This window comes from Musa acuminata, chromosome BXJ2-1 (genome assembly GCF_036884655.1).
Source record: "Musa acuminata AAA Group cultivar baxijiao chromosome BXJ2-1, Cavendish_Baxijiao_AAA, whole genome shotgun sequence".
Classification (NCBI taxonomy): Eukaryota; Viridiplantae; Streptophyta; class Magnoliopsida; order Zingiberales; family Musaceae; genus Musa; species Musa acuminata.
Window position 1 is genome coordinate 38,087,947 of NC_088338.1, and position 72,089 is coordinate 38,160,035.

A 72,089-nucleotide genomic window follows, 5' to 3' on the forward strand; every position below is an offset into this window, starting at 1 on the left:
AAACCCGCAAACGATGAAAGTTGGAGGCCTTCTCAAACAACAACCGATCACTGTTCTCATCGACACGGGCAGTACTAATAACTTTCTAAACAATAAGGTTACTATCCAGATGAACTTACCTATTGAGAATCGCAACAGGTTTGACGTTAAGGTCGCCAATGGATGGATTTTGAAGTATGATTGTAGGCGCCCACAAGTGAAACTATTGCTGATCATGAGGCCATGCTTATAATTAAATATTTCTTCCTTCTCCCTCTTGATGATCATGAGGCCATGCTTATAATTAAATGGTTGATGACATTAGGTGATATTTCTTAAAATTTTATGTAATTAATTATGAAATTTTACAGTAAGGAGAAACAGGTGATACTGAACGGGAAACGTGGGGGTGACGTAACGACGATTTGCACACAACAAATGGAGAAGGTTTTGCATAAAGCATACAGTAGATTTTTGATACAACTTGAGCATCAAACTAAGAGAGAGCCAATAGAATTTGAAGATTCAAACCTACTTCCTTTGCTTACTAAATTTTCAGATATATTTGACGAACCGTATAACCTATCTCTTACCCGTCGGCATGATCATTATATGACGATTCTTTCAGGCAAACCTCTAGTAAATACTCGGTCATATCAATATCTACATCTTCAGAAGGATGAAATAGTAAGGATTGTAAAAGAGATGCTCGAAACATGAGTTATTCCGGCAAGTTGCAACCTCTACTCTTTACCGGTGTTACTTGTACGCAAGAAGGACGGAACATGGCGAATATGCATTGATTACCGAGCTCTCAATGGCATAACCATCAAGGACAAATATCTTATTCCAATAGCAGATGAATTGCTAGATGAAAGGGAGCATAAATCTTCACAAAGCTGGACCTTTGATCCGGGTATCATCAAATATGAGTGTGCAAAGAAGATATACCGAAAACCACCTTTTGAACACACAACAACCACTACGAATTTTTGCTTTCTTCAATAGAAGGTGGAATATCTTAGGCATATCATATCAGAGGAAGGTGTGACGATGGACCCCTTCAAAATTGAAGCAATGTAAAACTGGCCTACCCCGAGGAACATAAAATTGCTACATGGCTTTCTGGGTTTAACAGGGTACTACCGTAAGTTCGTAAAAATCTATGGAAAGATCAATGCACCACTTACTTTCTTACTGGAAAAAGATGTCTTCCAATGGTTAGACAGAGCCTCTGTTGCCTTCGATAAACTTAAGACAGACATGACGACGACGCTAGTGCTAACACGACCAGATATCAACCGACCCTTCATTATTGAGGCCGACGCATCTGGAGTCGGAATTGGAGTCATTTTCATGTAAGATGGTCGACCACTCGCATACACTAGCAAGGCATTATCTCCCTCCCATCAAAATAAGTCAACATATGATAAGGAGATGCTCGCCATTGTGCGCGTAGCAACGAGGTGGAGACCCTACTTGATTGGTCGACGATTTCAAATTAAAACCGACCATAAAAGCCTCAAGTACTTTTTAGAGCGAAAGATATCATCCCTTGAGCAGCAAAAATGGGTAACAAAACTTCTGGGATTTGATTATGAAATAACTTACAAAAAGGGGAGATAGAATGTTCTTGCAGATACGCTTTCGCAACTACCCAAGCAAGTTGAAGTTTCGGCCATTTCACTTCCGACCAGCGACTTCCTTGAGGATATTAAGATGGAATGGCAGGAAGATTCAGAGACTAGTAAGATTATAAAAAAATTGGAGGAAGCACCAAGCTCTGTGGCTCATTACAATTGGGACTCAAAAGAATTACACTATAAGGGACGCATTGTGCTTATGATAAATTCTACTTGCATCTTCACGAGCAGATTTTGGACAAAGTTATTCCATATGCAGGGTACTAAATTGAAAAGGAGTACGGCATATCACCCACAAATCAACGGCTAGACAAAAGTTGTAAATAGGTGCTTGGAGACAGCCCAAAGCCACCCACCAAATATGACTATCCAAGGAGAACTCCAGACCCAGCCAAGTGCCATTATTGATCGACGGATCGTGACTCGACGATGACGACCCACTACTAAAGTGCTAATACAGTGGGTGAACCTACCAACAGAAGATGCCACTTGAGAGAACTATGACGACTTGAAGATCAAATTCCCAAAATTCATGAATCGTCAGCCTCGAGGACAAGGCTGATTTGAAGAGGACGGGTCTGTTTGGACTCTAGCTATGAGAGTCCTAATTGAGAGGGACATTCATTTAAAACCTACCTAAGCCGACCCCTATTAAAGAGGTGAAGAGGCCGGCTAGGGTTAGGAGTTTATTTCTTAGATATGAATTAGGAGTTATAAAGGAATAGGAGTCTTGAGTAGAAGTCGAGTTGGTTAAAAGTAGGAGTCTTGAGTAGGAGTCCTACTAGGAGTTAGGGTTTAGAAACCCTATAAATAGTCATGTATTTCTTCTCTTTTGATAAGTAATAGATGAATCTTTTCTACAGCCTTTGAGCAGCAACTTGGAGGGAGGAACCCCTATAGAGTTTCAAGGAGGCCGATCCCCTAAAGAGATCAACCCCAAGTTTAGAATCTGTAAGGGTTCTAACAAGATCCAATATCCATTAAGCCATGGGTTATTGGATGGAGATCCAATACCCAAAAAGAAGGATCCATTAGGATTAGTTAAAGGAGACTCTCTATAAATAGGAGTTGAAAGTAAAAGGGTTACAAGCTAGACCCTACCACCTTCTTCATCTCTCTCTACAATTTCCTCCAACCGATTGCCCCCTCTTTAGCGTTAGAGGATAACAAGAGGGATCAATCCCTTCTTGGTTGTTGTGGTTTGGTGGTGTGCGAACGCGAAAAAAGTATGTGTTGCGCGATAAGGTGCATCATCGTCGTATCTGGTATGTGGATCATCGATAAAGAGGAGTTTGCAATAGCTCCTTTATCCACGGATTGAGATCTTCATATTATAGGATATACGATCTTCGAACATCTCAACTACTATATGTTGTTATCCAATTTTTATCATCTTCGAGTTTTATGTTCTCGATCTTGATTCGATAAATCTATTTTCAGAAAACTAGTTTTTATTTTTATTTTTCACAAATGATGCTTTATATGGTTTTGCAACAATTTCATCGTTAAAATTAGAGATTCAACCAGAAGTGTTTTGAATGTTTGATAAAAGTGTTGCCCTTGGTTTGCCCGGACCAAGTGCTTCTGTTTGCTTCTTTTTACTTGTTTTACTATGTTGTTGGACTTATCCGAGGTTTGAGGCTAGCTTTTATGACTGTGATGATAATTGGTTATGAAGATATAAATGTCATGTTATAGCTATTGCAAAGTTAATTTTTTAATTTTTACAATCTCATTTATTGTATATTCCTAATTCATGGGACAAGTGGTGATGTGTTTGACCATTACCCATTATGTCTAGGGAGAAGGTATTTTACTAGAAGAAGCTATTCCATCATCGCCTCTAACATTAGATTGACTTGTGGCATTCGGAATCCATGAGTACAAGCTGTGTGTTTTTGTAACGTGGAGTTATAATCCGCTGATCATTTATTGTTTCGATGCTCTTTTTCACTGACTTTTTGGTCTCTATGTGAGGAACTCGAGGGAAGTGTTAGACCTTGTGCTTACTCTATTAAAAGGGAGAAACCAATCACCAAGATTTAGATAGCCTGAGTTGGAAGCCTCAACTCTCAGGTGGCTTCCTCCGGTCGCGCATCGACGCTGAAGTCCACTCGGCATCAACGACTGGGCTGAGATCAGAAGAAGCCTATGGAGGGTGAGAAGCTATGTGATTGAGGTAATATTCTTATCTTTCTTTGCCCAATTTCCAAGATGTTACAGGAAATCTGATCCATTTTCTGATAAATCTGTGGCTGTATTTCTCATCCAGGTGCTTTGTTCTCTGAACTAACAAGGACGACCGGGTGGCCTTTCTGCAGAAGATAAGCTTCACAACTCGAAACGTAGCAGAACCTGGTGAAGGTGAGAAAAGAAGAAGGATACTTCATCGTTATTGTCAGATATCGGAGGTCTCAACAGGACTCGAGTGTGTGTGTGTGTGTGTGTGTGATGGCCATACGTTTTCCAGTTTCTCCACGCTCGTTTCATTCTAACAGCCATGGCTGCTGCCTATCCGACAATAATTATCGGATTCGTGTTGATCCGACCCGATAGCAGCTTTAAATGGATGGACGACGTCGAACCTATCGCAGTAGGTGGGGGAGGACCACTCACCTAAATGGGCAATGAATGCGTCGAGATGGGGGATGCCATTCCTCGTGGCATGTCAGCATTAAAAGCTTGGATTGGCTACATATATTGCACAATCCACTCCCAAAAGCATCTTGCTCTCTTTACTCCCCCTTCATCTTCCTCCCCCAATGATTACGTGCCGCTCTTCTGTTTCCCGATGCGTAATCTAAGCTTCAAAGACTCTCTACTTGTTTTAGATGATGCTTGTAAAAGGAAAGAAACAAGAAACTATAAACTATAATTTTTAGTTATGCCCGCATAATTTTGTCATTGATGTACATATGTTTTCCATGTACGTCAAATAGTACGAGTTGATTTGGACCCAACGACGACGATGATAACACCATCATCGCAGAATTAAGCAGAGGTCCGAAGCTTAAACCGTCGCAACGGGGTATAATAGCGGTGGCAGTTCGAAACGGTGATGGCGTCGGGTCATTGCCATGGGGACGACCAACAACTGCCTTCCAGCTGTCATCTGAGCCCATGTTGGTGGCTCCTGTCGTGACTCGCACAGATGTGTCGGCTTGTCAGATTACGCTGACACGAACTTGAAAATTGATGGGTGAAAGTTGATGCACGAAGTCGATAGGGCGACATGTATCACCGACACGCTCTTGAAGGTTGTAACGGGCTCGTACTTCCGTTACCACACCCATCTCTCAATAATCGACCTGATGTGCGTACATATAACGAAATTTACGATATATAACCAGATCATACCATATATCAGGTGCCGATAAGCTGACCTGGCATACCATATATCTGTGCTTCTCCCATTTAAATACCCCGTCCCCTTGCGCCCACTCGAACTTTTTGACTCCTCCCTCTCTCTCTCTCTCTCTCCGTGCTGCGAGTACAGCACCTTCCTCTCCGATGGTGGGAACCAAACGTTAAGGAAAACCTAGCCGACGCGATGGTGGGTGTGGAGCTCCGTAGCTCTTCTTCCTACTCCTCATTCGTCCGGCTCGCCTGCCTTCTCTGCTTCCTCGCCGCCGTCAGACCTAGTGACGCCGGCGACTTGGATCTGCTGATGTCGTTCAAGGCCGCGGTCGCCAACCCTCAGCTGCTACCGAGTTGGGATCCCCTCCGGGGTCCTTGCTCCTTCGCCGGGGTCACCTGCAGCGTCGGCGGCCGCGTCTCGGTCGTTGAGCTGCAGGGCGTCCCTCTCGGCGCCGACTTCCGTGCCGTGTCGTCCTCGGTACTGGCCCTCGGCGGCCTCGAGAGCCTCTCACTCAGCGCTGTCAATCTTACCGGAAACGTCGCCGGGACCCGCTGCGGCGGCGGGCTCTCCGAGCTCGATCTCTCCGGCAACGACCTCCGGGGATCCCTTGCCGACGTGTCCTCTCTGGCCGCTGCTTGTTCTGGGTTGAAGTCTCTCAACCTCTCCGGCAACTCCGTTGGGATTCCACCTATGGCGGCCGGAGATGGTCTCGCCGTTGCTGGGTTCGACCTCGAGGAGCTTGACCTCTCCTTTAACGAGATCTCCGGCGAGGACGACCTGCGGTGGCTTCTTTCCAACCTCGGCGCCCTCCGACGCCTCGACCTGGTCGGAAACCACCTCTCCAGCGGGATCCCAGCCATCGCCAACTGCTCCTACATTCAGCACCTGGACCTCTCATTGAGCGGCCTCTCCGGCGAGATCGGCGTCGGTGTCTTCGGCGGCTGCCGGAGCTTGACCTACTTGAACCTGTCTTCCAACCACTTCACCGGCACTCTACCCTCCGACCTCTCCTCTTGCACTTCCTTGTCCTCCCTCAGCCTCTCCAGCAACAATTTCTCCGGTGAGTTCCCCGTCGACACCCTGACCGCGATGCCGTACCTTGCAACCCTTGAGTTCGCCTTCAACGACCTCAACGGCAGCCTCGGGGACTCGATCACGCAGATGCCGATGCTCCAAGTGCTCGATCTCAGCTCAAACAGGCTAACTGGGTCGATCCCCTCCGACCTCTGCCCGAACCCAGCCTTCGCCTTGAAGACGCTCTACCTCCAGAATAACCAGCTCACCGGCAGCATCCCCAAGTCGCTGAGCAACTGCACCAGGCTCGTGTCCCTCGACCTCAGCCTCAACTATATCACCGGAGCCATTCCTTCCGGTCTGGGCTCGCTCCCTTCCCTCCGTGATCTGATCATGTGGCAGAACCTGCTCGAGGGCGAGATCCCACCGGAACTTACCAACCTCCTGTCCCTCGAGAATCTCATCCTCGACAACAATGGCCTGACCGGGTCGATCCCGGCTGGCTTTGCCGGTTGCACTAGCTTGAACTGGCTTTCTCTGTCGAGCAACCACCTGAGTGGAACGATCCCTTCGTGGATCGGCCAGCTTCATAACTTGGCAATCCTTAAGCTCGGCAACAACTCCTTCTCCGGCCAGATTCCGCCCCAGCTCGGAGACTGCAGGAGCTTGGTCTGGCTGGACCTCAACAACAACCAACTCAGTGGATCGATTCCGCCAACCCTTGCCAACCAGTCCGGCAAAATCGCGGTCGGCCTGGTCACCGGCGAGCCGTACGTGTACCTCAAGAACGACGGGACCAGCGGGTGCCGCGGGACGGGCAACCTCCTCGAGTTCGCCGGGATTCGGCCGGAGGACCTTGACCGGTTGCCCAGCCGGCGGTTCTGTAACTTCACCAGGGTCTACAAGGGGCTCACACAGTACACCTTCAACAACAACGGCTCCATGCTCTTCCTCGATCTTTCCTTCAACCAGCTGAGCGGCAAGATCCCCAGGGAGCTCGGCAGCATGTACTATCTTCTGATCCTGAACCTTGGCCATAACCTCCTCTCCGGTCTGATACCACCGGAACTGGGGAGCTTGCGGTACGTCGCGGTGTTGGATCTTTCACATAACGCTCTCGAGGGACCGATCCCGTCGTCCTTCGCCGGCCTCGCCATGTTGGCTGAGATCGATCTCTCGAACAATAAGCTCAATGGGTCGATTCCCGAGCTGGGTCAGTTGGCAACATTCCCTCGGTACCGGTACGAAAACAACTCGGGCCTTTGTGGGTTCCCTCTCCCATCTTGTGAGGACATCGCTGGGGCTAATTCCAGCACCCAGCATCAGAAGTCCCACCGCCGGCAAGCCTCTCTTGCCGGGAGTGTCGCGATGGGACTACTCTTCTCCCTGTTCTGCATATTTGGACTGATCATAATCGCCGTGGAGAGCAAGAAACGACAGAAGAAAAAGGATAACGGTAACTGCTCGAGGGACATCTACTTCGACAGCCGATCTCATTCCGGCACCGCCAATTCAAACTGGAAGCTCACGGCCACCAAGGACGCATTAGTCATCAACCTGGCCACCTTCGAGACGCCTCTCAGAAAGCTCTGTTTCGCTGATCTGGTCGAGGCCACCAATGGCTTCCACAATGACAGCCTCGTAGGTTCCGGTGGATTTGGTGATGTCTACAAAGCCCAGCTGAAGGACGGCAGTGTTGTCGCGATCAAGAAACTGATTCATGTGAGTGGGCAAGGCGACCGTGAGTTCACAGCTGAGATGGAGACCATCGGAAGGATCAAGCACCGCAACCTGGTTCCCCTTCTGGGCTACTGCAAAGTTGGAGAAGAACGGCTCTTGGTGTACGAGTACATGAAGTACGGGAGTCTAGAGGATGTCTTGCATGACCGCAACAATGTTGGGATCAAGCTGAATTGGGTAGCGAGGAGGAAGATTGCTGTGGGAGCAGCCAGAGGCTTAGCATTCTTACACCACAACTGCATTCCTCACATAATCCACAGAGATATGAAGTCCAGCAACGTTCTGCTTGATGAGAACTTAGAAGCCAGGGTCTCGGATTTTGGGATGGCGAGGCTGATGAGTACGGTGGATACGCACTTGAGCGTGTCAGCGCTCGCCGGCACCCCTGGTTATGTCCCACCCGAGTATTACCAGAGCTTTCAATGCACCACCAAGGGAGATGTTTACAGTTATGGTGTTGTCTTGCTCGAGCTACTCACCGGGAGGCGGTCGACAGACTCGACCGACTTCGGGGACAACAACTTGGTGGGGTGGGTCAAGCAGCACTCGAAGATTAGAATAAGTGATGTCTTTGATCCGGAGCTATCGAAGGAGGATCCTTCTCTGGAGCTGGAGCTGTTGGAGCACCTTAAGATTGCTTGTGCCTGCCTTGATGATCGGCCATTCCGTCGGCCAACCATGCTAAGGGTGATGACAATGTTCAAGGAGATACAGGCAGGTTCATCCATGAACTCCGTGCCTTCGGCTCCTTCAGCCTCGACCGCAGCGGATTTCTCGTAGAGTTGGAGATGAATTCAAAGACTGGGGATGATTCTTACCAGAGGAAGCAACTGATTGCATCCAGTAAGGCGTTTTGGCCTTTTACCTTAGCAGTGGTATGAGAAAAACTCTTGTGTAGCTTCAGTCTAGATCATATTATACACCTATAAAACAATGCTATTTATATATATATTTTTTCCTTCACATACTTCGAACTTAGTGTCTTGTCACAATTTCTGTACATACAAAGTGAATTTTCTTAAATTCCTGTTCCACTCTCTATAAGTGCTTTTGTCTATTAGTTGATCATTAATGATTATGTTTGTTTCATCTGCATCACAATATACTATAGTGTTTCTTCTTCTTACCAAATACTTTTATAAGTTGGGATTGGGAAAGAAATCTGCATATGTTGATGTTTTGACACTCTATTAGAAATGTTTGAAATTTCAAAAAGTTACTGTTCTCTGTAGAAATCAATATTTACAATTTTTTTTCTGTTCCTCTTTTGTTCTTATAAAAAAAAATTATAACAGAATAATTTTTTTTTCTTTTTTGTCTATTAAAATAAGTTCTTCATCAAAATATTAATTTGTTATAAAAAATAAATATTAATCATAGTAGCATAAACAGTATAATAATTATTCAATCATAAAGTGAGACATCGAATTTTTTACATAAAAATCTATTGCGAAAAAAAAATCACAGGACCGTAGTAGTTTACTTCAAACTTCCGCTATCACTAATAATGATAACAGTTTTACAATAAATTTTTTCTATAATAACTAAAGGATCACCCTAATATATATCAAGAACACATGATCCAACCCTAGCCCCTCTTTCTCCGGCCATTACTGGTCAAAGATTGTTCTAGGATTTTGTCACTATCGAAATATCTTTTGTCTACTAAACAATGAGAAGGCTATCGAGATTTTGTTAGTATCATAGTCATTAAGCTAGTACAAGCTATAGAGAGCCATTAAGCTTTAGTATCACAAATGTCCAAATGGATGTTGATGTGCAACAACAGATTAAAGAAATCGTCAAGACAGTGAGATCCATCGTTTAGCTATGATTTTTCCCTCGCTCATGTATTGGAGCTTCATCTATATTTGTTGGTTGTCAAGGTGAAGCAGAGACTAATCTCTCAAGTGGAGGAAAAGAAAGATTCAGTTCGAAGTACATGATACTGTGTTGGAGCAGAGGAGTGCCATAATTCATACACAGTGTCAAGAGAACAGTTGTGTCACAACGCAGTTGAACATTGGAAGAACATGACGTTAAATCTTCCCAAGCATGGAGAAAAGTGGCTATTTAATATTCGCATCATGTCCTTTTATGTCAACATGATCGATGAGCTCCTTAATATAATTGGATGACCTGAGTACTTGAGACTGATATCATTGCCTTCCACAGGAGTGAAAAAAGCATGATGCAGTGGAACCGAGGACATGAGGGTGGCTGAATTGGCCAACCTTGTCCTCTAGCTAATCGATGCATCCATGAAACGGAATCTTATCATGGACGGACTCCATGGCTGTTCCCTCGAGCTACTGTGACCCGGTTGATGGAGACCTTCAGAACAAGTTTGATGCAAATGGATGGTAGTACTGGAACTACAACTTTTGAATGCTTCTTCTCTTAGGAAGAAGATGGAGAAAAGACGGAGGAAGGGCGAGTTGGTACGTCAATTTCTGGTTGTTCTTCAGCCGTCTATTGTAACTTAGAATTGAGGCGAGGAGATGAATCGATGAGCATCAGCAAGTGTGGGAATAAAGCGACGGCCGGGGCTACAGGGGAGGGGAGGGGAGCGGAGCCGCACATGGGCGTGTCGACGGGAGGAGCTTGCTTGCCCCCCGCCCAACCTGCAGGCTAGAAGGCTGTCATCATCTGCCTTTTCTTGGAGCTTCATCTCTTCGTTCGTGGGGGCAACTCGTGCTTCCAATCCCTTTCGTGACTGCCACAGCTCACCTGCATGTCTCTTTAGAGAGAGAGAGAGAGAGAGAGAGAGAGAGGAGGAGGAGGAGGGCAACTCGATGAATCAAATATAATTTCAGTGGGTTGGGGTTAGGCCGAACCGGAGTCGGACCGGACCGGCCCGCTCGTCCACGTTCCGACACGTGGCGGGAGACAGGGGAGTTGATTGGAAAGGTCATGGAGATGGAGACGGGACGCGGGATTCACTGTAACAAAGCACAATTATTTGGTCGGACGGCGAGTTCGTCCAACCCAGCCATGTTGCAATGCAGAACGAGGACGAGCTCCTGTGCTAAGTAGTACTACCACTGCTCCTCTGTGCAAGCATGGGTTTCGAGAGAGAGAGAGATATAACATTCAGCTCGTGAGCAGTAAACGGGCTTTGGTTGCATTGTAAGATTTTTCTTTAGCATTCTGGAATATGTTTTGCCCATCACCAGTCTCCATCTTTGAGTTGTCTCTCCTTCCCACCTGCTTTAGCGTTGGCCTAATCTTACTGTGATCTTTGCTTCGATGCCTTGTCCTTGTAGAGGTCCCACCCCTCTACCATCTTTTTATCTTTGAGACAACTCCACCCAACTTTAAATTGCCTTCTCAGCTTGCTACGTATTCTTTGTCAACATATTAAGAATGTAAATGTATATGACTGCTCTCATGTTGTTTTCTTTGTCCCTTGTTGGAGGACTAGCATTCCTTCTCTCCCCCTTTTCATTCTTTCTCCCCTTCTCATTCATTATTTTATGGACGATGGCTTCAGTCTCATGTTTCTTCTGACCCAGTCTTTCTGGCAACTCTGTGTGATTCTTATTCCGAACAGCAACAAGTATCATCACCTACGCTGATTTGTTACTCGAGAAATCTTAATGCCTGTTTCACTAAGAAATTTGATGAGAGTGTTGGGGATGGAGGAGCAAGGAAAAATAGAATACTACGATATGAGTAAAAAGAATCCTTTCGACTCAAGAAAACTATTGTAGTATTAAAAGCAACACTTACAAGATACCAAGTGCACACAGCCTCTTTATCTATCCTGTCTCTTTCTCTATGTCTTGCTAGATGAACTACGGTCCTATTTATAGGACCTAGTGACAACCACCCTATAACTACTAGATCATGAGGTAGTTATTGAAACCACCTTATAACTACTAGATCATGATTGAAGTGGTTATTGAAATCATCATGTAATCATTAGATCATGATAACAATCTAGATAGATACTATGAATCAAATCTCAACAGAGAGCTCGTCATAAAATTTATATGAATCACAATCTTTCATACACTTGATATAAAATCAAAATTGTCATGGAAGAAGCTTGATTTATAGGAGCCAAGTGCTGATCTGATATATCATACTGCAAGTGACAGTTCAAAATCCAGCTCAGGTTGATCAGCGGAGGAATGGAGCATGTCATCTATGGTGTCAACCAAGATGAGAGAGCTCACCACATCTTCCATGCACATTCTCCTCGCACACATTACTCATAATCAGTGCTATCAACCACCGAAAATGGCCTGTCAGTTTCGTCATGTCCATCAGTAGAAGCTTTCTGTATGTATCCCGAAAGCGCTTCGACACTTTTTCTTTAGAGCATCTTCTTAATCTTTCAAATAGTTCATTCGGTCATGAAATCCATGGTTGCTACATCCATCTCTTCAAATGCATGTTTAGATAATACAATTCATTTTGTTGTGAAACAAGATGAAAAGATTAAAAAAAAGGATAGAAAATAAAAAAAAGAGATATGGGTTTTTTAAAGATAACTAAAAATTAGTAGCTCAAAATATAAAAATTAATAAGGTCATGACTCGAGCCTGATGGGCTAATTGGCTTATTAACTTCGTTTAATCTAAACCACTGACCAAAATAATTAAGCTTAAATTGATAATAATACACTCATCAGACTCTTATAAGCCAATCTTAATCTTGCTCACTTTCGATGGGACTAATCAGGAGTGTTACAATACATTGTATTTTGATGATTTTAAATTTTTTATAAATATCTCAAGATACAAATTATTTTCTTAAATTTTGATAGTGTTGTTGAAATTTATTATCTTAAAACTTAGGAGCATTCAATACTCATCATGTAATATATCATTCTCTCAAAGAATTTATCCATGAATAGCAGATAAGATTTCTCTCTACTCTGTTAAGGGAAATGCTCTATTCTGTTGAGGAAAATCCTCCCTCCTAATGTGTATAAATAGGAGAGGGACATATTAATATATTCAAGCTTGCTTATTCTCGTGGTGCCTGTTGTGCGAAGGGTTGTCCATTCCTCTGAATGTCAAACTCATATGCCCGCTCCTCCGAGCGACTCCTTTTCCCCACATCTCCATGCCCGTTTTCCCCCAAACGATCGCACGTGTACGACTGCCCTTAACGTAACCTCGCTAGGTCCCCCACGTTTGTACGTCAAGTGTTTCTATGAGTGCTTGTCCCGCTCTGATACCATGTTGGAAAGAATAAAAGATAAGAAGAATTATTGAAGAAGCTTTACTGAAGAAGCTTGAATACATTAACATGTTCCTCTCCTATTTATACAGATTATGAGGGAAGATTTTTCTCAACAGAATAGAGTATTTCCCTCAACAAAGTAGAGAGATTTTCTCGTATAGTTGGAAAAATCTTATCTACTATCATGCCCTCGTAAGATGGTGCTCCTGTCAAGGATATCAATCTTGGATCGATGCAAAACAAACAGTTTATGAGCCAGAGGCTTCGTGAGTAGGGCAAGAGCAGATCGTTGCTACTGTTATTGCTATTACTGCGGCTATGACGATGATGGTGACTGTGGCGGCTGCGATGGCGATGGCGGCGGTTACAATAGAGTAGAAAGCTGCATTAAGATAGAAAGCTATAGCAATGCTATATTAGAGGAAGAAGCCGTAGCATAGGAGGAAGCTGCAGTAATGTTGCAGTGATGCTACAGTAGAGGAGGAAGCTGCAGCGATACTACAGTAAGGAAAGAGTTCCCCTTTGCTATGTAGAGATAAGAGATGTGATGAATGGCAAGCTTCGATGGCCGTAGAGTCTCGTTCGTCTCACCTACTCTGATACCATGTGTCATGGACTTAGCTGATTTTGCCTAATTCGTGCAACACCCTTGTATGTCCGTCCACAATGATTAGCCTCCCATGGTCCCTTAGGACCATGGTTGGGGAAATCTTATCTACTATCAATTGCCATGGTAAACTGATAAATCTTGAATGTTAAGTGTTGAGTGAGTATGAATATTAAGAGAAAGTTTAATCTTATAAGCATTGTCATTAAATCTCTTGAAAACTTGGCAAAAATTAATTTTCTTCTCTTTGAGTTTACGGTAAGTTTTTATTGAAAAATATTTTTTTTCACAAAAATCCAAACAAAATCTCCTTCTTCAAAGATCATCACTCATTGACGTTTGTTGGCTTTTTCTCTATAAACTTGGTTGCTAGCTTCAAGATTTTTCTTTACTTCATTAATTTTTGTTATAATAATAACAAAATTCTCTCCATTTTAACGTGATTCAAGTACTTTAGCAAGATATGGATAATGAGGTGAAATACGATCATAAATAATCTCAAGTAAACTCTTGCCCGTAGAACGGTTAACCACATAGTTATAAGCAAATTCAGCATGAGGTAGTATGAGATCTCGTTATTTTGATCTTTTTGCAATAAAGCATCCTAGTAGATTACCTAAAGTCTTATTAACAACCTTAGTTTCTCCATTTGTTTGAGGATGATAAGAACTCCCTTATAATAGGTTGGTATCAAATTTCTTTCATAAGCATCTCCAAAAATGATTAAAAAATTTAGTATCTCTAACTAATATGATAGATTGAGGAATTTCATGAAATTTGACCACTTTATTAAAAAAAAGGTTACCAATATAAGAAGCATCCATGGTAATTTTGCAAGAAATAAAATGTGTCATTTTGAAATATCAATCAATAACAACAAAAATAAAAACCATACCTCTTTGAGTTTTTGGTAGACCATTATAAAATTCGTACTAACACAAAGCATCAGGAATTAATAAAGGAGTATATGCACCAAGATTTTAAGTTTGCCCTTTTAAAGTTTAGTATATTCTACATCTTTTCACATAATATGTAACATCTCCATAAATTATAGGTCAAAAATATTTTCTTCTGACAAGAAGTACTATTTTATATCTCTCAAAATGATCTCCTAGTCCACTAGATTGTAGTTTTTAGATAATATACTTTTTTTTTAGAATATTTAGGAATACTAAGTTGAGTTCCACGAAGAAAAAAATCATCTTTGATAATATTATCTTTATGATGACTATTCATACATAATTTTCATGGTTATCCAAAATCTTCATCATCAGAGTAATATTTCTTATTTCATCAAATTTTTTTAGTTGTGCTCACATAGTTATGACAAAAGTATATTCTTATATAAATGTCACCCATCTTGCATGTCGTCTATTGAGATTTGTTTGATAAGTTATATATTTAAGAGTTTTATGATCAAAATTTAAGATAAATTATTTTTGGTTCAGATAAGGTCTCTAATGTCATAATGCTTGAACAATAGCATAAAATTCAATATCATAAGTTGAATAGTTCTTTCTTATATCGTTAAACTTTTCACTAAAGAACGCAAGTGAATATCCTTCTTGACTAAGTACTCCATCAATATTCATATGAGAGGTATCACAATCAACTTCAAATATTTTAGAAAAATCTAATAATGCAAGAACAAGAGCAATGGATAATTTCACATTTAGTAGTTAAAAAAAATTGTTATTTGCCAAAGTGTCTATTGAAACACTTCTTCCTTTGTACAATTAGTTAAAGGTGCTACAATAGTGCTAAAATTTTGAATAAATCGATGATAAACCTATGAAAACTTCAAACATTGTAGGAATATTGGCGTTGGCCAAGTCTAGATAGCTTTAATCTTCTCATAATCTAGTTAGATACCTATAGAGGTTAAGATGAAGTTTAGTAAAGCTAAGCTAGAGGTCATGAAGGAGCACATTTTAAGATTTATATATAGCTTTTCTATCTTCAATGCTGATAGGATAGTTCTTATATATAATATGATCAAGTTTGTTGCAACTATAAATAAGAATAACATCAAAGTAAACAACAAGAAAATTCTTAATATAAGGATATAGAATTTGATTCATTACCTACATGAAGGTACTTGGAGTATTTGAAAGTCCAAATAGTATAACTAGTTATTCATATAAGTTTTCTCAAGTCTTAAAAGTAGTTTTTCGTTCATCTCCTCCTGGCTTAATATGGATATGATGATAACCACTTTGAAAATTAATTTTAGGAAAAAAATTAAGCACCAACAAGCATATCAAATATATTGTCTACACATGGAATAAGAAATCTATACTCTATGGTAATCTGATTGATAGCTCGATTGTCAATGCACATTTGTCAAGTTCCATCATTCTATGGAATCAATAGAGCTAGAATCGTGCATGAGCTTAAACTTTTTCAAATATAACCCTTGTGCAGTAGATCCATAACTTGTCTAATTAGCTCCTCATGTTCTTTTGGACTCATCCAATAATGAGATTTGTTTGATAAGATTGCTCCTGAAATTTGATCAATTTGATGTTGAATGTCTCAAAGAGGAGGTAGGCCACTAGGAAGTTCTTCAAAGTATATGTCTTTGAATTCCTCCGAGATAGCTTCTACTTCACTAAGAATTTCTATAGGTTGCATGCATTATTTTGTAATAAATATAAATACAACTCCAATTTCTTTGCTTTCTCTCATAAACTTATTTAAAGTAAGAAAGTTATTTCTTTATCTTTGGGCTGAAGGATTGAGAGCAAACTCTTCTTTGAATGGTAAAAGCACAGTTCTAGCACTATTGAATTTAAAAGTACAGGTATTTTTTATACCATCATGGATAATATCTATGGTACTATATCACACTACACATCATCTTTATAATTTTTGCCCATTGAAAAAGAAACTAAGCATCAATTAGTAACTTGAACCTCATTGTCTTTCTTAAACCATGCAATCTGATATAGTCTAGGATGTAGTTTTGTCTTAAGCTTGAACTTCTCTACCATACCTTGAGATACAATATTCTCACAACTGTAACTATTAATAATAAGAGAGCAAACTTTGTCTCGAGACTTACAATGTTTCTTGAAAATATTATTTCATAACCATTCTTCATTAAAATCATCTCTTGGAGCGCTCTATGGATTACCAAGCATTTGTCTTCTTTGAGTATAATTTTTTTAGAAGCCTCCTTAGGGCATTTATTATATATTAGTTTTATAATATCTTCAAATTATTCATTGGCATTTTCTTCTTCGGTAAAGTTGACTTGTGCATTTGGGCACTCATTTATGTATTGTCCTAGTTGTTTGTATTTAAAGAAAGTAAAAAAGGTGACTGGTGTGACTAGATTATCCTTTACGGTTGGTAGGAGTTAGTTTGGATATATTTTTCATGATTCTGTTAGCTTTTTGATCCACTAATATTATAACGAGTAGAGCTAGCTTTAGAAGAGAAATGTAAGGGAACATTAGATTACCTCTTTACTCCACTTCTAACAAGTTATGCTTTAACTTTTAGTACTAATTGATAAGCATCATATAACCTCTATAGTCATTGTATCTTCACTTCATTTCAAATCATAATATGTAGGCCGTCAAGATATCTTGCAACAAATTGTTCTTTCGTCTCTTGATTGTTACTTTGGGCCATTAACTTGTAGAATTCTTTAACGTAGTTGATGACAATTTTGCTACCTTGCTAAAGATTATTAAATTATGAAAAGATAGTTTAAATATAATCAAACTAAAGTGTTAGGACCGTATCGACACTAAGATTGGGAGGGTGAAATAGTTCTTTTGTAAAAATTACATCAATTTGAAAACTTATTCAATAAAACCATATCAAAAATATATTTAAATGTAGAGAGCAAGTAAGAGTGGTAGACAATCAAATCAATAAGTAATGACAATGAAAAGTAGAAAGAAAATGGGCGAATACAATCAAATTTAAATTTATAGTGGTTCGGTCATCGTAACCTACGTTCACTCTCGATTCCTCTTTTGTCAAGGCCACTAATGTTCACTAACGATATTCTTTTAATGGGCGAAGACCAACTACCCTCTTTACAACTCTTTCTCCTTTTTACAGGTTTAGGAGAGAACCTTTACAAGTCTCACACCTCCCTTAGAATAACTCTAAACTTTTAAAGAGGAGGAGGAGAACACTCAAGACTTTTCAAGCTTTTACGACTTAGAATCATAAGCCTTTTCATTTAGTTTTCTTACTCTTTCAAGTAGGAAAGAGTGAAATATTTATAGGCCTTAAATAGCTTTAAAAATAGAGTAAAAAAACATATTATCTTCAGTTTCAAGGGTATTGGCGGTACTACAGCCAGTACTAGGCGGTACCACCACTTGCAGCCCTGACAACTGATGGTACTATCGTCCAATTTGGGCAATACTACCACTTGACACATGGGAGATCATGTGTAATGGTAGTACTACCACCAATTTAGGTGGTACCACCACTAGTCTATATGGTACCATCGCATGACACTAATAGTATCACTGTCGAGTCTTTCAGAAAACGTACACTTCGTACGTTCCACCTCATAGGTGGTTCCACCGCTTAGTCTAAAGGTGCCACTACCTGACCTAACTTTGGGTCACTGAATGGGCCTCCCAATTGGCTCAACTTAGCCCTAGATCAGGCTCAATAAGCCCCTAATTGAGTTAGTAGGTTTACACCCAAAACTAATTCAATTTAAGACCAAACTATGATAATTAAGACCTAATCAATTACGAGAAATCTAAGTTGTCTAGCATGTTATTGGATCATTTGAACTCCCAATGAACTTCTACTACATCGTTTGAATATTCGACGTGTCGCCCGATCCATCGGCATATTGACTCTTGCAACATCTGATCTTGGCGCAATGTCTGATTCTTCTGGCTTGATGCCTGATCTCTGACTCTAGCCCAACATCTAATTCTTCTGCTTTAATTATTTTACTTTTTTATAATCGAAGTTAGTCATATATCACTTTTCTCAAACGATAGATTAGATCACAAACTTCATCAATTGATTTTATCATCAAAATCTGAGATTCAACAATCTCCCCCTTTTTGATGATAACAATCAATAGAGTTTAACTAAACTCCCAAGTTGAAATAATTTTAATTTTTTTTTGCAAATATATCATTTCACACTTCATATACATTGTTAAAATAACATTGCATGTACATATGCATCATTATAATATTAAGAGTAATCATTACTTATATTATATGCATATCATTTCATGCATCATAATCATAAGTTAAAGTATTGCATGCATCATCATTTTAAATATAATTTTAAATCATCAAGGTATAATATGCACAATTCCAAAACATTACAAATCATCATTATTTTGAGCATAACATGCATGATACCGAAACATTAAAATTTTTAAATTATTCATCGTACTTCTCCCCCTTTGTCATCAACAAAAATGAGAAAAGTGCAACCAACAAGATTTTGAAACATACAAGCTAGTAATTTAGGAAGTTTTATATCACTTTAGAACATGCAAGCTAGTAATTTAGAAAGTTTTATATCACTTAAGAACATACAAGCTAGTAAGTTTTTGATATGTGAAAGTTAGCAAATTTTTTGCTTTTTTTGAGATGTACAATATAGCACTTTTGCTTCTCTTGAGATATGCAAGTTAGTACTTTTGCTTCTTTAGATGAGCAAGCTAGCAATTTTTACTTCTCTTGAGATGTACAAGATAGCACTTCTCTTTCTCTCCTTTGTCATAAAAAAAATAAGAAGAAGGGAGAGATTCAATGGTGAAAAATTTTTAATCACCATATGAATGAATGAAAGATCAAGTAATGAATTCGAAAGACTATGAATCATTCTTTTGTAAATAGTGAAAAGAAGGATTCATAGGAAATGATCTTGATTCAAAAAGAAAACTTAAGTCATGAAAACTGAGAAATCAAGATAATGATCTAAAAAATATATAAAAAGAATTCATGTATTTGGTAGATTTAACATGCTTAATTCTCTTCAAATAAAATCAAATTAGTCTTCATTCAATGGTTTTATAAAAATATCTGCTAATTGATGCTTTGTATCAATAAAATCTAAAGATATATCATAATTATTAACATAGTATCTAATAAAATAATGTATAATATCAATATATTTAGTTCTAGAGTGTTGAATGAGATTCTCTGTTAAATATATTGTATTAGTATTATCACATTTTATGATAATATTTCTCAAGTAAAGTCCATAATCTTTTAAAGTATTTTTCATTCAAATAACTTGGGTACAATATGCACCTACTACTACATATTCAGCCTCAGCTACACATAATGTAATAGAATTTTATTTTTTAGAAGACCAAAAAATAAGTACATGACATAAGAGTTGACATGTTCTAGATATATTTTTTCTATCTATTCTACATCCAGCAAAATCAGCATTAGCATAAGCAATTAATTTAAAATTTTTAGATTTTAGATATCATAATCCTATATTATGAGTTCTTTTCAAGTATCTAATAATCTTTTTAACTACTTTAAAGTGAGATTATTTGGGATTAGATTCAAATCTAGCATAAAGTCCAATACTAAACATAATATCATGTCTAGTTGCTATGAAATATAGTAAACTACCTATCATACCTCTATAAGTTTTTTTATCAAAACATTCTCCATCATGGTCCATATCTAATTTTATAGAAGTGTTTATTGGTGCATTAATACCCTTAGCACTATCCATGTTAAATTATTTTAATAGATCTAAAGCATACTTGGTTTGTCTAACAAAAGTTCCATCACTTAGTTGCTTAATTTACAAACCTATGAAAAATGTTAATTCACCCATTAAACTTATTTCAAATTCTTGGCTGATACTTGTAGTAAAAGATTCACATAAAGACTCATTTGAAGAAACAAAAATGATATCATCAACACAAATTTGAATAATAAAAAAAATATTTTTGAAATATTTAATAAATAATGTGGTATCAACCTTACCTTTCAAAAAATCATTCTTAATGGGAAATGAACTAAGTCTCTCATACCAAGCCCTTGGGGCTTGTTTTAATCCATAGAGAGCCTTAGATAACTTAAAACCATGGTTAGGAGAAAGAACATTCTTAAATTTGGGTGGTTGTTCAACATAAACTTCTTCAGAAATAAATTTATTAAGAAAAATAATTTTAACATCTATTTGAAATAACTTAAAATTATTATAACATGCATAGGTAAAGAGAATCCTTATAGCTTCAAGACTTGCCATAAGAGTGACAGTTTCTTCATAATTGATACCTTGTTTCAAACCACAATACTAAGTTCATCTTACTTATTCCTAAAGACCCATTTAGTGTCAATTATAAGATAGTCATTAGGTCTAGAAATAAGTTTCCAGACCTCATTTCTTTCAAATTGATTTAACTTCTCTTGTATTACAATAATTCATGAATCATCTTTTAGAGTATCGTCAATGTATTTAGGTTCAATTTGAGATAAAAAGATAGCATTAACACAAAAATTTTTAAATGAAAAATGAGTTTGAACATCTTTTGATGTATCTCAATTTATTAGCACCTTAGGATGTGTAGGAAATTCTGGAGCGATATCACATACGTAGCGGAAGAACATAAAACAAAATTCCTAGATTTTCCAAAAATGTGTTTGTCGTCATGCGAAGATTAGTGCACAAAACTCGTAAAACTGAAAAACTACATATATGAAAGATTATGTTATATAGGGAGATCATATATCCCTGAATCTCTGTAGATCTGTAGGAGAGGATGAAGGAGGTCAAGTGTCCTCCTCTCTAACGGTGATCCACACAGCAGGGCTACGACGACGCTCCTCAAATTGCTGTCCAATTCTCCACACCTACTATCTAAGGAGGAGAAAGGGGAGAGGAGAATAGAAGGTGACAATTAGGAAGCCTTTGGCCTATGGGCCTTTAGTTCCCTTCAATTTATAGAGGCCCTTTGTCAACTTAACCCTAATGGATCCTACCCTATTGGGTATTAGATCTCCATCCAACTACCCAATCCTATTAGATTAGTGGATCTCTAACCAATAATCTTTCATTAGCTCTTATTGGATCTCAGATCTAATAATTCAGGGGCTTATTGGATATCCAATAAGATAGAGGCTTCGGCGGATATCTCATATCCGAACCTCTACTCGTCATAATGTCTACCATATGTGTGTGACCCTCTAGGCCAAATATCAAGCTAGCCATAAGTCATACCTATCAGAACTCCTTCTGGCTCAATGAATTATTATCTTCATAATAATTCACTCGACTCATCGATTGTAGACATATTAGGCTATTACGTCGCAGCCTCTTGACGATACAGGGGAATCCAATCCTTTAGACTTATCTGTACTCAGTTACCATATACCTATAGTCCTTCATCCACCTAATATCTGAGAGATCGTATACTGGGCATGGTGTTGTTAGACCCATATGGTTTCTCCTCGAGTCTTGCTCTAATCGGATTCTCCCAAAGAACTTTTTCTCTCTCAATTCGAATGACCCTAGCTAGGGATTTGCTTGAACAAGAATATATGAGATATTCCTCTCATGACACTGAGAGTAGATGATCCTCTATCGACACTCAATAGCCTCGTAAGCTTGGCTGCCACTCCCGATGACTAGCTATGCTAGATTCGGAACTTTAAAACCTATAAGTCTTGTATCAAAGAGTGGAGTGCTCATACAGGATATCCTTGATGTCTCAAGTCTAAGAATCAAGTATACCATTGGGACAATGGAATCGCTGTCAGATAATAAGGTATCATCAACCATCAAGCATTCCATGAGCGGATCAATCAGTGAACTCATTTTCTAATGGGCACATTCACTATAGCCCTAGTGTCCCCACACGAGTAGCTATGAGACCAGCTGCCTCCATCATATGGATGAGTATACAACACATCAGTCTGTCTAGTTATCTCAATATCCCTCTCGAGTAACTTATGACCACGATTATTTAGAGTCTATGTTTAAAGGTGAATCGGTCTTATTATGGTGATCTCATCACAATTTGATTCTCATTGCACAGATCTATGGATATCATATTATTTATACATATATGTAACAAGCAATATAAAGTAATAAAATATTAAATAATATAATAAGAAAAAGGAATGTGTATCATGTCATACGTGATATCACTCACATAATTTACTTGTAGGGCACCTATGACTAGTAATTCACTTGACCTAAAGCCAATCACATATGTGTTTGATCCCTATCATACCCCTATGATGCATGACATATATAATAGACCCTATCACTTAGGCATAGGGTATTATATCTATGTTCGCCCTTTCTTCATGAGTCTTTAGGGACATACTCTTAGAAAGCGATATTTCATGTCTCATCAGTATAAGACCTCTCTTAAAATTTTTCATGCCAAACCTTTTGACAATGGTATCTATGTACTTGGATTGGGACAAGCCAAGCATCCTTTTGGATCTATCTCTATAGATCTGAATCTCCAAGATATAAGATGCTTCCCCTAAGTCCTTCATGGAGAAGTGTCTAGATAACCAAACCTTTACTATGGATAGCATTTCTACACATTCCTAATGATCATGATGTCATCCATATATAACACCAAGAAGGTGATAGTGCTCCCACCTACCTTCTTGTACATACAAGGCTCATCTTCATTCTTAACAAAGTCATAAGATCTTATCGCCTCATTAAATATTATGTTCCAACTTCGGAAAGCTTGCTTCAGTCCATAAATAGACCAAAGCAATCTACACACCTTATCTGGGCAGTCCTTGGACACAAATCCCTCAAGTTGTATCATATACACCTTCTCCTCGAGGTTGCCATTGAGGAACACAATTTTCACGTCCATCTGCCAGATCTCGTAATCATAGTATTCTGTAATAGCCAATAGAATTCAGATGGATTTTACCATGGCTACGGGTGAGAAGATTTCGTCATAGTCAACACATTACATTTGATGATACCCCTTAGCCATTACCTTTGCTTTATTGGTCTTTACATTTTCATCTACTTTGATCTTCTTCTTGAAGATCCACTTGCAACCATTGAGTATAATACCCTTGGGTACATCAATTAGGTTACAAACCTTGTTGGAGTACATAGAATCCATCTCAAAATTCATGGCTTTTTATCACTTCCTAGAGTCTATACTTGTAATAGCCATCTCGTAGGTTTGAGAATCATTATCCTCAACATCTTGTCCTCTAATATATCTCACATATCTTTTAGGAGGATGAGATACCCTGCTAGACCTACGTAAAGTTAGAACTTGTGTGCTATATACCTGAATAGACTCAGGCTGTGGAGTGGTGCTTGAGTTTGGTTCTCCAACCTCTCTCAACTTTATCACACTCTTGGCTACAAAAATATTTTGGTCATCAGGGTGATAAAAATAATACCCATAAGTTTTCTTGGGGTATCCCACTAACTTGCACCGCTTTATCCTTGATTCCAACTTGTCAAGGTTGTGTCTCTTTATGTAGGCAAGTGATAGGACCTTAGCAAGAAGCAACTAATAAAACCTTGTGAGATTGTAATAAACCCCACATAGCCACCTCTATCCTATAAAAAAGAGTGGCTAGGGTTTATATTTGGGTTTTTGGGCTTCCTATTCATCGCCCCCTTTTACTGGGCTGGTTGGTTAGGGTTGAGGGCAAAAGGGGAAACTCACTCAGGAAGCAGCCCCTATGGCTAGGATTTGGAGCCCTATATAAGCATGTAGTCTCCATCTCTTTGAGAATAAGATCTATATAATATTATAACCATTTGGCTGACTTCTAGGAGGGTGGAACTCGTATAGCATTCCAAGGGTTGATCCTCCTCAAAAATTAATCTACATATAATTCCTTTGGGGTTCTATCATCTAGTATTAGAGCAGCGATCTTGCTACTTTTGCTGTCATCCCTGCTTCCCACCACCAGCCAAGCAATTCCTATAATTGCTCTTGATGTCATCATCTCCACCGTCATCTTCTGTTGTAGATCAAATCAATCTACTATCGTTACCTCCAATTGCATTAGAGATCTGGTATTCTCCTATCACCAATACCTTTTGCTGCTATAATTTTCTATTCAAAATACTAAGAAGAAGTCTTCTTATCTATCTCGTGCTATGAATTCCTTTCGTCGTAGAAGTTATCATCATTGTGAACAAAGGATTGCTGCAGAAAATTTCAGCCACATATTGTTGCATTTAACCGATCTATTTGTAATCCTTTTTGAACGAAATTTCTTATACGCTTCATAGAACATCTTGGCTTCCATCTAAGATTAATCTATTGAGGAATTCATCTCTAAAAATGTTTTTGTGTTGTTGCAAATTTTCGTCGCAAACTATTGGAATTTTTCGACGAGATTTCTGCTATCGCAACTTGTACCAATTTACTTGCTGTTATACTGCCAAAATTTTCTTGATTAAATTTATTATTATTGTTATTATCTAAACCAAGATTTTTCTATCAAATTTTCTTATAAAATCTCTTGATTTTTGCTAGAAATTTTGTCAAGAAACCACTGTTTCTTCGACGACAATTCTGCTCTTATAAGACAACACCTATCTGTAGTAACTTCCACCAATTTCTATCAAACCTTTGCTGCCATCTATCGCAGATCTAAAACTTCTTTTCCCTAACCTTCATATAGTACCATCACAGCCCTAAAACTCCACTAAACCATACCCTCAAACCACACCCAAAATAGCTACAAAACAAGCCTAAACTGCAGCCTATATCCACCAATCCACCAATCCACCAACTCTTTCAACCACCACTTCTCTCAACTGATATATGCCTTTAACCCGACAACAAAAGAGAGATATTAACATTATAGATTTGAAGGAATATACTATGGCATTAGAGGAGGCAATCAATACTAAATTCAAAGCCTTCGAGATGCGAATGAAGGATAAGATTTAAACTCTCTTTACCAAACTCGGTTTGGGCTGACCACCAAGCCCGAATAAATCATATCAAGGAGAGAGCTCTGACCGATCATACCAAGCCCAAAGAGATGACTTCTAAGAGAGGGGAGACTCTATGACCGATCCCTACTATCCACTTATGAGGGTGGACTTCCCTAGATGGGAAAAAGGAGACTCGATTGGTTGGATCTCGCATGCGGAGCGATATTTTCAATACTATAAAACTGTTGACGCATCTATGGTGGAAATTGCAACTATACATCTTGAAGGGGATGCTATCCAGTGGTTTGATTGGTTTGAATATACTCATGGAGTCCTCTTATAGCAACAATTCAAAGAAGGACTGTTGATCCGCTTCGGACCAACTGATTACGAGAACATTGACGAACAACTAGCAAAGATCCAACAAACCTCCACCATTCAGGAGTACTAAACTAGATTTGAAAGGTTATCTAATCAAACTCATGATTGGTCTGAAAAATAGCTATTGAGGACCTTTATTGAGGGCTTGAAGCCAAAGATCTGGGGAGAAGTTAAAGCACGACAACCGTACATGCTTATGGCAGCCATCTCTTTCGCATGACTTCAAGAGAAACGATTGAACCATGAAGCCTGAAGGAATAGGGTCACTCCCTAACTAACAATATCAAAGCTGTCAGCCCCCCCTACTATCAGTCGAGCCCCTGTACTAAAAAGGTTGACAAGAGAAGAGCTTTGGGAGTGATCTGCGAAGGGGTCATGTTGGCATTGCGACGAGCCGTGGAGCCACGAGCATCGCCATAGAAAAGGGGGACTTCTTATGATTAAACCAATAGAAGAAGAGGTTATTGAACATCTAGAAGAGAGCATTGAACATGAAGAAGAAGAGGCAGAATAAGAGCTATAACTGACCTACTTTATGGTACACGTGCTAACCGGCTACTCAAACCTACAAACGATGAAAGTTAGAGGCCTTCTCAAACAACAACCGATCACTGTTCTCATCGACATAGGCAGCACTAATAACTTCCTAAATAGTAAGGTTGTGGCTCAGATGGCAATCCACATTGAAGGTTACAGCAAATTTGACATAAAGGTCACCGACGGCAGAATCCTAAAGTGCGACAAAAAATGCCCGTAGGTGAAACTATTACTACAAGACCAAGAAATTATCACCGACTTCTTTCTCCTACCAATTGATGACTATGAAGCTATGCTTGACATAGAATGGCTGACTATGCTATGTGATGTCTTTTGGAACTTTTTCAAATTAATTATGAAATTCTACTACAAAGGCAAATAGATCATCTTACGCAGGAAGCGTGGAAGCAACATAACCACCGTTTCGATCTAATGAATGGAGAAAGTTTTACACAAGGTAAATGGTGACTTTTTAATGCATCTATAGCAGCAACCAGAGGAGAAGAAAATAGAAATTGAAGATCAAAATCTCACCCAATTGCTTGCTGAATTTCCTCCTACTCGGCAACATGACCATCGGATTCCAATCCTTCCGGGCAAACCACTAGCGAACACTCGGCTATACCATTATCCTTCCAAAAGGATGAAATTGAAAAGATTTTAAAGGAGATGCTTAAAATAGGGGTGATTCGACCAAGTTATAGCCCCTATTCCTTACCGGTGCTACTTGTACGCAAGAAGGATGGAACTTGGCGGATGTGCATCAACTACCGAGCTTTAAATAACATCACCGTCAAGAACAAGTACCCAATACCAGTGGTGGATGAACTTCTTGATGAGTTAAAAGGAGCTCGAGTCTTCACGAAGTTGGACCTCCGATCCGGTTACCACCAAATTCGGGTATGTGAAGACGACATTCTAAAAACTGCATTCTGCACGCATAACGGCCATTATGAATTCTTGGTAATGCCTTTTGGACTCACTAATGCTCCTTCAACCTTCCAAAGTCTCATGAACAATATTTTTCGGGGCTTTCTTTATAAATTTATGCTGGTATTTTTTGATGATATTCTCATTTACAACTCTTATCTTAAGACTCACTTTTAACATTTACATATTGTTTTGACGATTCTTCGGGAGAATACCTTTTTTTTTAAGCAACTAAAGTGTAGCTTTCTCTAGTAAAAAGTAGAGTTCCTTAGGCACATAATATCAGAAGGAGTGGCGGTAGACCCAACAAAAATTTAAGTAATGCAGGGCTGGCTGAAACCTACAAACGTGAAATTACTGCGTGGGTTCCTTGGACTAACAGGCTACTACCGAAAATTTATGAAGGACTACTGAAAGATTAGTGCACCCCTCACTTCTTTACTAAAAAAATATGCCTTCCAATGGTCGGACAAAGCCTCAGCTACCTTTGACAAACTTAAGGCAGCCATGATGACGACGCTGGTGCTAGCATTACCAGATTTCAACTGACCCTTCATCATTGAGGCCGATGCATCTGGAGTCAGAATTGGAGTCGTTCTCATGAAAATGATTGACCACTCGTATACATCAGCAAGGTGTTATCTCTCTCCTATCAAAAAATATCAATATATGATAAGAAGATGCTCACCATTGTGCATGTAGTAACAAGGTGGAGACCCTACCTGATCGGCCGGTGATTTCAAATTAAAACCGACCATAAAAGTCTTAAATAATTTTTGAAGTAGAAGATATCATCCCCTAAGCAGCAAAAAAGGGTAACCAAACTTCTAAGATTTGATTATAAAATTATTTATAAAAAAGGGAAAGAAAACGTTGTTGTAGATGCACTCTCACGGCTACCTGAGCAAGCCAAAATTTCAGCCATCTCTCATCCTACCACTGACTTCCTCAAGGATATTAGGGAGAAATAGAAGAAGGATCCAGAGATTAGCAACATCATAAAAAAATTGGAGGAGGATCTAAGCGCAATAGCCCACTACACTTGGGATTCGAGGGATCTATGCTACAAAGGTCGCATTATGCTTATACTCGACTCCCCTTACATCAAAATCATCTTGTACGAAATGCACTCCATGCCTTCAGCAGGGTACTCTGGATTTCTGAGAACCCAGAAATCCATATATGCCAACAAAAAAAAAAAGGGTGAAAAAATTTATTTCTGAATATGTGGCACAATGTGATATATGTCAACAGCAAAAGGGTGAAACAGTGGCGAGTCTAGGGAAGCTACAATCACTACCCATGCCAGACTCGGTGTGGACTAACATCTCCATGGACTTCAACGAAGGGTTGCCACCTTCCAAAAGTAAAAGCACAATCCTCGTGGTTGTTGATCGACTTATGAAATATGCTCATTTTTGTGCTATATGAAATCCCTACACTACTGCTATTATTGCTCAGATTTTCATATAATTGTTACACTGTATGGGATGACAAGGTCCATCATAAGTGATCATGATAGGATCTTCACCAATAAATTTTGGACTAAGTTATTTCAGTTACAGGGCACCAAACTCAAGATGAGCATAGCATATCATCCACAAATTGATGGTTAAATAGAGGTGGTGAACAGGTGTTTAGAGACATACCTTCGGTGTTTCGCTAGTGACCGGCCAAAAGCGTGGGCGAAATGGCTTCCCTGGGCCGAATGGTGGGATGATACTACATATCATTTATCTATAAAATGTACCCTATATGAAGCACTATATGGTCGGCCAGCCCTTATAATTCCAAAGTATGTAATTGGCTCGGCCAAGGTAGATCAGGTCGACCAAGATTTAATTATCAGGGACAAAGTCCTACAGTTGCTAAAGGATAATCTCTCTTCCGCTCAAGCAAGAATGAAGCAGCAAGCCGACACGCGATAAAGCAAAAGAGAGTTTTCAGTAGGAGATTAGGTTTATCTTCCCCTACAGCCATACAAGCAACTCTCTATCAACACACTAGCCTCCATGAAGCTATCCCTACATTTTTATGGGTCCTATCAGATCATATAGCGTATTGGAGTCATGGCGTATAGACTTAAATTGTTTAAGAATGTCAAAATTCACCTTGTCTTCCACGTGTCATGCTTGAAGTCCAAGTTGGGAGAACACGAGTCACCCCAGATCCGACTGCCCAACACCAATGATGATGAAGATATTCAAGCCCAACCATAAGCCATCCTTGACTACAGAATCGTGATGCATCGTCGACATCCCTCTATTGAAGTACTAGTGCATTGGAATAATTTACCACTTGAAGATACCACATGGGAATCATATGAAGAGCTAAAGACCCGGTTCCCTGAGTTCATGGAACCTCAGCCTTGAGGACAAAGCTGATTTGGAGAGGGTGGACTTGATAGGACCCTAGTAGGGTTGGGTCCTACACAACCAAGAAGCAGCTAATAAAACCCTGTGGGATTATAATAAACCCCACCTAGCCACCTCTATCCTATAAAGAAGAGTGACTAGGATTTATATTTGGGCCTTTGGCCTTCCTAGCCATCGCCCCTTTTTATTGGGCTGGTTGGTTAGGGTTGAGGGCAAAAGGGATAACTCAATTAGGAAGCAACCCCTAAGGCTAGGGTTTGGAGCCCTATATAAGCATGTAGCCTTCATCTCTTTGAGAATAAGATCTATCTAATATTGCAGCCATTTGACCGACTTCTAAGAGGGTAGAACCCCTATAGCGTTCCAAAGGTTGATCCCCCTCAAAGATCAATCTACATAGAATTCCTCTGAGGTTGTATCAGCAAAGCAGCCCCAAATCTTAACAGCCTCAAAATCAGGCTTATTCTCTTTATATATCTCATATAGTGTAGACATTGCTGACTTAGTTGGAATTTTATTCAGAAGGTAAGCTATGGTCTCTAGGGTGTATCCCTATAATGAGATAGGTAGGTCTACGAAGCTCATCATAGACCACATCATTCTAACAGTATGTGATTCCTCCTTTCGGATACACCATTAAGCTGGGGTATATAAGGAGGTGTCCACTAGGATAGAATCCCATGGTCCTTTAGGAACTCTGTGAACTCTATACTCAAGTACTCACCTCCTCGATCTGATCGAAGAGTCTTGATACTCTTTTCAGTTTGGTTCTCCACTTCATTCTTATACTCTCTAAATTTCTCAAAGGCCTTGAACTTGTACTTCATCAAGTACACATGTCTATACCTTGAGAAATCATTAGTATAAGTAATAAAGTAGGAGTAATCACCTATGACATAAGTTGACATGAGACAACATACATCACTATGTATAAGTTCCAATAGCTCAGTGGCTCTCTCTCTAGTTCCACTAAATGGAGAGTTAATTAGTTTTTCACGAAGGCAAAGCTCGCAAGTTATATATAACTCATAGTTGAATGGATCTAGATATCCATCATTTAGCAACTTTTGAACCCTTCCCTCATGGATGTGACCTAGCCTACAATGTCACAAGTATGCACTGTTCACCTCATCTCATTTCCTCTTGAATACACTTATATTCATGATATGTGGAGTAGTGTCTAGCATAAACAAATTATTATGTAATGTTCCTCTCGTGATGATCTCATCATCTAATAATATTGAACAACTATTGTTCTCAAAAATTAATTTATATCCACTAATTGTCAAACATGAAATGGAAATAATATTTTTGATCATAGAAGGAATAAAATAGCATGTGTCTAATGTAATAATAGCTCCACTAAGCAGATGTAGGATAACCTCGCCAACAGCTACTATGGCAACTTTTGCTCCATTGCCCATCTTAAGATTCATCTTGCCTCTTGTTAATCTCCTAGGTCTTGCTAGAACCTACAATAAATTATAAAAATGATAAGCACTACCGGTATCCAATACCCATGTGTTATCATAAGAGTCTAACAAATTAAAACTGATCATGAATGTACCTAAAACTTCTCCAAGCTTTTGTTTGCCCTCTCTGTAAGGTAGTCTTTGTTGTTCCTCTTCTAGTGCCCATCTTTGTTGTAGTGGAAGCATTGGCCTTTGTTCTTTATTGGGTCCTTCTTAGTAACCTTTACTTTACCCAGTCTACCATTGTCTTTGCCTTTCTTAAGGGACTTTTCTGCCTTCATTTTCTTTCTGGTCTCACTAGTATAGAGAACTAGCTTCTCTTTTTTTATAGTACTTTTTGTCTCTCTCAACATATTGAGGAGCTCAGTGAGAGTCGCTTCAAATTTATTTATATTAAAATTCATTATAAATTATGAAAAGGAATCTAGTAGGGACTGAAGCATAATATCCACACACATGTTATCCTCTAGGACCATTCCTAGACCTATGAGTTTCTCAATCCACTCAATCATCTTTAGGATATGGTTCTAAATCGGTGTCTCCTCAGTTATCCTAGCGCGGAAGAGGCTCTTTGAGATCTCATATCGCTGAGTCCTTCCCTATTCCTCAAACAGTTTGTGGATATGTAGAAGAATGGATCTAACATCAATCTTTTAATGTTGCCTTTGTAACTCATGAGTCATGGAGTCTAACATGTAACATTGAGAGAAAGAGTGGAGTCATCTATATACTTCACATAGCGAGTGATTTCATCCTCGCTTGCCCCTTCCTCGGGCATAGGCATCACTGTATCAATGACGTACATGATTTTCTCCATCGTGGAAATAATTCTCAAGTTGCGGAGCCAATCCGTATAATTCAAACCAGTAAGGCAGTTGACATCAAGTATGTCACATAAGGGATTTGAAAATAATATTTTATAAAAATAAACATATAACAGAAATAAATAACATGCAGAATTTATAAAAATAAAAAAATCAAGATATAGTAATATTTTAATCTACTCCTACTATTTTCTCGTGAAACACACAACTCCCTTAGTATGTGAATCGAAGATCTTCGATGGATCTTTTGTGGGGATCAGGATCTAATCGGTATCTTAATGTAACCTCAAGGGACTCAACCAATCATGCTAAGCCCGTAAAGGTAGGAAACTCTTGTCAATCACAACTCCTTATGACTCTCATCCTATTCGGCCTCCGAAACACCATAGCCTCGAGAGACTCGACTAACCATAATGTTCGGTTAAGTCAACATCATCGTTATAAGATGATTCTGATTCAATGATATACCCTCAAAGGACTGGACCGAGCATACCATATCTTTAGGTCACCGGTGACATATCTATGCTGTAGGCAAAATAGTGAATTGTGATATAGGTGAGCCTCGAGGGACTCGACCAACTTAACCTACGTCGGGGATCGGTCCCTACCTATAATGATGGAAGGCCACATGGGTCAATCTAATTACCTTATGTTTACCTCATGTGTCACACATATACATATTTAATATACATCTACATCATATGCAAATATATATACATATCTAGTATGTGTATAAGTAATCACACATCACATGGGCAATCATACCAGATGATCATAAACTACATCCTAATGTGATCAGGCCCGAGCTAGTGGGCCAAATCACTCACATCAAAATCTATATGTGTAGCGGCGCATCTCCATGCCCTATGATCATTCATCTCGTCCTCGTCGGTTTCGGCGGCATCTCAATGCATCTCTATACGTCGCGATCGTCCGTCTCAACCTCGTGGATCCCATTATCGCTTCCACGCTCCCGTTACGCCTTCTTGATGTGATTACAAGTTAATCATAGGCACACAAGTCCGACAATAAATGAGAAAAAAATAGAGACTCACAGGCCTCAATAATAATAATAATAATCACATCACATGTACACACATCACATAGTCCATGATCATCCGTCCGCATCAAACATCACATGTCACATCATTATCATGTAGGACTACTAGATAATAATAATAATTAATTAAACTTTTTAATTAACTACTATTTTTTGAAATTAGAGACAGGGAATTTTTGGAATTGTGAAGGACATTTTGTTAATATGGATAAAAAGGACAGGACTTAAAATTTCTAAAATCCTAAGGAATAAAATTTTCTTTTGCCAAAAAATATCATATATCACTTCTCCTTCTCCCCTACTGTGTTGTGGCCACTACCACCCTACCAGCGGTGGCCTTTGTGGGGAGGGCGGGGCGCATAGCCCTTGCCCGTAGGCGCTTCTACCAGCGGGTGGCGTTGCCCCTACGGGTGCAGTGCCCGTAGGCAGCAACCCACAGGTGGCTCACCCATGGGTCTTGTGCTCGTGGGTGTTGTACCTATAAGCAGCACCTGTTGGCACCGTCACTTGCGCTGTAAGCGTAGTGCCTACGCACAGGCAGCTCTACTTGCGGGCGACCGTGCCACCTGCCTACTAGCGCTGCCCTTGTGGCTACCTGCTTACGACCCATAGGTTGACAGCCGCCTATGAGGGCAGCAATAGTTGCTGCCCTCCCTTGTCTTTTGCGTCAAAAATTTTAACGTCAAAAGTTTTTCTAAAACACAACACACATAGTTCAAAACCAATCTTTTGCACGAATAACCTAGCTTTGATACCATTATAGGGAATTCTGGGGCGACATCACATGCGTAGTGGAAGAATATAAAATAAAATTTTCAGATATCCCAAAAGGGTGTTCATCATCTCGCGGGAGATTATGTTACCTAGGGAGATCGTATATCCTTAAATCTCTATAGATCTATAGGTAAGAATGAAGGAGGTCAAGCATCCTCTCAATTGGTGATCCACACAATAGGGCTGCGACGACACTCCTCAAATTGCTGTCCAAATCTCCACACCTGCTATCTAAGGAGGAGAAAAGGGAGAGGAGAATAGGAGGTGACAACCAAGAAGCCTCAGCCTATAGGCCTTTGGTTCCCTCATATTTATAGAGGCTTGTCAACTTAACCATAATGAATCCTGCCCTATTAGGTATTGGATCTCTATCCAACTACCCAAACCTCTTAGATTAGTAGATCTCTATCCAATAATCTCTCATTTGCTCTTATTGGATCTCATCCATATGATCCAATAATTTATGGGCTTATTGGATATCCAATAAGATAGGGGCTTCGATGGATATCTCATATCCGAACCTCTACTCATCGCAACGCCTACTCTATGTGTGTGACCCTCTAGGCCCAATATCGAGTTAGTCATGAGTCATACTTATCAGAACTCTTTTTGGCTTAGTAAATTATTATCTTCATAATAATTCACTAAATTAATCGAATGCGGACGTACTACAGGGGAATCCAATCCTTTTGACCTATCTATCTTCAATTATTGTATACCTATAGTTCCTTATCTATCTAATGCTCCAGAGATCATATACCGGGCATCGTGTTGTTAAGCCTATACGGTTTCTCCTTGAGTCTCGCTCTAATCGAATTCTCCAATAGAACTCTTTCTCTTTTAATCTGAATGACCTTGGCTAAGGATTTTTCTAAGCAAGAACATATAAGATATTTCTTTCATGACATCGAGAGCTGATGGTCCTCTATCGACACTCAATAGCCCTCGTAAGGTTGACTGCCACTCCCGATAACCGATTATACTAGATCTAGAACTTTGAAACATATAAGTCCAGTATTAAAGAATGGAGTACTCATATAGGACATACTTTGTATTTCAAGTCTAAGGACCAGGTACACCACTAGGACAACAAAATTATTATTTGATAATAATGCATCATCAACCATCAAACATTCCATGAGCGGATCAATCAGTGAACTCATTCTCCAATGAGCGCCTACATTATAGCCCTAGTGTCCCCATATGAGTAGCTATGAGACCAGCTACCTCCCTTATATGGACAGGTATACAACACTCTAGTATGTCCGGTTATCTCGATATCCCTCTCGAGTACCTTTGACCAGGATTATTTATGATCTATATTTAAAGGTGAATTGGTCTCATTATCATGATCTCATCACGATCCGATTCCCTTTGCACAAATCCATGGACATCACATTATATATGCATATATGCAATAAGCAATATAAAATGATAAAATATCAAATAATATAATAAGAAAAAAGAATACATATCATGTCATACATGTTATCACTCACGTGATTGGCTTGCATGGTACATATGACTAGTATGATGAGTATCTACATACTTCTATTCATTAGGTAAGGGTTCTTTGGAAGTAGATGTATCCAAGTTGCTTGGGAGAGGAGAATTTTTATTCAAATTTAAAGTATCAAAATTAAAATCATCATAAAATTATTTTGTATCAACATGGATTCCTCAATAACTAAAGTTCTTTAAAGACACGATAAGCTTTAGAAATAAAGGAATATCTAAGAAATATATATTTATCGGATTTTGTATCAAATTTTTCTAAGGCATCTTTTTCGTTCAAAATAAAATATTTACAATCAAAAACTTTAAAATATGAAATATTTAGTCTTTTATTATTCCACAATTCATAAGGAGTTTTAAAAAGTAGTGATCTTACGAGAACCTTATTCATGACATAGCATATAGTATTAACAGCTTTGGCCCAAAAGTATTTAGGTAAGCTATGTTCATTAAGTATGGTTCTTGTCATCTCTTAAAAACTCTTATTTTTTCTCTCAACAACTCTATTTTGTTGTGGATTTTTTGGAGTAGAGAAATTATAGTTATACTCATTTAACTCATAAAATTCTTAAAAATCATGATTTTTAAATTCACCACCATGATCACTACAAATATAAGAAATTATAAAACTCTTTTCATTTTGAACTAGTTTACAAAATTTTAAAAAATATTTAAATCAATAACTTTTATGTGCTAAGAAGTATGTCAAATATATCTAATATAATCATTAACAATCACAAAAGTGTATTTACTATATTCTTGACTTGTGATATCAATTGGTCCAAATAAATCCAAATTAATTGTAGTGGTTTAGAGGTACTTACTTGATTTTTAGACTTAAAGCTACTCTTTATTTGTTTACCTAGTTGGCATGCATCACAAACTTTATTTTTGACAAATTTAATTTTAGGCATACTTCTTACAAGTTCTTCAGTTGTAATTTGTGAAATTAGTTTCATACTTGCATAACCTATTTTTTATGCCAAAGCCATGCATTATATTTTAAAACCAAAAAGCAAGTTTCATCACAAAAATCATCAAGATCAATAGTGTACCACATTGCTAGTTCTTAAGATAAACATAGATTTATTTTTGTATGGTATTTCTCTAATGTAAGCATTAGATTTAAATTTGATGTTATAACCCTTATCACATAATTGACTAATGCTAAGTAGATTTTATTTTAAACCATCTACTAACAAAACATCTTCAATCAAAAGGTTTGACTTATTACCTATATTTTGTTTGCCAATACTTTTTTCTTTGTTGTTGTCTCCGAAAATATATCCTTCGTCTTGGCTAGTGAGATTAGATAAATGTGTTGGATCTCCAGTCATGTGCCTTGAGCATCCACTATTAAGATACTATCTCTTGCTCCTAGCTTTTGGTTGTAGATAAATCTACAAGAAAAGGGTGTTTGTTTTAGGGACTCATTTAACTTTAGGTTCCTCATGAAAAGATCTATCTATTGGTATTAAGTTTTTTATGCTTCCTTTAGGAACCTAAACTAATTTTTGTTAGCTATATTTTTTAAATAAATATTTATAGGCATAACGACCATATCTACCACAAAAATTAGTGTTACTCATAAAGCTGATTCTTTCCTTTCTACAAACATGACCCTTATTGGCAAGAATCATGTTTAATGATTTGTTACAAATTTTAAATTTTTCTAAAGTTTGTTGTAATACTATATTTCTTTCTTAAGTGAATCTAACTCTTAAGACTTAATGCAAGGAGTTAACAAGCATTTATCATACTCATTTTTTAATTTATTAAATTCATTAGAGTTAGATGCATGATCCTTTTTTAATAATTTATATTTCTTACTAACTATTTTAAGCTCATCATATAAATTATGAAATGCATCAAGTAATTCATTATAAAGTAAAAAGGATTCGTTGGAGTCACATACCTCGAGAGCCATTAAGGCATAGTTTGTCACCTTATCTTCATTGGTTTGCATCTCATTTTTAAATGCACTCGATTCATCCCAAGTTGTCTTGAGTGCTTTCTTTTTCTTTGATAGCTTCTTCTTCTTCTTTTGATGGCATTCACTTTTGAAGTACCCTGGCTTCTTGCATTCGTAGCAGATGATTGTGTCCTTTCTGAGTTTATTTTTATTCTTTATATCTTGTTTTACAATATTTATTTTGTTTCTCTTTATGAATTTTTTTAAATTTCTTGTTAGGAGTGTCAAGTCCTCATCATTACTTAAGCTTTCGCTAAGTGGTTTTCTTTAGTTCTCAATGCAATATCCTTCTTGTTCTTTGGAAAGTTATTATCATATTTGTCATGTGCTATACAAGTAATTTCATAGGTCATTAATGACCATATAAGTTTTTCAAGAGGAAAATTATTAAAGTCCTTTGCTTCTTGGATTATTGTCACTTTTAGATCCCAACTTTTTGGAAGAGATCTTATAATTTTATTAACAAGTTCAAAATTAGAAAATATTTTACTAAGTGCTTTCAAACCATTGACAACATCCGTAAAATGGGTGTACATATCACCGGTGATTTCGTTTGGTTTCATTCGAAACAATTCAAAACTATATATCAAAAGATTGATTTTAGACTTTTTAACTCTACTTATGCCTTCATGTGTAACTTCGAATGTATGTCAAATATTATATGTAGTTTTACATATAGAAATATGATTCAACTCATTTTTGTCTAAAGTGTAAAATAAAGTATTTATAGCTTTCACATTTAAAGAAAATAATTTTTTTTTTACATCATTTTATTCATTCATTAGTCAGAAATTTTTTGAAAACCACATTCGATAATATTCCATAAGTCAAAGTCCATAGAAATCAAAAAAATCATCATTCTTATTTTCCAATACGTGTGGTCTATCCCATTGAACATAGAAAGACGAGTGATAGAGTGACCCTCTAGATTGTCAATAAAAGTCATTTAATCTTTCTTGGGTGTTAAACCAATCAAGACAAACTTAGCTTAATACCAACTGTTAGGATTGTATCAGCACTAAAAGAGGGGGGGGGGGGTTAAATTAGTGCTTTTGTAAAAATTACATTGATTTGAAAACTCATTCGATGAAACCATATCGGAAATACATTTAAATGTAAAGAGTAAGTGAGAGTAGTAGACAATCAAATCAATAAGTAATGACAATGAAAAGAAAAAAGAAAATACACACTGAATTTATAGTGGTTCGGTCATCACGACCTATGTTCACTCTTGATTCCTCTTTCGTTAAGGCCACTAGCGTTCACTAACGATCTTCTTTCAATGGACGAAGATAAACTACCCTCTTTATAACTCTTTCTCCATTTCACAAGTTTATGATAGAACCTTTACAAGTCTCACACCTCCCTTAGAATGACTCTAAACTTTTAAAGAGGAAGAGGAGAATACTCAAAACTTTTTAAGCTTTTACAACTCAGAATCACAAGCTTTTTTGTTTAGTTTCCTTACTCTTTTAAGCAGGAAAGAGTAGGGTATTTATAGGCCCCAAATGGTTTAAAAAATGGAGCAAAAAGAAGTCTTATCCTGGTTTTCAAGGGTACTAGCGGTACTACCACTAGTATTGGCTAGTACTATCGCCTATAGCCTTGACAACTAGCGGCACTACCGCCTAGTCTCGGCGATACTATCACCTGACACATGGGAGACCGTGCATACTGGCAGTACTACTGTTAGTCTGGGTAGTACCACCACTTGACACTGGTGGTACTACCGTTGGGTCTTCCAGAAAATGTACACTCTGTATGTTCCAGCTCATAAGTGGTTCCACTGCCTAGTCTGGCGGTGCCACCGTCTGACCTAACTTTAGGTCATTGAATGGGCCTATCAATGGGCCCAACTTAACCCTATATTAGGCCTAATGGGCCTCTAATTGAGTTAGTAGGATTACATCCAAAACTAACTCAATTTAAGACCTAACTATAACAATTAAGACCTAAACAATTACAAGACAAGAAATCTAAGTTGTTTGGCATGTCATTAGTTTATCTGAACTCGTAGCGAACTTTCAGCATATCATTCGAATCTTCGACGTATTGCTTGATCTATCGGCATGTTAACTCTCGCAACATCTGATCTTGGCACAATGCCTGATGCTTGATCTTTGACTTCAGCCCAACGTCTGATTTTTCTGCTTTAATTGTTTTTCCTTTTCATGATCAAAGTTAATCCTACATCACTTTTCTCAAATCACAGATTAGATTACAAACTTCATCAATTGATTTCATCATCAAAATCGAGGATTCAACATGAAAAAAATTCTCATAGAACCAAGATTTCATCTTCTCCCAAGATGAAATCTTTATCTTCTCTTTCCAAAGGCACATCTCTTATACCTTGTCCCACCATATTAGAACATAACATTGAAGCCTTATAGCAATTAATTTTACTTTTTGGTCTTTAGTTATTTCCCTATACTCAAAGAATTTCTCAATGGTATTAAACCAATCAAGAAGCTCTTCATGTTGAGGTTGACCATAGAACTCCGACAAGTCAATTTTGATGTTGTTATTTGCACAAAAAAAACCTCTCCATAGATTAGCCTCTTATAGATTCTTTGGATACAAACAGATTCATGTCTTCGAATTCATCACTTGTATAACCATAACTTGAGCCTCTAGAGTCATGGGTTTCTTGATATCTGAGGCACATAGTAAACTTTTCAACTTATCAATTTAGTGCTTCAATTTTTGTATCTCTTTTTTCTCTATCTTCTTGCATCATTCTTTTCTACAAAGTACTCCAAGAACATAGTAAGACTTCGATATTAAATAATGTGAAATAAGAAAAAAAAAAAAAGAAAAAGAGGAGGAGAAAATGAAGTGAAATATAAGAGAAATAAAAAGATAATTTTATCTTTTAAGAGATAACTAAGAGATAGTAACTCAAAATATAAAAGTTTGATTAGGTTTTAAAACCAAGAATATCCTATCAAACTTTCTTCCTTCTCCTTTTATATATCTCTTGTATATTGAATCCCACAATTACCTAATTAATGAGTCATAATTTACTAAAAGTCAAGCATAAATTATAATATATATTAAATTCATATTATATTATATCTTGATGATTTTAATTTTTTTATAATTATCTCAACATACGAACCATAAAGTAAAGTGATCTATTTTAGTTAATAGCTCAAGAATATCATTTCGTTTAATATCCTTACTAGTGAGTCAGCACGGTTTAACATCCTTACCGGTGAGTCGGCACGATTGGTTCACTAACGAAGGTGTAAGCCCGGGTGCCATTTCTTGGCCGACATAGGAGACTTGGCAATGTGAGACCGCATGGATGACCTGATCGGAAGTGGTCTTGTCTATGTAGACCTGGTTCAGGATAATCGAGCAAGCCGTTTGGGGTCTTCTTGGCTACGAGGTTCCCTTTCGAGGCCAGGTTATTGGGGTGTCCTCGAGAGATGGTTCGTCTCGTGGTTGTGTGGTTACATCCTAACAACGGGGCGCATCCTGACCTCTGATGATCTTACATGACAAATGGGCATCGGGGGTTGCCTAGTGTGGCCCCTTTGATGCTTAAGTCAACGAAGGAAAAAATAATAGTGTAAGTTGTATGACTGAGTTAATGTGTAGAAAACCCCACCCCCCTTAACATGAGCTTATGGGTTCCTTTTTATACCTGATCTCTAGACCTTCTTACTGACTGATCTGGGAGAAGATTAGATGAATTACCTAATCATTCTCCGATCTTGATAATATAGAACGATTATCGGGACGCACTACGATACCATTTTGGGGCTAGTGACCTAAAGCCCTGCTTGGGTATCAGTCTCGGTGGCAGGTGAGCTAGCGTGGTATCACGGACTTAGCTGGTTTTGCCTAAGTCGTGCGACACCCTTATGTGTCCATCCGCAAAGGTCAGTCTCCCCGAAGCCTCCCATAGTCCCTTAGGACCCACAAAAGAGAAAACATGTTAGAGAAAATACCTTACTCGGGATCCACAAGCAAACATTTCCAAAAACACTTCATAGACAATGCAAATTACAAACAGACTTTACAAGTTCTGAACAGTTGCACAACAAAGGGTCAAAATGGTCCACTATAGACCAAAAATCTCTCACAAGTATCCACATGACACAACCTTTATCTACAAGCCTAAAGCAGCCACCAAACGCAACTAAAATGGGACTATTAAGCCTTCGGCCGTCCCTCTACATGTTGTGCAAAGCATGAACATACCAAAAGATATGGACATACATAAGCATTACATCAAACATTCTGTTTAAAAGTTTATTCGTGACATTCTCCCCCACTTATCCCTTCGACATCCTCGTCGAAGCCTTTGTCAACACTATAACTCCTCGCATTTGCTGAGTCTTCAATCTTCTGCTCTAGTTGCAATGAGCCTCTTGGCTCCCAACTGCTCTCCACTGTTGTTTTTGAGTAGTCAAACATTTGATCCACCATGTTGCTTAAATTCGCCAATGACTCTGACTCTAGTGTGGGGTTGGCTGAGTTGTGTTGATCCCTGTTGGTTCCTGTAGATCCTCTAGATGAAGGAAAAGACCATCCTTACTATGCATCAGTCTCTCAAATGTCTTATGCTGCTTGAACTAGATGGATGCTTGTTGGAGTTCTAACGAGCATCGCCTCGTAAACTTCTGAAGTTTTGGGTCTTTCCTCCATAAAATTTGCTCATTGACTCTTCTTTCACTTAGTTGTCACTTCCAAGTAGATTCGCATCACTTCTGCTTTCGATTGGCATTTCGTTGGGAAATGAAGCGGACCATCTACTCTCAGTAGCACTGATCACTATTAGTGAGAATTTGATAACTATTGTCTTCTATTATCCTCGAAGAGTCTTTGAACCTGTGCAGAGCTCCTCTGCTGGATAGATAAGAGAATTGGGGTACTCGGTTTCACCTATTCTCTTAAGAGTTGAGAAGGCAAAGATTACTTGACTTCGCCCGCCTCCTTGAGGTTGTACTCCATGCATCAAGCTGGTTACTGGTCTTTGCTTGCTCTTTGCTTACACTTCTGAAGCACTTGAAGTGTTTGCACTCCTTGCATTAAGTTCGCTACTGTGATTTACCTTCTCAATGTCATCAAACTTCTGGAATGCAAGAAGTTTTTACCCCAACTTGGAGTAAGTCTCTAATAGTTTTGGTCACTTTTGGGATTGTACCGTCTTCTCCATAAACCGGCCACCGACTCTACTGAGTAGCAAAGGTACAGCACCACGTACTGCCTGCTTTGTTCCTTGGTCATACACTCTTGCATAACCCGAAGTCCTTCACTTTCGGCTATCTTGATGAGAAGCTCGTTGACACTGGTCTTACGAACTTCCTTGGCCTCTGCCCTTCAGCCTTGTCTCGGTACTTAGAGTTTGCCTTTGCATGCTCCACCTCCTTGGCCCCTTTCACGACCAAGCGCTCTCCCTCCATGAGAGTAAGGGATCAATGACTTTCACGGAAGTCCTATCTCTGTGGTATCATGGTGCTGCCATGCCTATGGCCCTACTATCTATCGCCTCGCATCTACATCCCTTTTCTTCACGATCAGTAGATATGTCTCTGTGGCACTCCTCTGAGTCCACCTCCATTCTAACTAATGCTTGATTTTGGGTAGCTAAGTCCCTCTGGACTCATCGTCGCTTCCTCACCCCTTTCGACCCCTTTCTTTAACACCTCTATGTTCTCCAAGCAGCTCTCTTTGGTCGATAGAAAGACAGACTAAACTCTCATGCATGGCCTCTGCCATCATATTGTAGGGTTTGTACCGATTCTATTCTCCTTAGCTTTCTTGTAGTAATGTTCGCTTACTCGATCTTGTCCTCTGACTTACCGGGCTCCCTTAAGCGAATATGGGCTCTAGAGCAGTCCAACTCTCTGGTTGCTTCGATCATACCTCTGCATGATCAAGTCCCTCCCATGGGACTCACTGGTACTTGCATTCGAACTTTTCCCTTGGTGGAACACAACCCCCATATGCTGATAACCACTGCTTTCATCCGATGCAAAATTCGATGTATGCATAGAAGACCCGCCTCTGCGGTACCATGGCCTTTACTCCTTAAATCCATAGCCCTTCTTGCCGTCATGTTGTTCATCAAAGTGGAGTTTCCAGTTGCTCCCGATTATACCTTCGTATGATCTAGTCCCTCACGGGACTATGTCGTGTGTATCGCATTGCTATGAACTGTTCCATCATGATTCGTAGCACCATGTCGCCTCCTGGTGACATCTCTATTGTATTTTGATCCTTGTGGGATGAACTCGAATTGTGACCCCTTCATGTGTGGCCTTTACCAACACATCGCAGGGTTTCTTCCACCTTCGATTTTGTTTGCTCCTTTGGCAATCGACTTTCATCCACCCACTCTTGGGTCACACCTAGATGAAGCACCGCTCTAGGATAGTCTGTCGCCTAGTAGCTCCCGAAGTCCATCGACTTTGCTGAAAGTGATGCACCATTGTCCGGATCCAGGGCCTCTGCCCCTATCAGCACAATCTCTACTACACACTGCTTCCTTCATGGCAACTTGAATGGCAACAATGTGGCATATTCTTTAAGAGTACCCGCCTCCGCGTCCTCTTGCCTTGTGCCAAGGCCTTCTAAACCCAACTTTGCCTCCGCAAGTTGAGTCGCCTTAGTTCCTCTATCAAATGCTTCTCCGAGATAATGTGCATGTGCCCAGAAGCTCCCTTCGTCTTTGGCACCATGCAAGATGTGTCCACTCCGTCAGAATGAAAGACTCATGGAACAACATGATCCTACTCTTGCCTCTACAAGAGTTCATGTCCTTGACCTCTGTCCAAGGAAAGCACTGTGCCTCCGCTCCATGTTCTATCTTCTATACTAGCTCTCTTCATGCGGCTTGGGTACTTCGCCAAGTTACACCCAAGTTGCTCCGCTCCTCGTTTTTGCATTGAGTTGATGGTGGCCCTCGCGCCCACCATTCCATGGGTCAGCCCTCCCTTGAGTCCGATCTACATATCGAGTCCAAGTGTGCCTTCATTTGTGTTGCTTTGGGTTGCTCCCCCACTTGATCTCGCAATGCATCCACCAATGCATTCTCTCAAGCGAGATCATGTGACGACTCATCGCTGTTCGCTCGGTCTATTGAGCTTCGTGGAGTTGTTGTTTGTTAAGGTACTCCTCCTCAACATGTGCAATATGTTGCACATGATTCTACCTCTAGAAAAATTGGGATCTATCCCTCCGAAATAACTGTCCCATTGGAGCAACATTTCTCTTTGTTTCGGAGACCACCATCCCCTTGGACTACTCTGATTTGCTGAATAAACTATGCATTGTTTTGTCTCCTGCAAACGCACTTGCTAGATTGCGACTCCACGTCAATACAGCCCCCGCTGCACCACTCAAGGCCTAGCAACATGCTGAACTCGCTGCACACTTCAGCCTCCTACGGACATATCCTTCATATGCTGAAGAGAAAGCTTCAATGCTCCATGGCTTCAAGTTTCGGTCGCCTTGGGATAGCCGTGAACATTCCATCGTCCACATACAAGCCAATGCATGAGTACCGAATTCCTCGAGTTAGCAATTCCCCTCACATCTGTGAGCTTTGCACAACTCTTTCGCTCGCTGAGCAACTCATTCCACCTTACATGGTCTCATCCTTTACCAAGCGCCTTGCTTGCCTTGAGCACCATTAAGTATAGTTGTCAACGTCGAGCCGTATCTTGGACTCAGCCATCCCAACCTTTGTGCGCTCCGTATTCTTCCAAGCTTGCTTGTTCTCGTGGTGCCTCTTGCGCGAAGGGTTGGCCATTCCTCTGAATGTCAATCTCAAATGCCCACTCCTCCGAGCAACTCTTTTTCCCTACATCTCCATGCCCATTTTCCTCCAAACAGTCACGCGTGTGCTGACTACCCTCAACGCAGCCCCCGCTATGTCCCCCACGTTTGCATGCCAAGTATTTCTATGAGTGTTTGTCCCGCTTTTATACCATCTGTCACGGACTTAGCTGGTTTTGCCTAAGTTGTGCGGCACCCTTGCGTGTCCGTCCGTAAGATCAGCCTCCCCGAAGCCTCCCATGGTCCCTTATGACTCACAAAAGAGAAAATACCTCACTCGGGATCTACAAGCAAACATTACTGAAAATACTTCATAGACAATGCAAATTACAAACAGACTTTACAAGCTTAGAATAATTGTACAACAAAGGGTCAAAATGATCCACTACATATCGAAAATCTCTCACAAGTGTCCACATGACACAACATTTATTTATAAGTCTAAAGGAGTCATCAAACCCAACTAAAATGAGATTATTAAGCTTTCGACCATCCCTCTATATGCTGTGCAAAGCATGAACATACTAAAAGACACGAACATACATAAGCATTACATCAAATATCCTGTTTAGAAGTTTGTCCGTGATAGTAGGGCAAAATTGTCCCTCATGCCATATCTATATGTCTATATATACAAAATCTACATGAACATCCAAGAAACCAAATGAACACCGGATCATGTTGCTAAGACCATGGGGAATAAACCAAGGCCATTTAGGGCCTCAAATGCAAAGGGATTGACATTACGTGGGTCTAACTAATTAAGCCGGTGAAACAGTACCCGAACAATTTCACGTTGATTCAACCTCGCTACCAGGAAATCGGAGAACATGTACTCTTCCCGGGGTGACATTTGTAATTGAATCCGTCCCTCAGCCGTTCTTTTCTGGAGGTAGAGACGCCGGAAGACCACGAGCCATGGGCTTGCGTTCCGGCAGCGCTCGCCAGCTCGCGCACTTCCTGGTCTCGAAACCATGCGCCGTTCGCTCCCTGATCGTCTCGCAGACGAAGATGATCACGGCGTACGGGAAGAACGGGGACGTGCAGAAGGCCATAGAGCTCTTCGAACAAATGCCCCACAGAAACCAGGTCTCCTACAACGCGATGCTCTCCGTCCTCCTCGACTCGGGCCGCTTAGGTTCCGCCTTGCAGTTGTTCGAGGAAATGCCTCGGAAGAATGCGTGGTCCTACACGTCGATGATCGCTGGACTCTCGAGGTCAGGACACGTTAGGGAAGCGCGGCAGCTGTTTGATTCCATTCCGCCGAGTGATCGGAACGTGTTCTCGTGGACAGCCATGATATCTTGCTACGCGCAGAACAATGAGCCCCACCGAGCTGTGAGCCTCTTCTCGGGTCTCTACAGGGAACTCTTCGAGTCGAAAGTGATACCCAACTCTTATACTTTGAGTGTTGTTCTCAAGTCTTGTGGTTGCATACGATCTCTTGTGGCCGTAAGGCAGATCCACTCTTTGACACTGAAGCTGTTGGATGAGGCAGGAGAAGGATCTGTCTTTGCTCAGAATGCTCTAATCGATGTGTATGCCAAATTGGATTGCTTACATGACGCAGAACATGTCTTCAATAGGATGAAGTGGAAGGATTTAGCTTCAAGGAATATTATGATGGATGCCTATGCCCATAACTTGTTGCTGGACCAAGCTTTCAAGATTTTCAACTCCATGAACGAAAGGGATACACTTTCATGGAACATTATGATGTCGGGATTGCTGGAAGGCCGTCGTGGATTAGAAGCTCTGAGGTTATTCCTCTCCTTGTTAAGATTAGGCCATGACACAAAGCCCAACTTGTCGACCTACACGATCATCTTAACTGCTTGTGCTACTCATACCATGCTTGAATTCGGAAGGCAGATACATGGTCACACTGTGAAGAATAGTCTATATCCAAACAACATATTTGTTTCAAACTCCTTGGTCACAATGTATGCCAACTGTGGATTGATGGAAGACTCGTTGCAAGTGTTCAAGGAGATGCCAAAGAAAGATGTGATCTCATGGAACTCTGTGATACATGGTCTTGGGAAAAATGGGCATGCGCAAAAAGCTTTGGAGATTGCAGAAAAGGCACTGGCTTCAAATAACTTTAATGGCAACACATTTTCGGCTATACTTACTAGTTGCAGCCATGGTGGTTTAGTTGTCGACGGTTTGGATTATTTCAACTCAATGAGTAGAAAATACGGCATAGAACCAACTTTAGATCACTACATTTGTGCGGTAGATATGCTTGGGAGAGCTGGCATGCTTAAGGAAGCTCATGATCTGTTGCGAAGCATGCCTTTTGCAGCAAATTCTGTCGCATGGTCTACTCTTCTTAATGCATGTTCGATACATGGGAGCTTAAACATAGGCAGAGTCGCAGCACAAGAGCTGCAGATGCTGGAGACTGATAACACAAAGAGCTATTTAGGACTTGCAAACATCTATTGCAGAACAGAAACTGGAAGGGAATCGAGGGAACTTCTTAATTTACTAAGAGAGAAAGGTATAGTAAAGGAACTTGGGTCCAGTTGGGTTGTTGAAATATAGGATCTCAAGCAAAACCTAGTATTGTCCCACGTGGTGGTGAATGATGATCCAATTCTTTGGAAAAAAAATACAACAAAATACTTGCTTTGATGTGAAGGATTCAAGAGAAATAGAACTCCTCTATTAGAAAGAAGAATGTGAGTGTCCTCATTTTGATTAATTTTAGAACAGTCAGTTGGACATGATGTGAAACAACCATGGAGTTTAGAGACATAATGTCTGCATCTTTCTGGTAATATCTTCTTGCCCTTTATTTGTCTCATCTTATATTGGAGATAAAATACAGCAAAGCAGCTATTATATCATTTTCCATATCAATAACTGAGATTGTTACTCAATCATGCTAATTAGTTGACCCTTATCTGCTTTTATGTTTCGTGCACGTAGGTATGTGATAGAGTGTAAGATTTGGGCTTTAAGCCACTGCAACTTGTCTGCAACAATACCTGTTACAAACCAATCCACTATATTGAAGGAAAAGAAAAAAAATTGAGTGCAGAATTTTTTGCTTTTTTTCTTGTATAGATGTCTGTAAGGCACACATAAGGCAAGGATTTCCACTACAGCTGGTCCTCCAATCCTCATACAAGTCTACTTACTAGCTGTAGCTAATATCTTAATGTTGCTTTATCTAGGAGATGCAATGGTGCAAATTGCATCAATATGCTTAAGAAGGGACATACCCAGACTAATACCGGCATGACCTGAGATTTTGGAAATGGTGATCAGGGTAGTATCTTCATCGGCTGGAGCTGGAATTGATGACTAATGAGGCCAACAGCAGGCACAATTCGATCACTGTTGATAACTGATAACTTTCAAGAACAGATCATTTCAAAAGCCCATCTGGATTGTTTGGCGAAGCAACATATTCTGATGACATTTGTTGCAGATAGGACAGATCCTTTTGAACAGGTTTGCTTGTGTATATGCCTTGTACGACAACAAACAAACAGAATAAGAAAAGTCATGACTTCACATAAATAATTTGAACTCTGCTTAAGTAGTTAAATGGTTGAAAAGGTTTCAAGATATCAAATTTGAAAAGCTGATTTTTGTCAAATGATTAAGGTCAGTATAACAGGATGTTTTTGTTATTCTGGAAACCAGTAGAGGGGACCGTTTAGTAGATTGTATTGTGGTAGCTGCATTTCCACTCAACTTATCTAGCCAGTGAATTATATTTGGTAAAATTTGAGCATGAAATACGTTGTTTATTATGAACGAATTACATTGCTTGTGAAGTTCTGATATGCAAACAATTGTTGTATATGGAGCATTATGGAATGCTGTGGGGGAACCGATGCAGCAACGCATGCAGGTGATGAGGAGACAAAGTAGAGTGCATGAACCAGAGCATTGAGGAGCTCCGTCAACCGTAATCAGAAGAAGAGCTTTCCATTGGTGATTGCTCGAGCTGAGATGAGGTCGTTGCCCATGGTCTGATGATTCCCATCCCAGTGATCCGACCGAGCTGCTGCTGGCTGCCACCAATAAGCTTCTAGAACAATCGGTGCTCACCGTGGTAGGAAGACAGGAACTATTGCTTGTTTCATGACCAAATCAAATATCACTAGGCCACAAGAAAATACAGTGTACAATTTGGCTTTTCTCTTTTGTTATTGCTCTTTTTTCCCCCAACAATGTTTAAATCATGATAAATCTTCTTGATTTCACCAAAAAAGGTACTGTATTGTATTATTTATGCTACTCACTCAGAATAATAAACGAGATCAGAAATTATGTTTGCATGAGACAATACATGGAAGAATATTAAGCTTTAAAAATATGTAGGTACAATGGTCAAGTTGTTCATTTGCTTGATTAGGATTTGAATTATTAGTACAGTTTTTTATCCTTAATTTTATGTTTATGGGCCAAAATTCTAATGTTTCTTATATGATGTTAAGATCAATAGGAGGGCTTTCTGTCACAACAGCACCAGTGGTCTAGTGGTAGAATAGTACCCTGCCACGGTACAGACCCGGGTTCGATTCCCGGCTGGTGCACTCGTAATTATTATGTTTTACATTTTGTTTTGAACCATAGTCCCCAAAAATATTAATTTGACTTAATGGTTGAAGTTTCTCATAATTCCTATTTCTTTTACTAAACGTAGAAAAGGGAACCCTTGCGGCCAAAGACGCGAACTTAGCTTGCGTCGCCTAAGTCGCGAGTCACCCTTGTGGCAAAGACGCGAACTTAGCTTGTGTTGCCTAAGTCGCGCTTCGCCCTTGCGATATTGCTCCGCAAGGATCAGCCCACTTTGTAACCTCTCGCAGGTCCCGAAGGACCTGTAAAAGAGAAAGAGAGTCAGTTCGAAAGAACGAGCAACGGACAAGTCCCGAAGTCTCACGAAAAGGGAAACTTTACAAGCAATTCGACGAACACCCTGTGTGCACAAGAGAAAAAAGGGAGAGGGAGAAAAACAAGGCTTTCAAGGATGAACGAACAGCTGCAAGCCCACAAACAGCCGCTCACTTGGTCCCGGGCGTAAAGACAAGTTCCCGTAAAGATCACGTGCGAACTTGCGAAAGAGATCTCAACGCCCGGTTCAAGTCCTCCCATGTGTCGACTCGACATCGACCTTGTTGGATCTCCTCTCAACGAGTTTGCCACCAAAGTTTCGCATCTCCGTTCAGATACATTGTTGCTATTGTACCCTACCACGGTACAGACCCGGGTTCGATTCCCGGCTGGTGCACGCGTAATTATCATGTTTTACATTTTGTTTTGAACCATAGTCCCCAAAAATATTAATTTGACTTAACGGTTGAAGTTTCTCATAATTCCTATTTCTTTTACTTACCGTAGAAAAGGGAACACAAACTGAGCTCCATCACTGCACCTCTCTCTCTCTCTCTCTCTCTCTCTCTCACATCGCCCACCTCTGTCACTGCTAAAATTCCTCCTGCCCGCCCTGCCCGTGATTTCGCCTCTCTCGAACTTCTCGCCACTGCCCGCTCTGCCCGCCCCCAGTTCCTTTTTCCTCCTCTCCTGCCCTCACTCTTCTTTTAGCCTACTCGCTAGGGTTCCTGAGAAGGCCTCCTCCTTCGCCGGATCCCTCCGTTTGTTGCTCGATTCCTCCTCCTTTTTCCTCGGTTTTCACCTTGATTACCGTTCCATTCCTTGTCCGCTTCCAATTTCTTTCGTTTTTTTCTTGTTCCCAATTCTGTGGTATTTTTCCGGTAGAAAGGAGGGATTTTTTGAGGCCTTTTTTTTAAAATTTATTTCCTGCGGGCAGTGGAAGGAGCGGTCTTTCTTGTGCGAGGATCTTTGGCGTGCTGAGTGGATTTCGAACCGCTTGGTTTCCTGGCGATGGGCTTGGGACCAGAGGAGGCTCACCTGGCAGCGTGGGAAGCAACCAAGGAGGGAATCGGGAGGAAGGACAGGAGGAGGAGGAGGAAGAAGAAGAAGAAGGAGGGAAGCAGTAGCAAGCGGGAAGAGACAGGGTGCTGGATGAAGTTCCGCCTGATGGGTGGTTGCATCCCTTCCAGAGCCAAGGTGGATACTTCGATCAGTAGCGCCACCACTCAGTGCGGTAATATTTAGGCCACCTGTGCATTTTACCTTTGACTTGGGTCTCCCACAATGCTCTGTTACTAATCTGTGATCCGGGTTGCTTGACGTTCATAGGCACTGGATAGGCTTGTTGTTGTTTTAGTACCACTGGACCATCTCTATTATTAGGTTGGGTGCTTGTCTTTTGGTAATTATTGCTAGAAATGATCCGATACCCAGCAGAAAATGTGAAGAGGACTGTTACTCGGTACTGCACGAGGTTTGATAGGCAATGCATGTTGCTTAATTTCGTACTGATATGCTTCTGTATGATGCTTGTCGTTTGGTGATTATTGCATAACAATAATTTAGTTTGCTGAGCATTATCTGGGAAAACGATTGCTTTCCTGCCCAGTCAGTAAAAAAAAAAAAAGAGGTGGCGTTTGCAGTCAAAGGAAGGTATTAACTTTGAACTTAACTTGCCACCTAATTTTGGAGGCTCCACATCTTGCAACTTCAGTTAGTTTCTTCTGTGATTGATGAGATTGTTTTTAGCATGCATGTATTTGAATGAAACACACACCTTTCAAGTTTGTCTGTGGATTTTTCCCTCTCCAAAAACAACAAGCTGCAATATCCCAACAATTTACCCCTCTCCATGTACGATAGATCCTCATGTTGGATGTTAAAGTTTACTACAATTATGTGAGAAGCAACAGGATTTGATGGAATTTGCAAAATCTTTAGGTTGAAGCAGGCATATTTAGAGGAAATTAAGAGGGATAAGAAATTGTTGAAGCCCAAGGTGATCTATTGCTTTAGCTTGACTTTTACTTACTCTTTCTTGCTAACTGTTTTTCATAGTAACTTCACTTCTGCATGGCAGAAGATCTGAAGTTCTTGTTTAATGGTTAAATAATGGCGATTTTTAGTTAATTTTATACTCCTTTATTAGAATTTAACGAGTCTAATGGATAAGTGAACCATTTGAGGGCATATTGCTGCCTATGAAGGTCTGTTGAGATGGGTATATATTCACTTTTGTATTCTGGTTCTTTGGAATAGATTAAGAACTTGTATTGTAATGGTAGTGATGGGTATCCTTAGGTGAATTTCTTTATTAGATTTGTTGGAATTTCAAAGTAATACAGCCATAGAATCTAGAGGAGAGCTTTAAGATTTTCATTACTTTTTCGTTCCTTTGAAGGACCTAATGGCAGATCTAATGGGATCCCTCAACTGCTGTTTAACTAATTGAGGCCCTGTTGGCTGGCTGGCGATCCCAGTAGGAACCATTTTCCAAGATTTTCAGGTGACTGACATGAAGGTGGTTGGATCGGTCAGCATTCAAAGTGAAGCATCTCTACACTTAGTTCCACTGGCAAATAAAACAGCAGAATTGAACTTACTATGGTTTGCAATGCTTATGAAAGTATTCTGATAATTTGCTTACCATAGCTCATAGGCCGTAATGGGACTTGTCAAAATTTAAAAAGATGCAGCAATACAAGCTTAATAAAATCGCATAATGTAGGTGTTCTTCAGATTATGTTTGTTTTCTTTGATACACATGACATACTTGCATTTCACCTCCGTAGATATAGTTGCTGTTTCTTCTCATTCATACACCGGATGATTATGATTGGCTACTGTAGTTTCTTAACTTACATCTATGGTTTTATAAACTTTCTTTTCCCTAGGGTGTATATATGTTTATATTTCACATTTGTTCTAGGCATACATGCTTACTCATGATTATCCTTTCATAGCTTTCCATTGTATTCTGCATGTCAATTAGTTAACACTGAATTGTGCATGGACTTGCAGAAAGTAAGTCAACAAATGATGGTAGCAGGGACCAGCCAGTTGCTCCACTAGCATCTGGTTCTACCACCACTAGTAATGCTGAAAGCAGTTCATCTGCTTCTAAGGTAGGGGAGGATCTAAAGGTTGCATCCCAATTGCGGAAGTTCGCCTTCAATGAGCTCAAGTCTGCAACAAGAAACTTTAGGCCAGAAAGCCTCCTTGGAGAGGGAGGATTTGGTTGTGTCTTTAAGGGATGGATTGAGGAGAATGGAACTGCTCCTGTGAGACCTGGTACAGGACTTACTGTTGCAGTCAAAACCCTAAACCATGATGGTCTTCAAGGTCATAGAGAATGGCTGGTACGTTGTTCAGAAAATACTAGCTTTGAGTAATGAGTAACAAGCATATTTTCCTTACCATGTGTCCTTAGTTGATGAAAATTTGTGATGTAATTTCCTTTTCATTTACCTTCAGGCTGAAGTTAACTATCTTGGTGAACTTCAACATCCGAATTTGGTAAAGTTGATCGGGTATTGCATTGAAGATGATCAAAGATTGCTAGTGTATGAGTTTATGCCTCGTGGAAGTTTGGAAAACCATCTTTTCAGAAGTATACAACTCACCATGCCTTGGATCTTTTATGTTTGTTTCAATATCCAACTGTTTTATGTATTAAGAAAGCCTTTTCTCTTTTGTTGAATCCTATCACTATTTCCTGAACCTGGTTGAAAGTCGAAATTTACCTGACAAATCATTTCTTTCTTTTAATTGTTTAATATATCAGTGGTGAGTTTCATTTTGTGCTATTATAGTTAGCTCTATATTATGTCCATGTTGAAGGCATGTGGGAAGCATATGGCATTTAAAGCCCTTGGGTTTAGTCGATATGCTGCTATTACTTTCGTATATTTCAGTGTTAAGTCTTCATTTAGGCTTGTTCCTAGTCAAGGTCTAAAAGCAGTGAAATATAGGTAATACTAATTACATAGAGGATGATCAACTTCGTATATAAGCTGAAGTCATCCTCTTACCACAATATTATCATAAAATATATTCATCATTATGTCTTGTGTCCCTATATTTTGTATTTTCCATCTCTAGTCAGGTCTATATCCATGCTATGCAGGTTCTTGGCTGTTGCTTCAGGATCTGTTACCTTATTGTGTTCTGTGAAGGTGGATGCTTCTGTAGCTTGTCTGCTCCATTATAAACAAATAATGTCATATTGTTTCATTAAATTTTGACAAATTGGTGTTCTGCTGATTTAATATAAACATTGTTTCTTGAGTACTGGTAACAAGCTCACAACAACTTCCTTATTTAAATGTGGGCTTTCATCTGGTATTTCCATAGGTCAAAAATTGAAGATCATTTCTCCTCCTTTTCATTAGGATGGATTCTGTTAGATGCAATAAATTATATGAGACCTAATAGGTGCCTGTGCTCAAAATCTCTCTCCAGCGTATTCTTGTTTCGGTGACAAACTACATGAATGTTAGGAAAATAGTCAATTCTTACATGAGTTTACAACTAAAAATCTTTGTGAAATTCCTGTTCTAGTTGATATTGTTGTCTCAGTCTTCCATTTTGGGTAAAGAACCTTTTTGTCGATCTAGATGAATGTAGAAGTATTTCTTCTGTTAGAACATGGATGGGTTGTACAAAATCCATTTTTATTGGTTCCCTTCATTTCCTTCACCTGTGGAGCCTAATCTCTGTATTAATATGATAGGACATGATTATGCATCTGGTTCAATGAAAAGAATTGGTGTGGATAATCTTGTCCAACCTGTTAATTTTTTTAAAGGATGTTGGCCCCTCTTTTACATATAAATTTCTCTTCATTACTGCTCTGGATCCTCTCTCTCTCTCTCTCTCTCTCTCTCTCTCTCTCTCTACATATATATATATATATATATATATATATCCGTCACTCAGTTTATATCACTTTCTTTTTCGCTTTGTTCATGTAGTCTTTTGGAGAACTTACAGTTTCTTTTCTCTGTGTTTCATCTCAAGCTGCTGTTTTTCACCTATATATATGTTGCATCTGGAGAATTATCTTATAATCTTTCCTACTGTTTATCCTATCTGCAACAGGATCCCTTCCTTTACCATGGTCCATCAGAATAAGAATTGCACTTGGAGCAGCACAGGGTCTTGCTTTTCTTCATGAGGAAGCTGAAAGACCAGTGATATATCGTGACTTTAAATCTTCTAATATTCTGTTAGATGTGGTATGTTTTAAATGCTATATATCTACATTTTTCCTTTTGGTATTGGCTCATTTCTTGAACTTCAAGCGTCCAGGATTACAATGCAAAGCTCTCAGATTTTGGGCTTGCTAAAGATGCTCCTGAAGGTGATAAAACCCATGTGTCTACCCGAGTGATGGGGACGTATGGATATGCAGCTCCAGAATATGTTATGACAGGTCAGTTTATCATTGATTTTTTTTTTCTGGGTTGATTTATTTTTGGACTTTATATTAGATGTTTCACATGCAATTACATCACTGATTCTACTTGAAACAACTGATGGTTGGTTGCTACAGCATGATTCTTGAAAACTCTCTTCATTAAATCTCTCTTGTTTTTTCATTTTTGCTCAATCATTTTGAATAATGTTTATAGAATGCCATTTTTAGGGAATATGTTATCAACATTGTTATCCTTTTAATAAATTTTCACTGCTTTATCCACGGTTTGGATAGTTCATCTTCTGATCACTACAGAAGTAGGCCGTACAGATCGTCCATTGTACACTCATCTCTAGATTACGTATCATCTTGTTGCTCCATTTTTGTTTCTTGAAATATATTTTAAAACTTCCACCGAATTTTTGTAAATGGCAACACTGAGGATTAATATGTAAGCCTGGTCCTGGAAGGTAATATAGTCATTTGGATGGAAAAAATAAACTCCCTAGGCATATTCTTTGCCTTGGACTTGCAGTCACCTGCATTCCCTTTTTAATTTGTATTTTTAAATCTTATTGTAGATCTGTGACAAACAAAATTGTCGATTGACTCTAGCGTGCTACTTATTTTAATGATTTGGAAGAAAACATAGATGAAGTAACTTCCCATTAGATATCAGCAGATGTGAAATAATAGTTTAATATGCATGAGAACATGTTCAGCAGGTATCTTGAGTATAATGCAAAGATTCGTAGTTGGCCTCCAGAGCTAATTGAGGAGATTATTTGGTAGACCTTTTGTGTGGACGGAGAAATGTTGGTCACCTTGTGGCAGAAGATTGAGCATTCACATATACGACCATGTTCCATTTGTCATCATGCCTCTTTTGGAAATTGATTATAGAAGATCTTAATCCATCAAGGTTGTCGGAATTTGTTTCCTTTCTCAAACTAGAAATATGCCTACTTGTGTGGCAAGTTCTCTATTCAATACCATATCCTTCAATTGAAGAAACAGCGGTGGTTATCTGGAATTACTTTCATGTTGATTTTAGTAAGATATTTTTTACTTTTATAAATGTTTGTGGCTTCTCATACCCGTTTAAGATAATACACATTCATTTAGGTATGAATCTTCAATGATTGAGTGATCTATATCAGTATTTTTATTCTTGCTTCAACATTCTGGATATTATCCTTGGACTATCCTTGTTTGTTTGCAGGGCATTTGACATCAAAGAGTGATGTCTACAGCTTTGGAGTGGTGCTGCTTGAAATGATGACAGGTCGAAGGTCCATGGACAAAAACCGGCCGAATGGAGAGCACAACCTGGTGGAGTGGGCACGTCCCCACCTTGGAGAAAGACGGCGCTTTTACAGACTCATAGATCCACGTTTGGAAGGCAACTTCTCTGTGAAAGGTGCCCAGAAAGTATCCCAACTTGCGTATGCATGCCTCAGTCGAGATTCCAAGGCAAGGCCGATGATGAGCGAGGTTGTGGAAGCCCTCAAACCACTTGTTAACCTTAAAGACATGGCCAGCTCTTCCTACTTCTTCCAGACCATGCAAACTGAACGAGCCATGGCACATTCCAACAGCCTGGGTGCGAGAAATGGATCGAAGCTCCAGGGTTCCTTCGGAAGGAATGGCCAACAGCCAATGAGGAGCCTTTCACATGGTGCACATGCTTCTTCATACCACCAATCTCCAAAGCCTAGCGGGCGATAACCATGAATGGATCAGTTGTCATTTCTACTCGAGGAAATAGATCGGGCTGGCCACCGGTGAGTTTAAGGACTTTGTGGAGTCTGATGGGCTGTCGTGAATGGAAGTTTTACGAGGGTATTTCTGTTGGTACCACCCTTTGTTTTCTGAAATATAACTGTGATGAATATTGACAGTTGATGCCGACCTCATATGGTCCATCAATCATCTGTCGTGGTTGTTATATAGTTGAATGGACTCAGAGGTAGTCTTTAGAATGCATGCTCGAAGAATCTTGGGATATCAGGGGGGCTGGTGGTGGTCGTCTTTGGGATCTTTTCTATTCCACGAAATCGGAGTGACAGTGTGTGAAGAGCTTGAAGCATGAGAAGCACATTTTGGAACTCTCAGGGGCCACCTTTCTACGTCAACAGAGTATGAGTTGCTGTTGTTTTCTGGTTGGTGATTCCTCTGGTTTGGAGTCTTCATTTGATGTGAGCTTAAAAGTTCATCGAATTACTACTACAGGATTGCAAGTGGTTCGTCATCTGCGCATTGTTTCTCTCGTTTACAAGACAGGCGAGCACTGTAGCACCGTGATGATCAAAAGAAGTGAAGGTAAAAATAAAAATCGGAAGAAAGCTTGTATGTTTTATTGATGTCATATTGTTAAGATGGTTTAATAGAAACTAATGAAGAAGCTAAATCGTCGTGATGATAATGGTTTGCTAAATATGCTAGTTGTTTTATCGTTAGAGTTCATTGAGCAAAGTTGCAAATTGTCATGTGGAAGATAATGTCGTATAAAATGACAATCGTTCTCGTTATGAGCGATTTGAATGCCGCTTGAGCTATCATGATAGAGTTGTGTTGGAGGTTGAAATAAGACCCCTAAATCTTAGAAGTAACCAACATAATCAAAGTAATTCGGCTAGAATATCAACAAGGGCATAATCAAAGTTAATAACATCTAAGTATACACGAAGTATTAAAAATGTCTTAAAGTTATAAAGTCTAGCCCATTAAAAATTATTCCTTTTCTTCTTATAAGCATTTTTGGTTTATCATTGGGGCATTGGTTCTTATGTTTAATCTTACAACAAAGGCAAGCACCGTAGCAGCGTGATGACGATGATCTCCAAATTGCTACAAAGATTTTGAATTATTTTATTATAAGAGCACATAATTTGTATGGATTTTGAATTATTTTATTATAAGAGCACATGATTCTGTATTATTCGGATTCTATAATTTAAGATTATGTTATCCTATTTAAGATATATTGTGAATATGATTGAATTCTAATTTTGATTATGACTTTGATGATCAGGAGAGATTTTTTTAATTATTTATTTTAAATTCTATGCTCTTGTCTATAAATAGATAGGACTTTCTATGGACTATACACATATAATATGTAGATATACGGATATACAAATATATAAATAAAAGGATATGTGTAGATATTGAGAGATTCAGATATTCTCTTATCCCCCTTTAATCACATGAACCAGTCAATGAAAGATTACATATCTTATCTCATCTTCTTTTTGTTCCTAAATCCATCGATCATAATGGCCCTGTGAAGACTATAAAGAAAATGTGAGTCTAATTTTCTTTGCAGATCGACATCATTATATATCTCAAATCCAATGACGCTTACAGATCAAATAAAGGTTTTTTTGGAAGTATCGAATAGGCACACATCATAATATTTAGAGATATATTATTATTTGACTTCAGATTTTAACATAAAAGTCTTCCATCAAATAATAACATATTATGGTTTTTATACTTGAAATTTAGTATTAGGGCTGACTTAGTATTTAGATATGGTGAGAGGGCTCGAATAGGAAAGGGCAACCTGTAGATAAAGTTAGAAGACTCGTAACAACATTGAACCACTACTGAGCTGTGCATTATATGCACAATGCTGGAGTTTGATCTAGGCTATGTTGAGACTTGATGAGGACGTCAAGCCCTTGAGTGGGAGAGATCGTAAAATATTGATTACTCCCACATCGAAAGTGGGTGAGATTAATATTGACTTATAGGAGTCTAATAAGTATATTATTATATAAACTTTAGCTTAAGCATTTTGACAACACAAAACACATAATATGCAGATATATGGATATGCAGATACATAAATAAGAGATGTATAAGATATGATTGAGAGATTATATATCTTCTCTTATGAAGACGACGTATCTTTTCTAATCTCTATTTTGTCCCTAAATCCATTGATCATAATGGTCATGTGAATAATATAAAGAAAAAGTTTTTTGAGAAGCATAAAAAAGATACGTAACATAATATTTAGAGGTCTATTATTATTTAATTTTAGATTTTGACATAAAAGTCTTTTACAAAATAATAGCATATTATGGTTTTTTATGCTTGAAATTTGGTATTCAGGTTGACTTAGTAGTTAGACATGATGAGGGGGCTCAAATAGGAAGGGGTTACCTATGGATGAAGTTAGAGGACTCGTAACAACATTTAATCACCATTGAGCTATACCTCACATATACTATGCTAGGGTTTGATCGATAGACTACTATCGATAGCTTGCTATCAGTGACAGTATTATTGAGGGTGGCAGCCTCTGGTGGTTGCTTTCCCAATCGTAAGCAGTAGCTGCATAGCACCACTGTGTGCGGTGGTTATAGCAGTGCCACTATCAATGATGGCTATGGTGGTTACGCAGCACAATGGCATGCGACCGCAGATGATGCCTACGGTGCCTCGCATAAGCAGTGGCTATGCACCATGATAGTTGGTCCAAGCATAGGCTATGACACCTCGTGTAGTACCCGCGGATAAGGAACCACGGTGGCTATGACACCTCGCACAGGCGATAGCCACACACAAAAGCGGTTGCACCTTGCACAGGCAATAACCACACACTACAGCGGTCACACCTCGTGAAATGGTTGTAGACGATGCCTACACATATCATGTGGGCAATAGCCACACATCTTTAGGTTGCGGCACCTCATGCAGTAGCCGTGGATCAGGCACCACGACAGTTGTGGCTGCTAGTCATAGATGCCTTGTAAGCCAACCACGTGAGTGATGGCACGTGTGACTCGACATGTATTCTTTTTGCTTATTATCATTATTTGATATTTTATCACTTTATCTTACGTGTTGCATACATTGTGATGTCCATGGATCTATGCAATGAGAATAAGATTGTGATGAGATCACGATAATGAGACCGATTCACTTTTAAACATATACCCTAAAGAATCCTAGTCATAGGTCACTCGAGAGAGATATCAAGATAACCTGATAGACTGGTGTATTGTATACCCGTCCATATGATGGACGCGGTTGGTCTCATAGCTGCTCATGTGAGAATACTAAGGATGCAGTGCAGGTGCACCTTGGAGAATGAGTTCACTTATTGATCCGCTTACGGAATGCTGGATGGTTGATGATACCTTAATGTTAGATAATGATTCCGTAGTCCCATTAGTGTATATGGTGTTGAATCTTAGATTGTAATGATGAAACCAATTGATAGTATTTATGATCTGATCTACGTTTTGAGTGATGTAGGAAGCTTCAATCAGGGAGAGACAATTAAAAGCAGAAAGAATCATGTTGGGCCGGAGTGGAACATGTCAGAAGATTGGAGGTCGAGCCAGAGGATCAGTCGATATATCGACAGAAGGTTTCGGGCTATGGGTTCGGGCATTGGGCCAAGAAGAGCAGAAATTACACTAAGGAAATCGGAGTTGTGGAGGTCAACTAACCAATTGGGCAAAAGGCCATAAGAGAGGATGATGCGACGAAGAATCAGATGAGGTATCAATGAACTAATGACATGCCGGACAACATTTGATTAGCTTTGTAATAATTATCTAGATCGAAGTAGGTTTTAGGCGTAATTGGGTTGGAATTGGGTCAACTCAATTATCGGCCAATTGGGCTGTGTTAGGCCAAGTGAAAGGCCCAAACAGTGACCAAACAGATGGAACCATCGGTGGCACAATCTCCGAGACTGTGTCAGGCAGTGGTACCGCTAGTCTAGGTAGTGGTACCACCGAGATAGTCTTCGAGACTGTCAAGCGATGGTACCACCAGTCTGGGTGGTGGTACTGCCTAGTGTCAGTGCTGCAGGCAATGGTACCACCAAGCACAAGCGATGGCACCGATAAGACCTGTAAAACCCGGGATGAGATATTTTTTGGCTCTATTTTTTAAGCCAATTGGGGTCTATAAATACCCCAGCTATTCCTGTATGGAATAGCAAGAAAGTTGAGCAAAAATATGTGATTCTAAAGTTGTAAACCCTATTCGAAAGTTGAGTTCCCTCCTCCTAAAGCTTAGAGAGAGTTCTAAGGGAGGTGTGTGATGGATACCTTGTAAAAAAGGGTTGTAAAAGGTTGTCTCCTAATCCTGTGAAAAGGAGAAGAAGGGTGTAAAAGGATAGTTGATCTTTGCCCATTGAAAGAAGATCGGTAGTGGAAGCCGGTGGCCTCGAGTGAAGAGGAATCGAGAGTGGATGTAGGTCACGATGACCGAACTACTATAAAAATCTAGTTTACATTTCTATTTTGCTCTTTACTTTAATTGTAAACTAAATTATTACTTTTACTACCTTACGAATACACTTTCAAGTTAATATCTTTCTGAAACTAGTTTCATCCTATAAAGATTTTTGACTCGACATGATTTTTATTTGCTGCACTAATTCACCCTCCCTCTTAGTGCTGACTTGATCGTAACAGTTGATATCAGAGCCACGTTTTTTCTCATTTGGTTTAACACTCAAGATAAATGGCTCTTTTCGGATTTCAAGAAGGACTTTCTATTATTCATCCTCCTATGTTCAATGGAACGGACTACACATATTGAAAAACTCGAATGAGTGTTTTCTTGCTTTCTATTAATTTAAATTTATGAAATATTATCGAAAATGTATTTCAAAAGTCTTCTACTCCAATGAACGAATTAAATGATTTAGAGAAGAAAACTTTCTCTTTAAATCCTAAAGCTATAAACGCTCTATTTTATGCTTTGAGCAAAAATGAGTTTAATTGTGTTTCTTTATACGAAATTGCACACGAGATTTGGCATACTAGAAGTAACTCATGAAGGTACGAATAGAGTAAAAGAGTCTAGAATAAATCTTTTGATGCATGATTTTGAATGGAACCAAGTGAAACTATTATTGACATATATAACCGTTTTACGGATGTCGTCAATAGTTTAAAAGTACTTGGTAAATCTTTTTCTAATCTTGAACTTGTAAACAAGATTCTAAGATTTCTTTCTAAAAATTGGGATCTGAAAGTAACCGCAATACAAGAAGTGCAAGATTTGAACTATTTTTCACTTGATGAACTTGGGTCTTTGATGACCTATGAAATGACATATGTGATACATAATAAACTTGAGAACAACCTTCCAAATAATAAGAAGGATTTAATACTTAGAACTCAAGAAGACCACTTGAGCAAAAGCTCAAGTGATGAAACTTGAAACAAGAACACAACTTCTTGCTACGAATGCAAGAAGTTGAGTCACTCAAATGATGAGTATATAAAACTAAAGAAAAAATTACCAAAGGACGAATCGAGTGTATTCGAAGATGAGGAGCAAACCAACAAGGGCAAGATGGTGAACTACGCTTTGACGGCTTTCGTCAACCAGGTAAGTGACTCAATCGAATCTCTTTTTCCTTACCCTGAAATTACTTAGTGCTTTTCATGATTAGTTTTAAATATATATACATATATATATCATGACAATTGTATGATTGTTAATAATGCTTATACATCAAATAAGATTAATTCTTTGTATGTTATAAGAAATAATTATATGTATCTTCATGATTTTGTATTGCTTTTTAGTTTTAAACATGATGGATGGTTTTCATATGAAAAGCTTGAGCATACTTATATGAAATCAATCACATAAAATGAAACACTTAAAAAGAAAAATGTATTATCATTGGAATTAAAATGATAAATCAAATCTCTTGTATAAAGAAGCCTTATGTTTAATGTGTTATATTTTTTGTCATGATGATTTTGATGATGAAATTTATTTTTTGGTCTTAAACGATGATGCATGTTTTGATTTGGTATAAAAAACTTGGGTATACTTATATGAAATAAAATCACTTAAATTGAAACAACTAAAAAGAGGAATGCATTTTTCTTGAAATTTTTTTTTCTCTATTTTATCGATTTTTCAAAAAGAGATTAATGAATCTATTCTTCAACTATTAAAATGACTTTGTTGATTTAATAAATTGAATGAGTTAAAAATGAATGATGATTTTTCTCTTGATTCTTTAGAATTATAACTTGTGATTTTTTTTATATCAATCATGATCTTGATTTCTCGATACATGAGATTTTTCTATGAATCAAAATCTTATTTTTGAACTCCTATGTTTCTTTTTGATAATTACTAAAAAGGTATTTAGATGAATCATTCACAGTTGATCTTTCATGATCTTTTATCTTTCATTTCATGATTTTTATATGACACCTTTGTATCTATGTGATGCTTAGAGCATTGATGTAAGAAAGAAAAGAATTGCACCATTATAAAATTCTTCTCTTCTTCCTTCTTGTTTATAATGAAAAAGGAGAAAGAAAATCGCTAGCATATCAAGAAATTGATAAATCTATTTATGTCATTTTGAGTCTCTTGAAAATAATTTTGATGATTAGATGATTTAAATATAAATGAGATTTTTCCAATTAAATCATAAACCTTCTCTTGATTTCTTAACTTGAGATTTTCTTTTATTCTCATATGATTCTTGCATTTTGTTTAAGAAAAAAATTTCTATATGAATCATGTCTTTTGGTATTCAAATAATCTTTGATATTATATCTTCCATGTCATGATTTATTTATGATACTCCCTTGTATTCATAAATTATATACCTCATTACATTTGATTTACATTTATCTTTGTTATGATATGAAAATTGATGTAAAGAGAAAAAAATTATAAAATTATATTATTCCCTTCTTTTTGACAATGACAAAAGGGGAGATCAAATTTGCTAGCTTGTACAATTCAGGAAGCAAGAATTGCTAGCTTGCATACTTCAACAAGAGTCAAAAATGCTATCTTGTATTCTTTTTTAAAAACTTGCTAGCTTAAACATTACAAAGAAAAGCACACATACTAAATTCTCCACATCTCTAAAACTTGCTAACTTGCATGTTCAATACTTTCTATCTTACTAGCTTGCATAGTTGCACTTCTTTTTTTGTTGATAATAAAAGGGGAGAATGTATGATGATAATCATGTATGGAATGATGTATTGAAATTTTGATTATCCATATAATGTGTTGTATATATTCATGATGAAATATTTCTTTGACTTAAATTCAACTTGAATTCAAGGTTATATCAATATGACATATTGATAGGGGGAGTTAAGGTTAACTCCGTCATCAATTAGTTGTCATCATCAAAAGGGAGAGATTATTGAATCTTAAATTTTGATGATGAATCAAGTTGATAGTGTTTATGATTTGATCTGCGTTTTGAGTGATGTAGGAAGCTTCGATCAGGGAGAGACAATTAAAAGTAGGAAAAATCATGTTGGGCCAGAGTAGAACATGTTAGAAGATTAGACGTCGAGCCGGAGGATCAGTCGACATATTAGCAAAAGGCTTCGAGTCATGGGTTCGGGCATCGGGCCAAGAAAAACAAAAATTATGCCAAGAAAATCAGAGTTGTGGAAGTCAACTGATCGATTGGGCAATAGGCCACAAGAGAGGATGATACGCTGAAGAATCGATGAGGCATCGATGAACCAATGACATGTCGGACAACATTTGATTAGCTTTGTAATAATTGTCTAAATCAAAGTAGGTTTTAGGCGTAATTGGGTTGGAATTGAGCCAACTCAATTAGGGGCCAATTGGGCATAAGTTTGGGCTGTGTTGGGTTAAGTGAAAGATCCAAACAGTGACCCAATAGATGGAACCATCAGTGGCATAGTCTTCAAGACTGTGTCAGGTGGTAGTACCGCCCAGACTCAGTCTCTGAGACTATCAAGCGGTGGTATCACTAGTTTGGGCGATGGTACCTACTAGTTATATGTGTCCTACAAGTCAATCACGTGAGTGATGACACGTGTGACTTGACACGTAGTCTTTTTGCTTACTATATTTTGGCATTTATCACTTTATATTACTTGTTGCATATATATATATATATATATATATATATATATATATATATGTACTTGGATTTGCGTAATGGGAATCGGATCGTGATGAGATCACGATAATGAGACCGATTCACTTTTAAACACAGATCCTAAATAATCTCGGTCATAGGTTACTCGAAAGAGATATCGAGATAACCGGACATATTAGTGTGTTGTATGCTCGTCCATATGATGGATGCAGCTGGTCTCATAGCTGCTCGTGTAGGGACACTATGGATACAATATAGGTGCTCATTGGAGAATGAGTTTACTGATTGATCTGCTTAAGGAATGCTGGATGGTTGATAATGCATTATTGTCAGACAATGATTCCGTAGTCCTAATGGTGTATCTGGTCCTTAGACTTAAGACACCAAGGATGTCATGTATGAGTGCTCCACTCTTTGATACCAGACTTATAAGTTTGGATGTCCTAGATCTAGCACAACCGATCATTGGGTGAGATCTAATAAGAGCCCATGAGAGATTATTAGATAGAGATCCACTAATCTAAGAGGCTTGGGTAATTGGATGAATATCTAATACCCAATAGGGTATGATCCATTAGAGTTAAATTGATAGGGGACCTCTATAAATAGGAGAGAACTAGTGGTTCCTAGGTTAGAGCTTTTTAGTTGCTTCTCCTATTCTCCTCTCTCTCTCCACCTCAGAGCAGACTTGGAGTTTTGAGGAGCATCATCACAGCCCTACTGTGTGGATCACCGCTAGAGAGAAGGGTGCTTGACCTCCTTCACCCTCTCATAGAGATCTGTAGGGATTCAAGGATATACAATCTCCCTAGGTAATAATCAATCTCACACGTGATTTTCTGTTTCACGAATTTTTGCACCAATCTTCGCACGACGACAAACATATCTTTGGGAATTGGGGATTTTGTTTTATGTTCTTCCGCTACACATATGATGTCGCCCCCAAGATTTCTCAATAGTACCACCTAGACATAGTCTCCCAAGTAGTGGTACAACCAGACTAGGTGGTGGTACCACCCAATGTCAGTGCTGCAGGTGGTGGTATCGCTAGGACTTGGGAAACTTGGGATAAGACCTTTTTTTACTCCATTTTTGAAGTCAATTGGGGCCTATAAATACCCTAGCTATTCTTGCATAGAATAGCAAGAAAGTTGAGCAAAACTATGTAATTCTAAAGTTGTAAACCCTATTTGAAAGTTGAGTTATCTCCTCCTAAAGCTTAGAAAGAGTTTTAAGGGAGGTGTGCAAGGGATACCTTGTAAAAGAGGGTTATAAAAGGTTATCTCCTAAACTTATAAAATAGAGAAGAGGGGTGTAAAAGGATAGTTGATCTTCACCCATTGAAGGAAGATCGGTACCGGAAGCTAATAGCCTCGAGTGAAGAGGAATCGGGAGTGGATATAGGTCATAACGATCGAACCACTATAAAAATCTGGTTTGCATTTCTATTTTGCTCTTTACTTTAATTATAAATTGAATTATTACTTTTACTACCTTATGAATATGCTTTTAAGTTAACATCTTTCTAAAACAAGTTTCATCCTATGAAGATTTTTAACTCGATGTGATTTTTATCCGCTGCACTAATTCACCCCCCCCCCCCCCTCTTTTAGTGTCGACTCGATCCTAACATCTTGTCCTTAGACTTGAGACACCAAAAATGTCCTATATAAGTACTCCACTCTTTGATACTAGACTTATAGCTTTGGAAGTTTCAGATCTAGTACAACCAATCATTGGGAGTGGTAATCAACCTTACAAGGGCTATTGAGTGTCGATAGAGGATCATCCACTTTCGGTATCATGAGAGGAATATCATGTGTGTTCTTGCTCTAACAAATCTTTTGCCAAGGTCATTCGGATTAAGAGAGAAAGAGTTCTTCGGGAGAATCTGAATAGAGCAAGACTTGATAAGAAACCATATGGGTCTGACAGCATCATGCTTGATATACGGTTTCTGAGATATTAAATAGATGAGAGACTATAGGTACACGGTAACTGAGGACAGATAGGTCTAATGGATTGGATTCTTCTGTATCGTCTAAAGACTATGACGTAGTGGTCTAGTATATCCATAATCGATGAGTCGAGTGAATTATTATGAAGATAATAATTTATAGAGCCAAAAGGAGTTCTGACAGGTATGACTCACGGCCAGCTTGATATTGGGCCTAGAGGGTCATACACATATGGTAGGTATTGTAACGAGTAAAAGTTCGGATATGAGATATTCACTAGAGCCTCTATCTTATTGGATATCCAATAAGCCCATGAATTATTGGATCCCATGGATGAGATCTAATAAGAGCTAATAAGAGATTATTGGGTAGAGACCCACTAATCTAAGAGGCTTGGGTAATTGGATGAAGATCCAGTACTCAATAGGACAAGATTAATTAGGATTAAGTTAATTGAGGGCCTTTATAAATAGGAGGGAACTATAGGCCCATAGGTTGGGGCTTCTTAGTTGTCACATCCTATTCACCACTAGAGAGGAGGACGCTTGACCTCCTTCATCTTCTCCTACAGATCTATAAGGATTTAGGGATATACGATCTCCCTAGGTAACACAACTATCTCAACATGGTTTTCTGTTTCGTAGGTTTTGGGCACCAATCTTCGCACGATGATAAATACCTTTTGGGAAATTTAGGATTTTTGTTTTATGTTCTTCCGCTACGCATGTGATGTCACCCTTGGATTTCCCTATAATGGTATCTCGCACAAGTAGTGGTCATGCCCCATGCAGGTGGTGACCATACACCGTGATTGTAGTTGTAGAAATAAATAATTAGGATTTTTTTCTTAAAGGAATATTTTTGCCCTTTAGAAACGAAGGAATTTCTCTCAGTATTCTTAAATTTTACCTTTTGTTTAAGCCCTTTAGAAATTATAAATTTTTATTATATATCCTAAGTAAAAAATTATAGTTTTACCCTTCTATAATTTAAATTTTCTAATTTATATCTTTAATTATAAAATTAATTAATTTGATTTATTTAATCAAATACTTTGATCATAATTAATTTTTGATTAACTTTTGATTTTAATCGAATTTAATTTTTTATTGACTTAATTGGGTTAATGTTTAGCCTAATTTTAGGTTTGCCCAATTAAATAAGATTGACTAGTATAAGGGTTCTATGCAGAATTAAAAAAAAATATAAATTATTATTTTATTTTATAATTTTCTCATTTGACTTATTGATAATATTTTGCATATGATAAATAAAAATTTAATTATTATTTTTGAATATTTATTTAGTTATTCACATGTATATGTTTGAAATTATAAAATAATATTTTATTTTATATGAAGCATGATTTATATTTCATCTTGATTGTAGTTATCATATGAGTTTCTATTTATGTTGATTAATATTCAATAATTATTATGATTATTATTTATTATTAAAATATTTTGATATAATTTAGATTAAATAAATTTGATAAATATTATTTATAACTTATATCTCTAAGTTTTATCTAACTGATAGTTATCAAAGTGGCTTAGGATGGTAGACTTATGATATGTGAATTACAATAAAGACCTTGTCATTTATAAAATATTTTAAACTATATTTTATTTTATTTTATTGGTCTTATAGTGTTAGGACTCTAGCTTGGAGAGTCCTAATTGAGAGGGACATTCATGTAAAACTGTTATGACTCTAGCTAGGAGAGTCCTAATTGAGAGGGACATTCTGTTAGGACTCTAGCTATGAGAGTCCTAATTGAGAGGGGCATTAATATAGGAGGTTTTTTCTTATAGAAGAATTAGGAGTTGTAAGGGAATAGGAGTCTTGAGTAGGAGTCCTATTATGAGTTGGTTAGAAGTAAGAGTCTTAAGTAAGAGTCCTATTAGGAGTTAGGGTTTAGAAGCCCTATAAATAGCTATGTATTCCTTCTCTTTTCATAAGCAATAGATGAATCTTTTCTGCAGCCTTTGAGCAGCAACTTGGAGGGAGGAACCCCTATAGAGTTCCAAGGAGGTCGATCCCCTAAAGAGATCAACCCCAAGTTTAGAATCTGCAAGGGTTCTAACACTTGGTATCAGAGCAGCGTTCTTGGCATCTCGCTGCCCTTCCACTGCCATCCATCAACCCTCCACAACCGCCCAAAGCAATTCCCACAATTGCTTAAAAGATTATCGCCGAATTCCGCCATCATCTCCACCACCGCGGATCATCCTTTGATCTCCCCGTGAATTGCAACAGGTTCTGGTTTCCTACCTTACTGCCGCTGCAATTTAGTTATCCTTATTCGAAAATCCAAAAAAAAAACTGTTCCTATATTGCTGCATAAACCTTTCGTCACAAAGTTTTCATCTCTACGACGAAAGATACATTGCAGAATTCCAGTCGCATAGTATCATCTGTTTGATCTTGCTACTGTGCTTTTTCTATCCAAATTTCTATGAAATTTTTATGACATCTTTGAGACTTCCTAATAGCAGATTTTCCTTTGGTTTTTTCAAAAAATTCTCAATATAAACCATTGATCTTTTACGTCTAATCTGCTATACTTGAAAATCTGCACTGTAAAATTTCAGCCGCATAGCACTGCTTGTTTGATCTTGATACTATATTGTTTCTATCCAAATCTCTACAAAATTTTTATGACAGATTTGACACTTCCTAACAGTAGATTTCCCTTTGGTTTCATCAAAAAATTCTCAATATAAACCACTGATCTTTTACGTCTAATCTGCTATACCTAAAAATTTGTGCTGCAGAAAATTTCAGCCGCATATTGTTGCCTTAACCCATCTATTTGTAATCTTTTTTGAATGAAATTTCTTATACACTTCATAGATCATCTTGGCTTCCATCTAAGATTAATCTATTAAGAAATTCATCTCTAAAAACGATTTTATGTTGCTGCAAATTTTTGTCGTAACCTGCTGAAATTTTTCGACGAGAATTCTGCAATCACAACTTGCACCAATTTCCTTGCTGTTACACTGCCGAAATTTTCTTGATTAAATTAGATATCCTTGCTGTCATATAAACTATGATTTTTCTATCAATTCCCTCCTCAATTCTCTCAAGTATTTGGTGGAAATTATGTCGAGAAATCATTGTTTCTTCGACGACAATTCTACTCTTACAAGACAGCACATACTTGCTGCAACTTCCACTTATTTCTATCAAACCTTTGCTACCATCTACCACAGATCCAAAACTTTCATCTACAGCCCTAAAACTCCACTAAACCACACCCTCAAACTGCACCCAAAATAGCCACAAAACAAGCCTAAACCGTAGCCTACATCCACCGATCTACCAACCCTTTCGACCATCACCTCTCTCAACCAATACATGCCTTTAACCCGACAACAAAAGAGAGATCTTAACATCACAGATTTGGCAGCATATACTATGGCATCTGAGGAGGTAATCAATGCTAAATTCGAAGCCTTCGAGGCGCGAATGGAGGATAAGATTCGGACGCTCTTTACCAAACTCAGATTTGGCCGACCACTAAGCACGAAGAAATCACATCAAGGAGAGAGCTATGCCCAATCGCACCAGACCCAATGATATGACTTCCAAGAGAGGAGAAGCTCTATGACTGACCCCAACTATCCATGCATGAGAGTGGACTTCCGTAGATGGGAAGAAGGAGACCCGATTGGTTGGATCTCGCGTGCGGAGCGATATTTTCAGTACCAAAAAACCGCGGATGCATCTATGGTGAAAATTGCAGCTATACATCTTGAAGGGGATGCTATACAGTGGTTTGACTGGTTTGAACATACTTATGGAGTTCTTTCATGGCGACAATTCAAAGAAGGACTGCTAATCCGCTTCAGACCAACCGATTACGAGAATATTGACGGACAACTAGCAAAGATCCAACAAACCTCCACCATTCAGGAGTACCAAACTAGGTTTGAAAGGTTATATAATCAAACTCATGATTGGTCTCAAAAACAGCTATTGAGGACCTTCATTGAGGGCTTGAAGCCGGAGATCCGAGAAGAAGTTAAAGCGTGACAACTGTATACGCTGATGGCAGCCATCTCTTTCGCACAACATCAAGAGGAGAAATTGAACCATGAATCTCGGAGGACTAGGGTCGCTCCTCAACTAGTAATATTGAAGCCCTCAGCCCCCCCTACTATCGACCAAGTCCCTACACCAAAGAGGTTAACAAGAGAAGAGCTTCGGGAGTGATATGCGAAGGGGTTATGTTGGCATTGTGATGAGCCGTGGAGCCGTGAGCATCGCTGTAGTAAAGGGAGACTTCTTATGATTGAACCAATAGAAGAAGAGGTCATTGAACATCCAGAAGAGAGCCTTGAACATGAAGAAAAAGATGCAGAAGAAGAGCCACAACCGACTGAAGTTACGGTACATGCACTAGCCAGCTACTCAAACCCGCAAACGATGAAAGTTGGAGGCCTTCTCAAACAACAACCGATCACTGTTCTCATCGACAGGTAGTTCTAATAACTTTCTAAATAGTAAGGTTACTATCCAGATGGCCTTACCTATTGAGAATTGCAGTAGGTTTGACGTTAAGGTCGTCGACGGACGGATTTTGAATTGTGATCGTAGGCGCCCGCAGGAGAAACTATTGCTGTAGGACCAAGAGATAATTGCAGATTTCTTCCTTCTCCCTCTTGATGATCATGAGACCATGCCCATAATTAAATGGTTGACGATATTAGGTGATATTTCTTGAAATTTTATGCAACTAATTATGAAATTTTACAGTAAAGAGAAACAGGTGATACTGAACGGGAAACGTGAGGGCGACATAATGACGATTTGCACACAACAAATGAAGAAGGTTTTGCATAAAGCATGCAGCGGCCTTTTGGTACAACTTGAGCAGCAAACTAAGGGAGAGCCAATAGAATTT

The 72,089-nt window shown here is 38.8% G+C and overlaps 3 protein-coding genes and 1 non-coding gene across 8 annotated transcripts; all 4 read left to right on the top strand.

Annotated features, from left to right (window-relative positions):
- The first annotated feature begins 5,060 nt into the window (after nucleotides 1-5,060).
- LOC135599171 (brassinosteroid LRR receptor kinase BRI1-like) lies at nucleotides 5,061-8,699 on the top strand. The gene has a single exon (XM_065093993.1). The coding sequence runs from the start codon at nucleotides 5,173-5,175 to the stop codon at nucleotides 8,512-8,514; it is 3,342 nt and encodes a 1,113-aa protein (XP_064950065.1). The 5' UTR covers nucleotides 5,061-5,172; the 3' UTR covers nucleotides 8,515-8,699.
- Nucleotides 8,700-45,734: 37,035 nt separating this feature from the next.
- On the top strand, nucleotides 45,735-49,331 carry LOC103973701 (pentatricopeptide repeat-containing protein At4g02750-like). Of its 3 annotated transcripts, none has more exons than XM_065093994.1 (2): nucleotides 45,735-47,830; nucleotides 48,234-49,331. In XM_065093994.1, exon 1 carries the CDS (start codon nucleotides 45,967-45,969, stop codon nucleotides 47,596-47,598), a length of 1,632 nt encoding a protein of 543 aa, XP_064950066.1. In that variant the 5' UTR covers nucleotides 45,735-45,966; the 3' UTR covers nucleotides 47,599-47,830; nucleotides 48,234-49,331. The 3 variants fall into 3 exon arrangements, with proteins under 3 accessions (XP_064950066.1, XP_009386614.1, XP_018677093.1); XM_009388339.3 differs by having other exon boundaries at nucleotides 48,328-49,331; XM_018821548.2 differs by having other exon boundaries at nucleotides 48,876-49,331.
- A 205-nt stretch (nucleotides 49,332-49,536) lies between these two features.
- TRNAG-GCC (transfer RNA glycine (anticodon GCC)) lies at nucleotides 49,537-49,607 on the top strand. The gene has a single exon. It is a non-coding gene; the product is annotated as a tRNA-Gly (tRNA).
- An 889-nt stretch (nucleotides 49,608-50,496) lies between these two features.
- On the top strand, nucleotides 50,497-57,484 carry LOC135599173 (serine/threonine-protein kinase PBL34-like). 3 transcript variants are annotated; one of them, XM_065093996.1, is made up of 7 exons: nucleotides 50,497-50,699; nucleotides 50,843-51,139; nucleotides 52,927-53,264; nucleotides 53,380-53,515; nucleotides 55,006-55,142; nucleotides 55,216-55,339; nucleotides 56,547-57,484. In XM_065093996.1, exons 2-7 carry the CDS (start codon nucleotides 50,917-50,919, stop codon nucleotides 57,050-57,052), a joined length of 1,464 nt encoding a protein of 487 aa, XP_064950068.1. In that variant the 5' UTR covers nucleotides 50,497-50,699; nucleotides 50,843-50,916; the 3' UTR covers nucleotides 57,053-57,484. The 3 variants fall into 3 exon arrangements, with proteins under 3 accessions (XP_064950068.1, XP_064950067.1, XP_064950070.1); XM_065093998.1 differs by having other exon boundaries at nucleotides 50,504-50,666; XM_065093995.1 differs by having other exon boundaries at nucleotides 50,497-51,139.
- Nucleotides 57,485-72,089: the final 14,605 nt, after the last annotated feature.

Bases quoted from the DNA above. Each gene is read 5' to 3' on its own strand.
- LOC135599171 (XM_065093993.1), top strand. From the start codon at position 5,173: ATGGTGGGTGTGGAGCTCCGTAGCTCTTCTTCCTACTCCTCATTCGTC.
- LOC135599173 (XM_065093995.1), top strand. From the start codon at position 50,917: ATGGGCTTGGGACCAGAGGAGGCTCACCTGGCAGCGTGGGAAGCAACC. The intron at 53,265-53,379 runs GTACGTTGTTCA...ATTTACCTTCAG, and splicing joins AAGGTCATAGAGAATGGCTG to GCTGAAGTTAACTATCTTGG. The intron at 53,516-55,005 runs GTATACAACTCA...TATCTGCAACAG, and splicing joins GGAAAACCATCTTTTCAGAA to GATCCCTTCCTTTACCATGG.
- LOC103973701 (XM_065093994.1), top strand. From the start codon at position 45,967: ATGGGCTTGCGTTCCGGCAGCGCTCGCCAGCTCGCGCACTTCCTGGTC.